The sequence below is a fragment of the Pan paniscus genome, chromosome 15, assembly GCF_029289425.2.
Source record: "Pan paniscus chromosome 15, NHGRI_mPanPan1-v2.0_pri, whole genome shotgun sequence".
NCBI classification, from domain to species: Eukaryota; Metazoa; Chordata; class Mammalia; order Primates; family Hominidae; genus Pan; species Pan paniscus.
This window is the reverse complement of record NC_073264.2, coordinates 100,459,442-100,531,301: the sequence shown is the minus strand read 5'-3', so window position 1 is coordinate 100,531,301 and position 71,860 is coordinate 100,459,442. Positions and strand designations below refer to the sequence as shown.

The 71,860-nt window shown below is 48.3% G+C and overlaps 1 long non-coding RNA gene across 1 annotated transcript; it reads left to right on the top strand.

Moving 5' to 3' along the window:
• Positions 1-42,341: 42,341 nt before the first annotated feature.
• On the top strand, positions 42,342-49,385 carry LOC134729023 (uncharacterized). Its single transcript, XR_010109854.1, has 3 exons — positions 42,342-42,448; positions 43,110-43,249; positions 49,251-49,385. It is a non-coding gene; the product is annotated as an uncharacterized LOC134729023 (long non-coding RNA).
• The last annotated feature ends 22,475 nt before the right edge of the window (positions 49,386-71,860 follow it).

Below are 71,860 nucleotides of genomic sequence, written 5' to 3'. Positions count from 1 at the left end.
CCCCCCACCCCCAGTAGCTGGGACTACTGCAACCTCTGCCTCCCAGGTTCAAGCAATTCTCCTCAGCCTCCCAAGAAGCTGGGATTACAGGCATGTGCCACCACACCCGGCTAATTTTTGTATTTTAGTAGAGATGGGGTTTCACCATGTTGGCCAGGCTGGTCTCGAACTCCTGACCTCAGGTGATCCACCCACCTTGGCATCCCAAAGTGCTGGGATTACAGGTGTGAGCCACCGTGCCTGGCCTATCTTTCCTACTTTTTATTGAAGGAATTCTTTATATGTTTTGGATAATAATCCTTAGTTTGTTAAATATGATGTAAATATTTTCTTTTCTGCCAGTGCTCTTTTAACTTTTAGCTTTCTTCATAAAGGCTTTTACATTCTGTAGTTAAATTTATGAATTTTGCTTTTTAGTAAATTTATTTAAAACTCTTCCCTGTCATAAACATATTTTCCTAGATTTTCTTCTATCACTCTTGCTATTTCAAAAAAAGAAAAAAACATGTTTACCTTTATTTCATTCATTTTTGTTAGTGGTGTGAAGGCAAATTTTAATTTTATTTTTTCCAGGTAGTAAATTGTTCCAACACTTACCAAATAATCTTCGTCCCCCTGACTGATTTGAAATGCCATCTTTATTCATATACTGAAGTCCAGTATTTACATGGATCTGCTTTTCTGAACTTCTGTTTTTTTTTCCAAGGATGTATTTATCCATTCATGTGCTAATATCACATTATATTTATTAAAATTACTTTATAATATTCTTTGACATCTTGTCGGGCAAAATTCCCCTGTGTTTTTTCTTTTTTCAGGCTGTCTTGGCTATTCTTGAGCATTTACTCTCCAATCTGAATATTACAATGAGCTTGTCAAGTCCCATTAAAATCTTGATCATGTTTTGATTGGGGTTGTATAGAATTTATAGATTTATTGGGGGATTAAAATGGAGCAAAATATTAGTTCTTAGGATTGGGATCTGGCACAGGGCAAGCATGCGTAACTTTTTGCAGAGTCACGAACCCACTGTCTGTGGAAGGTGGGCGTCCCGCGCTCTCTGGACAGCAGAGGCCCTCTCTGGCCCTGGGTCAGGATGCTCAGTGTGGGGCAGTGGAAGGTGCTGTCATTTTCTCCCGAGGCATGCAGACACCAGGGATTCCTCCAGAGGCTCTGTCGGGGCCTCCATGAGATACAAAGTGCTGGACGGGAAGGGTTGGTTCCAACACCATTCACTCGCTCACACTCATCAAATGCTCACTGAGCGCGTGCCCCATGCAGGTGCTGGGTGCTGGGTGCCCCAGGGGCAGGCAAGAAACTCCCGTGTCTCTGAAAGACCTTCCTCCAGATTCCCAAAGGCGGGTGTGGAGCAGGGTGGGGTGACCCTGAGGAAGAGCCCCTCACTGCAGCCTGGAGGGGACAGTCTCTGGGGTGGGCTTCACAGGATGGGTCAGTTTTCCAGGCACCACCAAGAATGGGGCTTTGTAGGGAGAGGATGTGGCATGTCTGGAGACACAGTGGTGTGGGGTGGGGGCTGGGAGGGGGTGGCCCGAGTCGGGGAAGGGCAGTTGGAGATGAAGCCTGCTTGAATCTTGCTTGAGGCTTGTCTAGGTGGGGTCTGTGTGCCATCTGGGCGGGGGGGGATAGGGTGCCAAGGGTAGGTGTCAGGTAGAGGCCCAGGACTGGATGCAGAAAACCCCAGGCAAGTCGTGTGTCCTCACGGTGGAGACAGGGAGGAGACCAGTGAATCAGCCCCATGTAGCTGCACCTGTGTGTTTCCACGTGGGCTTCAGTGTTTATTAAAGGATAAGTAATAAAATATACTGACTTGAAGTTTACATTGATTATTATTATTATTAAAACCCAACATTTACTGCAGAAATTGTTTAGAACTCAGACCAACAGGTTTTATGTCAGAGTGGGTTATGTATCACTGGCATTGTGTAGACTTGTTCGCACATGGTAATAATAAAAAGCAGACTGATTTGTAGCTGGTTTTATTATGTTTGAAATTTTCTTTTCTTTTTTTAAAAATTAATTTTAATTTTAAGTTCCGGGGTACATGTGCAGGATGTGCAGGTTTGTTACATAGGTAAACGTGTGTCATGGTGGTTTGCTGCACCTATCAACCCATCACCTAGGTATTAAGCCCAGCGTGCATTAGCTATTTTTCCCAATGCTCTCCCTCCCCTCACTGTTTGAAATTTTCTACAAGCAATGCACCTGGGTGGATGGCTGCTACCACCCACGCTTGGTGCACCGCCACCCTCACCCCATGTATTTTCCAACCATTGCCTTTTTTTGACCCACTTTCATAGCAAATCCTTGTCTTCACTTCCTCACTGCCCATTCTTTATAAAATGTTTGCTTAGTTAAATAGTGAGACTCTGCAAAATAGTATTCATGAAAACGCAGAAGATATACAGAGTAACAATGCACAAATCCTTATCTCCCCACCATTCCGTTTGTGACACAGGACAATACATCAACTTTGAAGCCCTCTGTGAACCCCTGCCCCAAGTCCCCTCCCCTTCTCGCCCTCCTTTGGAGGCAATCATTTTTGTTGATTGATCATTCTCTTGCTGTTCTTTATTGCTTGATCACAGGCTTGTGGCCTTTCCTGAACATTATTACATCATTTAGGTTTGCATGTTTTTAAATCTCATATGATTAATTTTGTGTATATTCTTCTGCCCCTTGCTTTTTTTTTGCTCAACATGATATTCCTGAGATTATCCATATTGTGTGAATGAATAGCAAGCAGCTCATTCTTTTTCGCCACTGTATAGGATTCTGTTCTATGAATGGACCACAATATATGGATTCATTCTTCTGCTGATGAACTTTGAATGATTTCTAGTTCTTCGAGTTCTTTGTTTGTTTGTTTGTTTGCTATCATAACAGTGTTGCTTATACAAGGCCAGTCTTCTGGTGCTCATGAGCCTGAATCCTCTATGGTAGACACCCTGGGTTGGAACGGCAAGTTCCTGGGGTGGGTCATTTCTTTAACTTTACTGCATAATAGAAAATGTGACTTTGATAATTTAGACTCCACCAGTATGAAGTTGCCATTGTTCTGCCTTGTCTTCAAGACTTGATATTGTTGCTGCCTAGAAATTTTTAAATGTTTAATCATTGGCACTCTTAGATGAAGGATATGACTGGGTACAGGATTCTGAGGTCACTGCCTTTTTCCCCTCAGTAGAATCTCAAACACTTTCAGATGAAAAGAACACAACCAGTCCTACCTCGGTGGTATATCTACTCCCTATACCTTTGTTAAAAAAAAAGAAAGAAAGAAAGAAAGAAAGCACACCAAGTTCTAGGCAGGATTAGCTTGAAGAAGTTTCTAAATTCCAGGGAAAACTTTTAAAAAGACTTCAAAAACCAGATAGAGGTAAAAAGTTCACTTACTAAGAGACTATTGACTAAAATCAGACTTCTCATTTGCCACTCTAAAAGTCAGAAGACAGAGAAACAATGCTGTAAGGTTTGTACTATTATTATCCCCACTTTACAGATGAGAAAACAGAAAGGTTAGAATAAGTTCCTTAAGATTACAAATCTAATAAGTAATTTGTGATTCAGACTTGTACTATCTGACTCCAGAATACACACTATTATCTACCAAATTCTCCTAAGTAAGATTGGAATATCAGAAAACTACTTAAACACATAAAGGCCTTTTATCCAAATTGAACAGCAAACAGTAATTCTAAAGCCACTGTCATTAAAATTAGGATGAGAAAAGGGATGCCTATTATCAACACTATTATTTAGTTCTAGCTAATGTAATTGGAAAAGAAAATAAAAACAATCCAAATATGTGAAAAAAGTGATAAAGTTGTCTTTATTTGCAGATGATATAATTATATATCTAGAAAATTTAAGCAATTAAACAACAAAAAGCTAAGGTGGCTGGATACTAGATAAATAAGCAACAACACAGTAGCTTTTCTTTATATTAGAAATAACTAGGAATGGAAATGGAAGTCATCACATTTGCAATGGGAACAAAATTATTATTTTTGAAAGACAGAATACAAAACCTGAATAGATGGAAAGAGACACAGTATTCCTGGATGGAAAGAAAAGTATCAGTCAGATGTGGTGGCTTACACCTGCAATCCCAGCACTTTGGAGGCCAAGGTGGGTGGATCACTTGAGGCCAGGAGTTCAAGAACAGCCTGGCCAACATGGCAAAATGTTGTCTCTATTAAAAGTACAAGAAAATTAGCTAGGCGTGGTGGCATGCACCTGTAATCCCAGCTACTCGGGAGTCTGAAGCACGAGAATCACTTGAACCTGGGAGGTGGAGATTGCAGCGAGCCGAGATTGCATCACTGTACTCCAGCCTGAGTGACAGAGTGAGACTCTGTCTCAAAAAAAAAGAAAGAAAAATATCATTAAAAGGTTAATAGTTCTGAAATTAATATATACATTTAATGCATTTCCAATGGGAATTCCTAAAGATTTTTTTGGAGAGCAAATTAGATAAAACAATTTCAAAGTTTAAATGGACAAGTAAGTGTAAAGATTTGGCAAGAAAAAATGTGAAGGATAGTGGAAAGAGAGATGCCCTACCAGATATTAAAACTTCTTGTAAATCTTTTCTAATCAAATAAATAGGGAACTGGCACAACAATCAGTGAATATTGATCTGAGGGGGGAAAAGAGGTTTCAGAAACAGATGCAAATATACCTCGGTGCCTAGTATTGATGAAAGTGTTGTTTCAATCAGGGGGAAAAGAAGAGATAATTTAAAAGGATTTTACAAAAAATCCTTTAATTTAAAAGGATTTTACAAAAAATCAATTTCATATGAAGTAATCACAAATGTTAAAGCTAAAGCAATTAGATATTAGAATAGAGGAGACTATTTGTAAAGTCTAAAAGGGATTGGCTTTATTAAGCCAATCAGAAAACAGAACTCCAAAGAAGATAACTGAGAGATCTCTCTACATAAAAGTGAAAAATAGCTCAATAGCAAAAGACCCCATGGTCACATGACAAATGACAGACTGAGAAAAAATATTTCTAAAACATTTGCCAAAGGGTTAAGAGCCCTAAAATAGAAAAATCTCCAAGTATTGATAAGAAAAAGACAAAAATAGGAAAGAAGGCAAAGTATATGAGTGGATAATTTACGGAAAAGACATATAACCATTAAATATATAAGGTTCTCAGCCACACTAGTAATCAGATTATCAAATATTAAAATCAGTAATATTCAGTGGTGCCAGGTGCGGTGGCTAACGCCTATAATCCCAGCACTTTGGGAGGCTGAGGCTGGAGGATAACTTGAGGTCAGGAGTTCAAGACCAGCCTGGCCAACATGATAAAACCCCATCTCTACTAAAATACAAAAATTAGCTGGGTGTGGTGGTGCACACTTGTAATCCCAGCTACTTGGGAGGCTGAAGCAGGAGAATGGCTGCTCACTGGTAGAATGAGTGAGGCAGAGGTTGCAGTGAGCTGACATCACATTACTGCATTCCAGCCTGGGTGACAGAGTGAGACTCTGTCTCAAAAAAAAAAAAAAATTCAGTGGTGACATCATGTACAGATAATGGTCACTGTCAATACACTGTGGGTGCCAGGAGTAATTTCTGTGCACTTTTGGGAAATTATTAGGGTACTACCTATTAAAAGTTAAAACATATATACACAGAAATTCTACTTCTGGACCTCTATCCTGTGGAAATCAAAGCACCAGTATGCAAGGATATTGTGTATACAAAGCTAATGTCCTTGGTGCTGTCAGCACCCCAACAATATCCCCAGGCATTTGCCAATCCAGTATATGCCCATAATGTCATCCTGCACATGCCTATAACTTTCTGCCTGATAGCTTTCTCTTAAGAAGTCCACGGTTGGACAGGGAAGAATTGCTGGAGAGTTAGTGCCCTGGGAACAGTCTTTGGGGAAAGACAGTTAAGAGTTTGAGGATAAATAACCCAACTTCTTCGCCCCTTGAGTGGAATAATTCTCAAGTGTGTTCTTTTTTTTGTTTTTATTTTTTTTTTTGAGATGTAGTCTTGCTCTTGTCCCACAGGCTGGAGTGCAAGGGCACAATCTCGGCTCACTGCAACCCCCACCTCTTGGGTTCAAGCTATTCTCCTGCTTCAGCCTCCTGAGTAGCTGGGATTACAGGTGCCTGCCATGGTGCCCGGCTAATTTTTATATTTTTAGTAGAGAAGGGGTTTCACCATGTTGGCCAGGCTGGTCTTGAACCCCTGACCTCAGGTGATCCACCTGACTCGGCCTCCCAAAGTGCTGGGATTACAGGCATGAGCCACTGCACCCAGCCATTTCTGAGGTGTGTTCTATACTGTCTTCCAGACTTTCCAAGAAGACTGAACCTTAGTTGCTCACAGTGTGATCTGCTTGATTACTCACCCTTTGTTGGCTTTTTCCCCTCCTTGAATCACTTATCCTTTTTCTTCCTACTATTTCCTGGGATCAGCTCCTTATACAGTCAGCCCTCCGTATTCATGGGTTCCACATCCATGGATTCAACCAACTGCAGATAAAAAATATTTGAAAAAAGAATTGCGTCTGCACTAACAATGTACAGATTTTTTTCTTGTCATTATTCCCTAAACAGTACAGTATAGCAACTATTTATATAGCATTTACATTGTCTTAGGTATAATAATAATATTAGTTATAATAAAATATAATACGATTATATGTTATAATTATATAATAATAATAGTTATTATTATTATTATTAGAGACCGGGTCTCGCTCTGTTGCCTAGGCAGCAGTTAGGTGGTGCGATCATGGCTCATGGCAGCCTTGACTTTTCAGGCTCAGTTGACCCTCCCACCTCAGCCTTCCGAATACCTGGGACTACAGGCTAATTTTTGTATTTTTTGTAGAGACGGGGTTTCACCATGTTTCTCAGGCTGGTCTTGAACTCCTAGGCTCAAGCAATTTGCTTGCCTCAGCCGCCAAATGTTCTGGGATTACAAGCATGAGCCACTGTGCCAGCCTTTATAATTATTCTAGAGATGATTTAAAGTATACAGGAGGATATGCATAGGTTATATGAAAATACTATGCCATGTTATATCAGGGACTGGAGCATCTGTGGATTTTGGTATATGTGGGAGGTCCTGGAATTGCAAGGGATCTAGAATTGCCAAAACAATCTTGAAAAAGACAAATAAAATTGGAGGACTCACACTTTCGGGATTTCAAAACTTACTACAAATCAGCAGTAATGAAGACTGTGTGGTACTGGCAAAACAATCGACCTATAAATCAATGGAATAGAATTGAGTCAAAAAATAAACCCATGTTTCTGTGGTGAACTGATGTTCAACAAAGGTGCCCACACCAGTCAATGGGGAAAGAACAGTCTTTTCAACAAATGGTGCTGGGACAACTGGATAGTCACATGCAAAAGAATGAAGCTGTACCCTTACCTCATACCATATACAAAAAGTAACTCAAAATGAATCAAAGGCTAGAATTAAACTACACTGAAACTCTAAAACTCTTATAAGAAAATGAGTGAATCTTCGTGACGTCAGTTTTGACAATGTGCTCTTGGATATGGCATAAAAAGCATGAGCAAAAAGAGCAGGAATAGATAAATATTAGACTTCAAAATTAAAAACTTTTGGCTGGGTGTGGTGGCTTACACCTGTAATCCCAGCACTTTGGGAGGCCGAGGCGGGAGAATTGCTTGAGGTCAGGAGTTCAAGACCAGCCTGGTCAACATGGTGAAACTCTGTCTCTATTAAAATTACAAAAATTAGCCAGGTGTGGTGGTGCATGCCTGTAATCCCAGCTACTTGGGAAGCTGAGGCACGAGAGTCGCTTGAACCTGGGAGGCAGAGGTTACAGTGAGCTAAGATTGTACCACTGCACTCCAGCCTGGGCAACAGAGCAAGACTCCATCTCAAACAATAAAAATAAAAATAAAAACTTTTGTTCTTCAAAGACACTATCAATAAAGCAAAAGACAAGCCATAGAACAGAGGGGATATATTTGCAAATCATATATCTGATAAGGGACTTGTATCTAGAATATATAGAAATAACTCATATAGTTCCATCAGACAAATAATTTAAAATGGGCAGAGGACTTGAAGAGACACTTCTCCAAAGAAGATATACAAATTGCCGATAAGCACATGAAAAGATGGTCCACATCATTAGTCATGAGGGAAAGGCAACTCAAAACCACAAGGAGGTACCACTTCACACCTACTAGGATGACTAGATTAAAAAGTCAGATAGTAACAAGTGATGAGGAGGATATAGAGAAGTTGGAACGCTTACACATTGCTGGTGGGAATGTAAACTGGCACAGCCACTTATAAAAACAGCCTGGTAGGGCCGGATGCCGTGGTTCACGCCTGTAATTCCAGCACTTTGGGAGACTGAGGCGGGTGAATCATGAGGTCAGGAGATCGAGACCATCCTGCCCAAAATGGTGAAACCCCGTCTCTACTAAAATACTACAACAACAACAACAACAGCAGCAACAACAACAACAACAGCAACAACAACAAAATTAGCCGGGTGTGGTGGTATACGCTTGTAGTCCCAGCTACTCGGGAGGCTGAGTCATGGGAATCGCTTGAACCCGGGAGGCAGAGGTTGCAGTGAGCTGAGATATCGCTATTGCACTACAGCCTGGCGACAGAGTGAGACTCCATCTCAAAAACAAAAAGAAAAAAAAAACAAAACAAACCGAAAAACCAGCCAGGTAGTTTCTCAAATGATTAAACATACAGTTACCTACTGTATGTCCCAGCAACTTCACTCCTAGGTATCTATCCAGGAGAAACAAAAACATATGGATACAAAAAAACCTTATGCACAGATGTTTATAGCAGCACTATTCATAATAGCTGAAGGGTGGGAACAACTCGAATGTCCATCAACCGGTGAATGGATAAGCCTAATGTGGTATATTCATACAATAGGGATCATTGTATTATATTATGCCATAAAAAGAAATGAAGTACTGGTGCATGCTACAATATGGATGAATCTTGAAAACATGATGCTAAGTGAAAGAAGCCAGTCACAAAAGACCACACAGCATATGATTCCATTGATGTAAAATACCCAGAATAGGCCAATCTATCCAGACCGTAGAAAAAAACTTTGTTTAGGGCTGTGGAGAATGGGGTAGTAGAGAGGTTAATGGTCAGTGGGTGAACCACACCCTCTGGTATGGTAAATGGTATGGGGCTTGTTTTAGAGATGATAAAAGTGTTCTAAAATCGACTGTGATGATGATTGCACAGATTGTGAATATATTAAAAAATCATTGAATTGTATACTTTAAATTGGTCAATGTATGCTATGTGAATTGTATCTCAGTAAAGCTGGTTTGTTCTTTTTTAAAAGAAGAGTTAGAACAATATGTTGACCTGGAGCGATTTGAATGATAAATGCTTCCTGAAAAAAGAAAGTTACAGTGTGTTAGGACTGAACTGCATCTCCCCTCCCCCTGATTTGCCCCAAATTCCTATGTTGAAGTCCTAAACCCTAGCACCTCAGAGTGTGGTGGTATTTGGTAACACGGTCATTGCAGATGTAATTAGTTAAGGTCATACTGGAGTAGGGTGTGCCCCAATCCAAGATGACTGGTGTCCTTATAAAAAGGGGACATGGCTGGATGCAGTGGCTCACACCTGTAATCCCAGCACTTTGGGAGGCTGAGGCGGGCAAATTACTTGAGGTCAGGAGTTTCAGCCCAGCCTGGCCAACATGGTGAAACCCCGTCTCCACTAAAAACACAAAAATCAGTTGGGCGAGGTGGCGGGCGCCTGTAATCCCAGGTACTCGGCAGTCTGAGGCAGGAGAATTGCTTGAAGCTGGGGGGTGGAAGTTGCAGTGAGCCGAAATGGCGCCACTGCACTCCAGCCTCGGCGACAGAGTGAAACTCTGTCTCAAAAAAAAGGGACATTTGGGCCAGGTATGGTGGCCACCTTTAATCCCAGCACGTTGGGAGGCCGAGGCGGGAGGATCATTTGTGGTCGGGGGTTTGAGACCAACCTGGCCAACATGATGAAATTCTGTCTCAACTAAAAATACAAAAAGATTAGCCTGGGGTGGGGGCACACACCTGTAGTCCCAGCTACTCAGGAGGCTGAGGCAGGAGAATGGCTTGAACCCAGGAGACAGAGGTTGCAGTGAGCCGAGATCACGCCACTGCACTCCAGCCTGAATGACAAAGCAAGACCCTGTCTCAAAAAAAAAAAAAAAAAAAAAAAAAGGCGGAGGGGGGACATTTGGACACAGTCACACACACAGGAAAATACCAGGTGAAGATCGGAGTTCTGCTGCCACAGCCAAGGAACTATTAAGGTTAAAGAATGACAAAAACCGCAACTACTTTTGCATCAACCTAATACCAGAAGCTTGGAGGAAGGCCTGGGACAGTTCCTCCCCAGCGCCCTCAGAGGGACCATGGCCCTGCTGACCCCTTGATCTTGGACTTCCAGTGCCACTCAGTGTGTGGTACTTTGCAGCCCTAGTAAACTAATACACAGAGTAATAATGGAAGCAGAACTTAACTTATATTTCTAAATTTTATTTTATTTTTGACTTATGTATTTATTTATTTATTGAGATGGAGTCTTGCTCTTGTTGCCCAGGCTGGAGTGCAATGGCATGATCTTGGTTCACTGCAACCTCCGTCTCCCAGGTTCAAGCAATTCTCCTGCCTCAGGCTCCCACGTAGCTGGGATTACAGGCGCACGCCACCACGCCCAGCTAATTTTGTATTTTTAGTAGAAACATGGTTTCACCATGTTGGTCAGGCTGGTCTTGAACTCCTGACCTCATGTCATGTGATCCACCCGCCTCGGCCTCCTAAAGTGCTGGGATTACAGGTGTGAGCCACTGCATCTGGCCAATTTATATATTTATGTATTTCTATACAGAACAAAGACCAAAGACTCCCTTTCACATTAACATTGGTTATCTTATGGGACAGGACTCGGTTGGGAGAGGCTGTTAGGTTTGTAAATTTGTTTTTATTGTTTGAATTGTTATAATGAACATACACTTACTTTTGCATTTAAAAAACAAAGGATTGGCAAAGTGTGGTGGTTCATGCCTGTAATTTCAGCACTTTGGGAGGTGAGGCAGGAGGATCACTTGAGCCCAGGAGTTGGAGACCTGCCTGGGCAACATGGCAAGACCCCATTTCTACAAAAAGTACAAAAATTAGCCAGGCACGGTGGCATGTCCCTGTAGTTCCAGCTGCTCAGGAGGTTAAGGCTGCAGTGAGTGTGATTGCACTCCAGCCTGGGTGACAGAGTGAAACCTTGTCTCAAACAAAACAAAACAAAACAAAACAAAACAAAAAAACAAACCTCAAAACAAAGGATTTTTAAAATAGAGCTGGGACACAGGGTTTAGGGGCTCTCTTCATTTTTTATTTTATCTTTTACAGTTAGATATTTCAACTGCCTTCTGGAAAAGTCTTGCTTCCCAGACTCCAAATTTCTTGGCCAAATATACTCTCTGAAGCAGTCTGGAAAATTTCTTAGAACACTGGGTATGCCGCAAGCAAGGCAGGAATATGGCTCTTGGCTCTTCTGGCCTAGGAAGTGAAGACGGAGGGTGAGGATGATGATGGTGGTGGTGGCCATAATGGCAACGATGGAGAACGAGGTGGAGGAGGAGGAGGAAGAGCATGAAAGCATGTTGAAATTTCCAGTTTCCAAGTTCCCCTTCCTTACCCAGCCTTATTTAGTGCTCCCAGGCAGTATCTTCAATTTACAGATTTGGAAACTGACGCTCAGCAAGGTTAAGTGACTTATGCAGGGGCCCACAGCTAGCAAATTGTGGGGGCAGGTATAAACCTGAATTAACTTAGCTCCAACCCCCCTTTTCCTTCAACTTGCAGAGGTTGGGAGAGGTACTGGGCCCTACTTCCCTTGCCCCAGGTATCAGCCCCACTTCCTGGCTTAGCAGGAACCTTCTCTCATTCAAAGCAGTCTTGAGATGGGGAAAAAATCAGCAGCCCACTACTTTTTCTCTCTGCAGTTTTCCAGCAGCCCCAATTGGTTTGCTGTGATGTGATGTGGGGGCCTGCATTATTCAAGCCCATGGAATATTCAGGCTGCGGGCAGAGGAACTGAGCCTGTCAGGGCTGACTGAGCTGCTTCCTCACAAAAGGCCCCTGCGGGCTGGGGAAGCTGCAGGGCTCTGGGAGGCAGCCTGTGCCTCGTGTTAGGACAGATGTGTCGTCCTGGCCTGACCCAGGAGGGGGCGAGGGCTGCCTCCGCCACCTGATCGATGTCCTCATTTGGGGGGAATGCATTATTGAGCACAAGGGCTCTTTCCAGTCAGACTCCTGGACAAAACCGCTCAGCTGTGTCCCCACTGGTGGGAGTCTGAGCCCCAAGCACGGAAGAACCCACTCCTAGGTGGAGCGGACCCAGCGCACCAGGCCCGGGAGGACCATTTGGGATGGTGAATGCTCTTCCCTGAATTCCTGTGGGGAGCGGACCTCCAGAAGAAAAACTGGAATTTGGGACATGTTGGTCCTGGCACTATTGTCAGTCATGTGACTGCAAACACACAAGACCCATCCGCTTGCAAACGCTGGTCCCCTGTGAAGGCTCAGCTCCCATGAGGTCAGTGTGAACCGGGTCCCCAGCAAGATGTGGACTTCCAGAGCCCATGCTTTCAGAATCAGGGAACTGGTTGTCCTTGAACTTTTGTCCTCTTGAACCCTTGAGTTGTAGAGTGTCAGCATGCCAGGGAGTAGACTTGTGGAATCCCAGAGTCATTGGCTCCAGAATCCTGGTGGGTAGCTCTGGAACCTCAGAGTCAGCGGTTCTAGAACCGTGGGCGGTTCAGTCTGGAAACCTGAAGGCCTCACATTTGGGTGGCGCTCATTTGTCCCTCCTGGGGCAGAGCTTCTCTAGGAACACACGGTCATGGAGCGGGCGCCCGGCAGCATTGAAGGCAGGTGCCTCTGCTTTGCTACAATTAAAGAAGAAATAGTGGGAAGTTCTTTCAACTGTGACTCAGCTGGTCAGAGAGCAATTAGGGTTGCCACTGCTGCTGCCTTCCTGAGCTGATTGCATGGGACAGAGGCACTCTGCCTTTTACCTACCTGCCGCCTCGGGACCTCAGGTGAGCGCACCTTCCTGGGGAGGCAGCCGCTGTGCCGTCTTCTCCAGCTGCTCTCTGGGCTCTGGGGGTTTGGGGACTTGGAAGGCTGTGTTTGGGGTGGAAGCCCACCCATGTGGGATCCTTGGTCTTCCTCCCATTTTACAGACTGGGAATCTGCGCCTTGGAATGCCCTCTTTGGTCTAGACCAGGGCTTCTCAGCCTCAGCCCTATGCACACTTGGGGCTGGGTAATCCTTGGTGGTGACTGTCCTGTGCTCTGCAGATATTTATCTGCTTCCCCGTCCTGTGCCCACTGGCCGCCAGTAGCATTCCTCCTGTGTGACAACCAAAAATGTCTCCAGACACTGCTAAAGATCCTGGGGGCATGGGGCAGAATCTCCTCCAGTTGTGACCCGCTGGTCTCTGGAATGAATTCCTGAGCCTCGGTGTTGACTCCCCAGGGCCCCCTGCGCACCCTGCCAGCTGCTTGACTGGCCCTTATTTCCAACCTGAAAGTCCCTTCCTAGGGTTCCTAGAGTAACCCAGTTACCCCTATGTTATAGAGAGGAAGGAAAGGTTCAGAGTTTCAAAACGGGTTTCCATTGTTCAAGGTCCCAGCAGGTCCGTGGAAGAATTGGGATTCAACCTCACAGCTCTTTCAACTTTCCCACATGTTCTCCCTCATTCCCGCTGAGATCTTGAGCCCTCTGTCATTCCATACATATTTTTTGGGCACATACCATGGACCAGGCCCTATTCTAGGTAGTGAGGAAATCGCAGTCAACAAAACAGAAAAGGATCCTTGCCCTCATGGAGCAGGTGTTCACCTGGGGAAGGGTGTGTGTGTGTGTGTGTGTGTGTGAGAGAGAGAGAGAGAGAAGGGGGGAGAGAGAGAGACAAACACACACACACACACACACACACACATACACACACAGAGACAGAGAGAGAGAGAAAGACAGAGGATCCCATGGCTGCTCAAATGCCCCTCCTGAGCATGGCTGCTGACTCAAGGCTGTAAAACCTCCCACCAGCAATCAAATCAGGTGATCTCCATTCACCCTGATGTCCCAGGTAACTGGAGCCCAGGGAGGTGTTAGCTCTAGGCCCATCCTTCACCCCGTGGATGCTCAACTTCCCAAAGAACAGGGCAGAGGAGTCAGGCCAGGGCAGCAGCTTCGGGCAAACCGCCCTTGGGATGCCTTTCCGCTCTCTCACATCCGTCCAAGTGTGAGCGAGCAGGCGTCTAGCCTGGCTGCGCAGACCCAGACCCCCATAAATTATGCACATCGCTCCCATTTCTAGATGGAGGCACTGGAGAAATTACAACTCCCATTAACTCAGGCGGCACAGGCGGCCCAGCTGTTTCTCCAGTTCTGGCCTCTCCCTGGCTGGAAGGGAAGGGTTTGGCCGTGGGAGGGCCGTGAAACTCCGCTTCTCTGGGCCTTAATGCACAGCGCGTGTAACTGCTTGGCAGAGAGAAGCCGTCTGTCCACAGCAGGTATGGTGCGGGTGCCTACTAGCTGGTCCGATGCCTGAAAAGCTAGAGGCAAACAGGCATGGAGAGGCCAAGGGACAGGTCAGCGGTGCTGCTGTTTGTTTCCCCGCTTTGTGGACATGGGCCTGGGGGCTTCGGGTTGCCTCCCCGGCCGTCCCCTTCTTCTCCACTCTGCTCTCGCCAGCACTCGTGTCCTTTCAGTCCCATGTATGCGGTGGCTGAGTTGCCCTTACCCTCATGTGCCAAGAACAAGTGCCTGAGCACATGTGTAAGGCGACCTGAAGTGGGGCTAGCAGCAACTGTCCCGTCCACTAACCCAGTTTTGCCGATGAGAGAGGAAGTGACTCGCCCAAGATCACTGAGAAGTTAGCAGGGGAGGCAGCCAAGGGACTGAGTTCTCCTGCTATGGGCTCTTGCTAATAACGCTGGGTGGAGCCAGGCCTCGGAGCAGGCACCACGTGCCCTGGCCGAGGACAAAGTGGCACCAAGCTCCTCGCCCACAGCCACACCCCTGTGGCCCACTTGCTGATTGGCCCAGGGCTTAGGGTGGAGCCAAAGAGCACCATAGGTGGGCTTGGCTCTGTCCAATAGGAATGCCCGTTACTGGAGCCAAACAATCTGAGCCAATCAGAGCCTCTCATGGTGGGGCAGGGCTATAAATACCCAGGGAAGTCTGCGCTAGAGCTTCCAAGGCGTCTCCTCTGGAACAGTGGCTGTTTCGGGTCCCCACCATGTAGGTGCAGCTCCCTGCCTTCCACAGCAGCTTCTGGTGCCTGGCTAGAGTTCTGGGACTGAATTCACAGATCGTGCCACTGGCCCAAGGTGAGAACTCGGAAGGTCCCTGACCAGGGCCAAGATCAGGCCTCTGGAGGTGACTAGAGGCAGCTGGGTGATAGCTGGCCGGGTACAGTCTCTCAGTGCCACCCCTGGTGAATTTCTCGCGTCTACAGACTGTTGAATTTATATATTGCAAGGCCTAGTGATATTGATCAGCATCAATGTTTATAAAAGAGGCAGCTGAGGCTGGGCGAGGTGGCTCATGCCTGTAATCCCAGTACTTTGGGAGGCCAAGGTGGGCGGATCATGAGGTCGGGAATTCGAGACCAGCCTGACCAACATGGTGAAACCCCGTCTGTACTGAAAATACAAAAATTAGCCGGGCACGTGCCTATAATCCCAGCTACTCAGGAGGCTGAGGCAGGAGAATCGCTTAAACCCGGGAGGCAGAGGTTGCAGTGAGATGAGATCGTGCCACTGCACTCCAGCCTGGGTGACAGAGCGAGACTCCGTCTCAAAAAAAAAAAAAAAAAAAAAAAAAAGGCAGCTGTTTCTGTATTGAGAGTGCCTGTCTTCCAGCTCCTATGGGTATTAATTCATAGATAGGCTCAGGGATATCAGAGCTGAAAGCCCTGGAAACCCAAACTTCACATGCCAGAAAGTGAGCCCAGGCAGGAGCAGAGCCCAGTACCACCTAGTCTTGTGCTCACGATTTTCATTTCACTGGAATGAACTCTAGAACCTGTGTCCTTTCACCTAACCACATTTCTGTGGGTGGAATAATTAGAGGGCTGGCCACCCGTTTGCTGAGTGTGTCCTGCGTGCCTGGCTTATGCTGGGCGCTTTATATGAACAATTTCTAAAGAATGGAACGCCCTCAGTGGCATGCTTCCTTGTCTTCTTTATGAAGGTAAGGGAACTGAGGCCCAGAGTGATTAGGTAATTTACCTAAGACCATATCTCTAGAAAATAGTGGAAATGGAACCTGCAACTTAGCTGCTGATTCCAAAGCCCTCATCCCAACTCTGGGCTGCCTGCCTGGCCTTTGAGTTGGGTGTTGAGGGATGAGGCTAGAAAACATTCATCTGCCCATTCAACAAACTTCTCTCACAATTCTAATCCTTTCCTTCTTAGTCTTCATGAGTTTCTTGTTTATCTACTTGCTTTTTTTTTTCCCCCCCAAGATGGAGTCTTGCTCTGTCACCCAGGCTGGAGTGCAGTGGCACAATCTCGGCTCACTGCAAGCTCCGCCTCCCAGGTTCACGCCATTCTCCTGCCTCAGCCTCCCGAGTAGCTGGGACCACAGGTGCCCACCACTACGCCCAGCTAATTTTTTTGTATTTTTTTTTTAGTAGAGACAGGGTTTCACTGTGTTAGCCAGGATGGTCTCAATCTCCTGACCTCATGATCTGACCGCCTCGGCCTCCCAAAGTGCTGGGATTACAGGTGTAAACCACTGCTCCCGGGCTCTACTTGCTTTCTTATTTGTCTGTGTCTTCGCCTGGAATGTGAACTCCATGAAGGTGGGGACTGTGTGTGTTTTATTCCCTGCAGTATCCCCAGTGCCCAGCAGAGTGTTAGCCCTCAAGAAACAGTGTATGATCAGTAAACCAACATAGCAACAGAACACCAAACACTGCATGTTCTCACTTATTAGTGGGAGCTGAACAATGAGAACACATGGATACGGGGAGGGGAACAACACACAGTGGGGCCTGTAGAGGGTGGGGAGGAGGAGAGCATCAGGATAAATAGCTAATGCATGCTAGGCTTAATTCCTAGGTGATGGGTTGATGGGTGCAGCAAACCTCCATGGGACATGTTTACCTATGTAACAAACCTGCATGTTCTGCACAAGTATCCTAGAACTTAAAATAGAAATGGTGGCTGAATGATGGAGAATCAGGAATTCAACTCATTTTTAGTTGTTGAATAATGTGTAAGTAGCCAAGGCTGAATGAATACACGAGTGAGTGGATGAACTTGTCTGAGACTCAGCCTTCTTCTCTGTAAAGTGAGGAAGGTAGTATTAAGAGCTACTATCTTCCTGCTCTGGGGAAGATTAGCTAATGTGTGTGGACGTCATTAGAGCTGGTCACAAATTTTCCACACCCCTTCTCAGTGCACATTAGGAATACTGTTCCCTGTCCCTTTGAAGTTAAGTATGGCCAAGTGACTTCTTTGGCTAATGAAATGTGAGTGTACGTGATGAATGGCCCTTCTGGGTGAAAGCTTTTTTTTTTTTTTTTTTTTTTTCCTGAGACAGAGTCTCACTCTGTCGCCTGCACTGGAGTGCAGTGGCTTGACCTCGGCTCACTGCAACCTCCACCATCCGGGTTTAAGCAATTCTCCTGCCTCAGCCTCTGGAGTAGCTGTGATTACTGGTGCTCGCCACCATGCCTGGCTAATTTTTGGATTTTTAGTAGAGACAGGGTTTCACCATGTTGGCCAGGCTGGTCTCAAACTCTTGACCTTGTGATCTGCCCGCCTTGGCCTCCCAAAGTGCTGGGATTACAGGTGTGAGCCACCACACCTGGCCGGTGAAAGCTTTAACAGCTAGTAAGAGAGATTCACCATGGTCCTCTTCTCCCGTGATGACAATCACGGAAGGAGGGATCCACGTGGACCCTCCAGTTATTCTAGGTCCCTGAAGGACCATGATGAGCTGAGCTTCCCTGCCAAGCTATGTGGAATGCATCGTGTGAATGAAAATCAGTGTCGTTGTGTTAAGCCACTGGGAGAGTGGAGTTGTTACTGCAGCATGACCCAGCCCATCCTGACTAAGGAAGTATGTGGGCACCGTGCTCTTGCGGGCCAAGAGCAGAGGAAGTGTTTCACAAATGGCAGTAAGTGGGCCTTCTTTTTCCTGGACGCCAGGAGCGCCGTCTAGGGACAATGGAGACATTTTTCTCCAGCTTTTTCCCAGTTGGCTCTGGTGCAGGAAAGCAAAGAAACCCAGACATGAAGTCACCGCTTGTTTGCAGCGAGAGAACAAGAAACAAGCCGCAGCAGTATTGTGTTTGCCTTATTAAGGCTCATTTTCTCATTACAATTTTCCCTCCTAATTGCTAATTTTTCCAGCTTCTCCAAGAGCCATTTTACTTCCGCCTTGTCCCCCACCCCCCCCACCCCCGACTCCACTCCAAGAGCTGGTGCTTCGAGAAACTGCCACAGATGGGCCAAAGAGAAACACACATGCTTGTTTTTAATTTACGTGCAATCCTCTTCTTTTGCTGCTACTGGGATGGGCAGCTGCCAGGTTCTTCTGGCCACGTGGCCAGGGACTCAGCCCTAAGGACTGGCCCTATAGAGGGAGGGGTGTGGTCCATGGTTCCATGCCCTTCCCGAGGCCTCTTTGGCAGTAGGGTGTGGCCTTCTCCTGGCCAGGACTTCTCAGCCTCATGAGCACTTGGGCACAGCAAGTATGAGGACCTGGGGTCCTGAGTCCTCAGATGGCTGACGTGCTCCCTGAGCAATGCTGTGCACCCAGGGCTGTGCCTGGGAACTCTTTGCCGCGCCAGCTGTGCCTCCACTGTCTCCTAAGTGGGAAGGAGCAGTTGTTGCCGTCATTTTCAGGTGGAGAATCAGACCCAGAGAACCGAGGTGCCGTGGCCCAGCTGCTTCCCTGGATGGCAGTGGCAGAGTGGGACTTTCCCCTCCAACAGTCTATCTTCCCCAGAAGCTTCTTCCACACCATGGGCCTGCCCAGATCAGGGAGGGGACTGCCACGAGGGACAGAAACCTTCCCCTGCTCTTCGCTGAGTGGGTTTCAGTCCGATCCACCACTACTCACTGGCCGCAGAACCTAAGAAGATTCTTTCCCTCCTTGAGGGGTTTGGTCCCACTTTTGACTGTGGGGATAGAATCAGATGATAGCTGCAGGTCCTATTTTTGGGATTCCAGGCACGATATTCTCTTAGGAGCCTTTGGTGCACTCTCAGGGGCCTCCAAACACGCACGAGGCGGGAAGACAGGGACTTCTGATACCATGTTACAGGTAGAATCAGATGGACAACCCCAGACTTGTGAGTTTGGATAGAAGAGTGGTTTACAGTTGTCCTGCTGGCTCTGCCACCAGGGGACCAGATCAACTTCATCACCTATAGAGGGAAGGCAGTCATCTTTCCCGCATTGGTGAAGACTAAAACCTATGTGTAAAGCTGTCAGCTTGGTGTCTGGCAATGAGTAAACATTCCTGAAATGGTAGTTGCTACTTCTGTTTATCATCATCATCCGCATCCCCATCATCCTCGTTGTTGTAGTTCTTATGCAGATTTTTTCCGGAGTTGGAGAAAGCCACAGTTGTTATAGGCCAAAAGGTCACGCGGTCTCACCTCTGATTTCTTGAAGATTGGGAAGCCAAGGTCAAGAGAGGGGAAATACTGCACTTGGGTCCTACAGAGCGTCGGCAGAGCTGAGACTGGCACCGGGATCCCAGCTCTTCCCTGCTTTATCTCGCCTCCTCCTCTCCCTGATGCTCTTTATGGAAAAAGACAATCACTTGCTTCCAAAAACAGCTGGACTGACGTCAGCTCTCTATGGGAAAGGCTTCATCCGGCGCAATTCCTGCTGAATACTAGGTTGTCCTCATAACCGGAGGAGCCGCATTCTCTATCAAGGTCACTAAAGGTTGAGGCAGCAGCAGAGGCCCCCAGAGGTAGGTCCCAGTGGCTCTACTGCTGTGAGTTCTGGGATGGGCCTAATATCATGGGGCGAGAAGGGGCCCTGTCCAAGAGGCCTTCCTGGGACCACCCGCCCTGCTCAGAAGCAGCTGTTCTTCGATGAACATAAACCCACACCATTGTCGTTTATTTTTGTTTCATTGCACTTACCACAATCCTGACATTTATTGGGGTGATTGTGTCTTCAGAATCTGTGTCACCGGCCACACCGCAAGCTCCACGAGGGAGGGGCTTGAATTCCCTGCTGCTGTACCTTGAGTCTATCCAGTGTCCAGGGACTTGGTAGGATGAAAGAAATGAACAAAAGTTTGCTGAATGGGGTCCTTAGCATTTTTCCACCAGTTTTTAGCTTTAGTTCCTTTATGTCCCATTATTATGATTGTTATTTCATTCCGTGAAGCCCCTGAGAGGGAGAGATTCATAGTCCCATTTTATAGATTAGAAAATAGAGGCTCAGAATTTGAGGCTGTGTTGCCAGTATCATAGCTATGAGTCACATGTTGCTATTTAAATTAAAACTAATTAATATTAAATTAAATTTAAAAATTTTCAGTTCCTCACCTGTATTAGCTACATTAGTGCTTCATAGGCACATGGGGCTGATGGCTACTGTACTGGACAGCACAGCATAGAAAATATTTTCAGGCTGGGCTTGGTGGCTCACGCCTGTAATCCCAGCACTTTGGGAGACCGAGGTGGGTGGATCACTTGAGGTCAGGAGTTCGAAACAAGCCTAGCCAACATGATGAAACCCCATCTCTACTAAAAATACAAAAATTAGCCAGGCATGGTTGGTCATGGGCACCTGTAGTCTCAGCTACTTGGGAGGCTAAGGCAGGAGAATCGCTTGAACCCAGGAGGCGGAGGTTGCAGTGAGCTGAGATCGTGCCACTGAACTCCAGCCTTGGTGACAGAGTGAGACTCCATCTCAAAAAAAAAAAAAGAAAAAGAAAATGTTTTCAGTGTTGCAGAAAGTTCCATCAGATCACACTGGGTGAAGTAACTGCTGAAGGCTGCCTAGTCATACGGTGGCAGAGTGGGGACAGGAGCTGTGGTTTTGTTTCTAGTCCAGGGTGCTTGCTGGTTCCCCTGAAAATGGAGCTTGAAGTGTGGGAGTGGAGGACATGGGGGAACTCTCAGAAGCCCTCTAGCCTCGGGGTTCCCACTGGGCACTTTGGATATGGGGGCCCACCTTGCTGGAGGCACATGGGCAGGGGTGGGTGCAGGAATAGCCTTCAATCTTTCTTCAACAAGAGTGGTTTACCATGTCCTGTTTTGTATCAAATCCGTAAGAACCTCTCTGAAAACTCTAATGCAAACATTCGAGTCCCATCGCTGTCCTGATGAAACATCACAAGCACCTCGATCAACAGATGTCCAGGGCCCCCTTCTTGGGCCGGATCCTTTCTCCCCAGAACTGACCAGGCCTGGAGCCCATGCACTCTGAAAGAGGTGCTGGGTCCTTGTCATCTCTTCCCCTGCCGAGCTGGACAGGATCTGTCTCTGAGCAGTGTGCTCCCTCCTGGGGTGGTCCCAGCCCTCCCTACCGTCCTGTCTGTCTGATGGAGGAGCTGGGGTCACTGGTGCTCATGCCCGGGATGGGCCCAGGAGCATCAAGGGAGGAGGCCTGTGCCACTTCCCCTGGTCAAACTTGACTGAGAGTGAACCTCCTCTGGCCCCTGGGCCACAGGATTTGGGTGTCAGCACTTCAATCCCATGGCTGGCATCATCCCAGTGACCCGGGGCCCTGGTGCTTGAATCTCACTGGGCTGTGCTCTTTGTGAGCCACTTCCCTCTCTCAGGACCCCTCTCTCGAGTGGCTTTCCCCCACTTTCCTACCCTTGAAACTCTGGAATCCTGATGACCCCTCTTTGCCCACCCTAGGGGTGCCCTAGGTGGAGTAGGAGGGTCAGGCACACCTGTGCCCTCAGGACAGGGAGCTCCCAGTGAAGACAGAAGTGACTCTCATTTCCTCCCCCTGGGGCAGAGATGGCGTGCACCTTTTAGGGGGACCCTTTGCATATACTTAGGGGATGTTGTGGAATTTGACTGACGGTTTAGCTGCTTAACAAATACCCTTGAAAGCCACTGGCCTTGCCCGTCCACCTTGTTTTATGGAGGTTGCTCCAGACTGCATGTGTGTGCCCCCCAAATTCAGATGTTGAAATCCTAACCCCCAAGGAGATGGCATCAGGAGGCGGGGCCTTTGGGAGGGGACTGAGTCATGAGGGTGGGGTTACCTCATGGAGGGGGTTACTGCTCTTGTAAAAGGGACCCCAGCAAGCCCCTCACCCTTTTGCTGTTTGAGGGCTCAGCAAGATGGATGTCTGTGAACCAGGAAGCCGCCTTCAGCAGATGCTGCATCCACCAGGGCTCTGACCTTGGACTTGCCAGCCTCCAGAACTGTGAGAAACAAATTTCTGTTTATAAGTCACCCAGTCTAAGGTATTTTATTATAGCACCAGAATAGACAAAGACAGACACCAGTTGGAGGCTTAATGAGGGCAGGGGCTTGTCCAAATTCAGGCGAGTGTCCCTGTCATATCTTTAGAGTCTTAGAAAGGTGTTTTCTGGGGGCAGGTGAACTCTTCTTTTTGGGAAATTCACCTTCTTTCCTAACCTTAAGCCCTCTGTGTATAAATCCACCCATCCATTGGGCTACCCTGGGGTCCTCTGGCTTCGAAGGGGCTCTAGAAATCTTCCCTGGGAAATGTGGGGCCTTGAGACCCAGCCCTGGGGTTTAGCTTGGAAATGCGGCACCTCGAGGGGTCACAGGTTAACTGCAAAGCTGTTATTGGCCCAAACTAAATCCTGCCTCCAGGCCCCAGTTCTTCCTCCTCCTCAGCCAGGAGCCAAGCCCTGAAGCCTCCTCCTGTCTCCCCTCTCCCCATCTTTGCCTCTCCACTTGGGCCGTGGCTTTCTGGTTTAGTGCAGTTGCCTCCTCCATGACACCTCCCTGGCTGCCTCCCAGAAGTCAGCAGTGCCCCTGCTATCACCCACACAAGACCACGTCGTGCCCTGGGCTGGGGAGGGGGAGTGAGTGTGTGTAGTGAGCTTTCCTATCCCGGGTGACAGGGCTGGCAAATAGATTGTGCCCCCTGTGCCGACTCCAACCAGTTGGCGGTAGCTACTTGCAGCGTGGCACCTGGAGCTGTAATCCTGAAGTGGGGCTCTGAAGCCGCGCCCCACCTGAGTGGGAAATAATACTTGGGCCAGTTGGAAGCGCCTGCCTGGGCCGGGTGGGAGGAGCAGTGTGTGCGGGTGCTCTTGCCATCCTGGGCAGAAGCTAAACATTTGTTCCTTCTGTGGTGTTGGGCCTCTCCTGGTCTGGCCTGTCCACCTCCCAGGCCTCTTCCCCACTGTTCCCGCGCACCCGCGAGCACCCCGAGCATGTGCACGGCTTCCTGAGCTCCCCACCTTCCTGGGCTGCTCACGCTGCTCCTTGTGCATGGACGCCCTTTCCTCCTCCTCTCCTCTGTCTCAGTGCTGGTGCCACCTTCTCCAGGCAGTGTGGACTCTCCCCGTTAGGACTGGCCTCTCCCGGCCGGGCGCGGTGGCTCACGCCTGTAATTCCAGCACTTTGGGAGGCGGAGGCGGGTGGATCACCTGAGGTCGGGAGTTCGAGATCAGCCTGACCAACATGGAGAAACCCCGTCTCTACTAAAAACACAAAATTAGCTGGGCTTGGTGGCGCATGCCTGTAATCCCAGCTACTTTGGAGGCTGAGGCAGGAGAATCACTTGAACCCGGGAGGCAGCAGTTGTGGTGAGCCGAGATCGCGCCATTGCACACCAGCCTGGGCAACAAGAGCGAAACTCTGTCTCAAAAAAAAAAAAAAAAAAAAGAACTGGCCTCTCCCTTTTTGGAGAGTCCTCCATTCTTAATCTGCAGCCCTGCCCTGCTGTCCCCCTCCACTGGCTAGCGAGGGACAAGTAGAGCAATTTGGTCGCAGTGACGACAGCCTGACTGGAGCCACGGAGGCAGAAAGAGAGGCCCATGGCTGAGCAGAGCCCCTGAGTTGCGGGAAGGGCGAGGACTCAGGAAGGATGCAGGAAGGAGTGAAACCGGGGCCCGTCCCTCCTCTCTCATCTCTGTCCTTCTCTTGGCCAGCCTCACTCTCTCTCCAGACCACCTTCTTCCACATGGCAGGAAATATGCCACGGGCAGCTCCGAAGGTTTGTAGCTTGCCACTCCATGCAAGGTGGCTCTCTCTCTTTCTCAGTTCTCATTAGCAACATCTCAGGGACAGGGTGATTGGCTACCTAGGTTAGATGCTCACCTATGGACCAGTAAGCTGTGGCCAGAAGGCAGGTTGTCCAAGAACAGGCTGCACCTGGCTTAACCATGGGGAAGGGGAAGGGAGTTTCTGGGCACATGGGAGGGAGGGCTGGGCAGAGAATAGATGTCTGCTCCAGACTCCCAGACCACCAAGCCTCCTATTTCTTCTCTGTGTGCAAATGGCTGTGCCTAGCGCCAGCCAGGGGCCCAGGGTGTGAAGAGGGAAGGGAGGTGGGTGGAGAGGGTGGGTGAGACCAGCTATGGGGGCACTGAGATTCCAGAGCCTGCTGTGAGACAGGTGGGCTGGAGACTTCTCTCGGAATCCTTCCACTGAGTAAAGATTCTCTATTTACTCAAGGTCATGCAGCCAATAATAATAAGCCAAGAATTGCTGAGTGCTTAGGTGCCAGGCACAATGACTGTCCTCAGGGAGGCGCTGTTATTATCCCCTTTTTACGGGCGAGGAAAATGAGATGCAGAGGAAGAAAATGACTTGCCCAAGGTCGCAGGGTGAGTGGGTGTCCAAACCTGGCTGCAAACCCAGGACTGTTTTGACATCCTGGCCCTTAGCTTGAAAGACAAAGAAGTCAAGATTGGAACCTGGCAGCTCCGTGGCCTTCCGGAGCTCTGAGGGCTGTGGGCTATGGGAGGGTTGGATGGGGTTGTCTCCAAATCCTGGGGTCGCACTGGAGCTTCTCCTTGCAATTCTTGTTTCTGCTGCCCTGGAGTTTTCTCTGCCTCCGTATGTTAAAAAGAAAGAAAACAATTTAACGACAACAACACAGAAAAACTTAGATCATTTTTTAAAAAAAATACAAAAAAAAGTCTGACTTCTGTGAAATTTAATTTAATTTATTTTTATACCAGCAGCTGTCAGTTCAAAGAACAACAACAAAGTAGCCATCTGTGCTTAATTTCATCAATCCACTGTCGATGGTCACGTGAGTGTGGCTTTTGGACTGAGGCAGAGCACGTGGCCAGATCTCAGCACCCCCACAGGCCCTCTGTCGAGGCAGGGGAGGGAGGCGCTGGTGGCCAGCTTGAAGGTAGAGGGGAACTCCGTGCTGGGAGTGGAGGGGCACCGCACCTGGGCGCTCAGGGGCCACATTTGTCAAGAGCAAGGAAAAGCCGGTCAGCCCTTTTGGAGACATGGTGAGCCCCTGATTTTTCACCATGGCTTAGCCCCTCATTATTTCATTAATTCCTCATGCCAGCGGTGAGTGGGCTTGCCAGCTGAACAGATGGGGAAACTGAGTCTCAAAGATGTCTCCATCCCAAGCCGAGAAACAGACTCAAACCCTGGTTTGTTGTGCTCCCAAACCCTTGTTTTTGCTACAGGCTGTGGCCTCCTGAGCTTGAAGCTATGGCCAGAAAACCCTGGGGCTAGACGATCCCTGGGAACAGACTGTTCTTGGACAATCTGCCTTCTGACCACAGCTGACTGGTCCAGGGGTGAGGATCTAGCCCAGGTAGTCAGTCAGCCCTTCCCTGAGATTTTTCTCCAAATCCTGGGGTCACAGGAGAGGCCAGGCCAAAGTCAGGCCAGTGCCTAGGGAGGTGAGGGGATGTTCCTGGTGACAGGGCTGTGCCCCCTCCTCTGGCTGAGTTGTGCACACGGCCACCACTTCTTGGCCAGACGTCCTCCTGCTGGGCTCTGCTCACCGAGAAGAGCGGGTGGTCATAGCCTGCAGCCGATGTCTCAGGGTGCCTCCTTTTCCCTGTCAGTGGGCCAAGCACCTGTGCGGATGGATGTGTTCATTCCCCAGGGCTTTGCCAGGTAGGTGGGCACCATCGCCCTTCCCAATTTACAGACTTGAACCCAGGGACTTGCCCAAGGCCATATAAGACACATGAGGTGGAGGCAGGGTCCACTCTTAAACATTGCCTCGTTCCCAAAGGAGGCAGGTGCCCATCCAAACACTAGAAAACCTGCCCAGAAGAACTCTCCTACACTCAGCATCAAACCTCAGAACCCTGGGATCAGCCAGGCCCGTTCCCTTCTCCAGCCGGAGAACTGGAGGCTGGAGAAGGGGAGAGGCCTTCCCCAGGTCGTGCAGGGTCAGGTGCAGCCTGGGACCCTGGTCTCCCCACCTTCCCTGACGGTGTGGCCTCGGCTTCACACTGCAAGGCCAGCTTGTTGCCTGTAGATTGTCCTCTCTGAAGTGAGCTGGGTTGTGGGACTTTCCTGGGTCCCATTTCGTTGTGATTCAAGGAACAAACCCTGGGATGGAACGGGCTCCTTCTGATGGCAGAGTGAGGAAGGTGTAACCCTGGCAAAGCCTTCCTGTCCCCTAAAAAAAGACCCAAACCCCCAACATAAAATCAAAAGGATCCCCTGTTGGGATTCCTGGGCAAATCACAGGCTTATTTGCTGCTGAATTAAAAGAAGTAAGAGTGAGCAAGTCAGAATCATTAAAAGATAGATCACTAAAGTCACATTTTTCGATGTGCCATATTAAAGAGAGCGGGGGAGCACGCCAATTGGCTTGCCATCTTCTCATTAAGTAACAGATGGCAGCTGAGTCACCGCTCCCAGCAGTCAGGACGCTGCTGGTCTGCCGCTCACTTGCTGGGGCCCAGCCACTCAGGATGAGGGGTCCGTGGGGGGCAGAGGAGGAGGGGGCCTCGCCTCCTTCCGCCTCTTCCTCTTTCATCGAGTCCCATTCCACCCACACGTCTTCCAAAGTTCTGCACAGCCGCTCCATTCCTTCTCTTGTTCACTCAACATGAACCCCCCATGTGACCAGCCCTATGTGGGGCTGGGGGACACAGCCCTTGTGTCCATGGAAGCCCCAGCCTTGTGAGGGAGTCAGAAAATGGGCCAGAACGTGGTATGGAGTCAGGTTGTGGGAGAGGGTGCCCAGGGGCTGTGGGGACCAGGAGAGGCACCCGTGTTAGCGTGAGATGAGCAGGATCAGGGCCCACCCAGAACTTGGGCTTGGGGCTGTCCTCTCAAAGGTCCACCAAGGCAGATCACACCCGGGACCTCTACTGCTCCAGAGGGCTGGGTATCCCTCCCTGGAATCTGCTCCTTCCTACCAAAGCCTTGCCACTGGGGGCCCTTCTTGCTTCCCCCTGTCCTGGTCACAGTCTTCAACCCACCCGCGTGCATCCCCTCCACGGAGGCTTGTGGGCACCTGCTGCCTGCCAGGCACGGGGTGGGCAGAGGCTCTTCCCTCTAGGGGGTTCCATTTAGCAGCAGAAAGGCCATGTCTGCCTTGTAGACGGTCACTCACTCGCCCTCTCCCTGACCCTGTAGACGGTCACTCACTCGCCCTCTCCCTGACCCTGTAGACGGTCACTCACTCGCCCTCTCCCTGACCGTGTAGATGGTCACTCACTCGCCCTCCCCCTGACCATGTAGACGGTCACTCACTTGCCCTCTCCCTGACCATGTAGATGGTCACTAACTCACCCTCTCCCTGACCATGTAGACGGTCACTCACTCGCCCTCTCCCTGATCCTATAGACGGTCACTCACTCGCCCTCCCCCTGACCATGTAGACGGTCACTCACTTGCCCTCTCCCTGACCATGTAGATGGTCACTAACTCGCCCTCCCCCTGACCATGTAGACGGTCACTCACTTGCCCTCTCCCTGACCATGTAGATGGTCACGAACTCGCCCTCTCCCTGACCATGTAGACGGTCACTCACTCGCCCTCTCCCTGATCCTGTAGATGGTCACTCACTCGCCCTCCCCCTGACCATGTAGACGGTCACTCACTTGCCCTCTCCCTGACCTGCTGGCTTTGTGTTATTGCTTTCGGGGACTTGTGTGCTGACCCCACCTCTGTCGCTGTCTCCTATAGGGAGTGTGTCTCAGACCCCATCTCCATGGAACACCTGGGCAGCCGACACCCTCTCCAGAGTAGTGGCCGTGGCTGCCTGGGGATGGGGAGGGGCCGTGTTATGCGGATGACTTTTAATGAAGTCCCTTTTGAGGAGCAGTTTGACCAGCTGGGATTCCCAGTGCACAGCCCTTGGTCTCTCCTTATGGGTGTCACAGGCAAATTTAAACCCAGGCCCAACAAGCTGGACAAAGTCTCCACAGGACAGGAGACTGTGTGACTCTGATGGCAAATGTCATAACTCTGGTGTTAATTGAATTTGGAAGGAAATAACATGCCATGCTCTTGTGTGAACAGCCAGGCCCCTCTTACATTCCCATCGTGGGGACCAGTCCAGCTTCATCGGGAAAACTTGGGCTTTGGGATCCCGCCTAGATTTTCACTGATCAGACCTTCATTCCTTAAGCAAGTTAAAATGATCACTTGTTTAGTTCCCAGTTGTAACTTTAAAGCTTATGCTGAGATGAGTTCTACTGTATCCCAGTATGGGAGCTGGGCACATTCCTACTTCTCTGCACCTCGAAACTTGGCCTCCTCCCCAGGCCCATGATGGGAGCAGGCCCTACGCCTGGGTGTGGGGAGGAAGGCGGGAGATGGGAAGGGGCCCCCAGGAGACCTGGCCCTGGCAGGGGTGGGACAGCAGCACTTGTACTTGCCTGTCTTGAACTGTGGGTTTCAGGTCCTAAGCACAGCAGAGAGGGGTTATTCAGAATGTCTGGGTCACCAGGATCCCTCCAGAAGCTCATCTTTGGGACATTCGCATCCAGATGTTGCCGCTTTTCCATGGCAGTTTTCTGCCCTCAGAGCAGGCGTTGTGGAGGTGTGTGTCTGACACTGCCTGTCATCAATCGGTAATGGGCGGCCCCATTCGACTCCCCCCAACTGCCTGAGAGTTCCTGTCTGACCTGAGACTCCAGGCTGCCTGCCCCGGCCTTCACAGGCTCTTCTTGTCTGCAGGATAAATTATGAAATTCCTTGCATATTTTGGTGCAGCAACATCTGGTCTCCTTGATCTGCAGCCCCTGATGAATGGGTGTCAAGGTCTCTTTCCTGTCTACCTCGCTGGCTCGTATTTTCCACATGTTTGAAATCAATATTCTCCCATGTAAATTGTGACATGCCCTCTGCACCATGCTGCGGCCCGGTTTTCCTCCAGACAGCTCCACAGAGCAAAGGTTGGCCAGTGGGTGCATGACCTGCTGGCCTGGTCTGCAGAATGGCTCCTGGGGTCTCAGCTGGGGCAGTATTGTGCCAGTGGGCACGTGGTTTCTCAGCTTTCTCCCATCACCTGGATGTCCGATTGACACCTTCCATTTGGCATGTCCAAAAAACTCATCCTCCTCAGACACCTACAATTCAGCATGTCCAAAAAACACATTCCCACTCCCCACATCTGCTCCTCTCAGCTTTCTGATCTCTGTGAAAGTCCCCACCACCCAACCAAGAAAACTATGTGCCTGCAACCCCTGTTAGCTTTATGGACTTGCTTCCTGAAACCATTTAGAACCCTCTCTCTTGTTTCCACCCCCCCCCACCGCCCCGTTAGCGCTTGGGAAGACTGTTGGAAGAACTCTCATTCCCCTGCCGCCAATCTTGTTCCTCCCTAAGCTCTCCCCGAGATGGCCACAGGAAGCATTTTTCTATGATATGGATCTTGTAATTTTTCTCCCTGTGGCTTTCCTTTGTCTTAAAGATGGAGCCCGGGCTTCTGCCTATTTCCTTGCCCCTCAGCACGGCAGCTCTCCCTCCTCCTGGCTCTAGGTTGGGCATGCCGTCTCTGCTCTCTGCTGCCTGAGACTTCAGTGCCTCCCGCTTTCCAAACCACAGCCCTTTCCCAACTTCATCAGGATTTCTCCTGTGCCTTGTAGATGCTTCCAGTAAATGATCTACCCATTGTCTGCGTCAGAGAGAGCTGAGTGTGCACCAGAGCTCATGCCCTCCTCCTTCTGCATGGGGTTGTGGCTGAGAAGAGATTTTCCCAGCTCTCTCTGCGACCCAGAGGAGCCTGGTGACCACCTGTCCACCTTGGTTCTGCAGGGAGCAGTGGCATCGCTTCTGGGCAAGGGCTGACGGGCTGGGCTTTCCAGCCTGTCCCTTGCCCTTTCACGGGCTTGACACTGCCACACACAGTGGCCGCAGCAACCTCCCTGGAGAAGATGCTGGAGCCACGGGCCAGCAGGACTCTGGGGTCTCAATCAAAACTTTGAGGAGTGCTGCCTGCTGCCCAGAAATGCCCATCTGGGGCTTTTCACAAGCGAGAGGTAAACTTCCAGCTGTACATTTTCAGCTGCATTTTTGGCAGCAGCAAACGTTACCCTAAACCAAGGAAGGGTCAGCGAACCACAACCCATAAGCCAAATCTGGCCTCCCACCTATTTTCACAAATCAAGTTTTATTGAGTCTGAGTGCAGTGGCTCATGCCTGCAATCCCAGCGCTTTGGGAGGCCAAGGTGAGAGGATTGCTTGAGCCCAGGAGTTGGAGGCTGCAGTGAGCCATGATTATGCCACTGCACTCCAGCCTGGGTGACAGAGAGAGATCCTATATCTGAAAAAATAAGGCTCGGCGTGGTGACTCATGCCTGTAATCCCAGCATTTTGGGAGGCTGAGGCGGGCGGATCATTTGAAGTCAGACCAGCCTGACCAGCATGGTGAAACCTCGTCTCTACTAAAGATACAAAAAATTAGCCAGGTGTGGTGGCACGTGCCTGTAATCCCAGCAACTCGGGAGGCTGAGGCAGGAGAATCGCTTGATCCTGGGAGGTGGAGGTTACAGTGAGTTGAGATCACACCATCACATTCTAGCTTGGGTGACAGAGACTTCGTCTCAAAAAAATAAAATACATAAATAAAAATAAAAAATAAAAATTAAAAAAATACCAAATCAAGTTTTATTGGAACACACATCTATTGATTTGCCTGTTGTCAATAGCCACTGTCACATTCCCATGGCAGAGCTGAGTAGCTGTGATAGACTGTGTGGCCCACAAAGCCAAAAGTATTAACTGTCTGTCTGCGGAAAAAGCTTACCAACTGCTGCTTTACATGAACACCCTTTTCTGAATTACTGATGGCTGCATTTTATTCCTCTGCTGACTGAACCCTAGTAATTATGGTTCTCATTCACTAACTCATCTGCACAAAGCACTGAGCATGGTGTCGGTCACAAAAGAATGGTTTGCGGGCACTGCTCAGGGGATTGTGTTTGACCGGCACGTTGTTGATGAGTGACTGAGTAGAAATGTAAACCTCATTCATTCAGACTTAGCTAGCGCAGAAAGTCCGACCATCCGGATGAGGGCTGGCTCTTCAAGCACCCTGTTGCTTGGTGGAAGAGGTAACGGTAAAGTGGATCAGTCCCTTCTCCCTTCTCCTCGCCATCATCCAGAGCTTTCTGAGAAGCCCTGAGGACGTTGCAGCTCCCGGCCCTCAGAGCCAGCAGACATGCTGCCCAGGGAATGCAGCCGTGACCTGCGGAAGTGGTGGCAGCAGCCGGGCACACTGAGGTGCCTCTCGGGGAGAGGGGGGTGATGCCAGGCACATGGGCTGTGTATGGTGGAAGGGCCCAAAGCGGGAAGGGGAAAGGGGGCACATCCATGGCTGCCCACAGCTGTTGTTTCTGTGCATAAGTCTATGTAAGACCCTTCTAGGGAAGTCCAAAAGGTCTGTGGGCTGGAGGGCGTGTGTGGTGTGTGTATGCCTGTGTGCAGCAAGGTGACTTTGTTGGGGGCTGTGTGTCCACATTAGGAGTTAGGAGCAAGAAGCTGCAACCTGGGGCCCACATTCACTCATTAAATGAATGTATCTGTGGTGCTTGCAACAGCCTTCGAGGTCTTGTGTGGGTCATCTTGGCGCCCAGTGAGGAAGCAGGGGCTGCCCCTGTTCTCCAGGTCTCAGAGTCTGGTAGGGGTTTAGGATAAGGGCCATTGGTTCCCTTTTGGCTTAATCCATCTCCACCACCACCACCACCAGGAAACTCATGTTTTTGGGGGGGGAAAAGAAAGTCTACTAAACACAATAAAATTTAAGGAGAATATTTGATTTGCTGTCTGGGCTTTTAAGCAAAGATACATATAATTAGTGGGTGCTGCTGTAGATGATGTGGCCAGGCCGATGAAAGTTGGAAGCATGTATTTGCAAGGCTGGAACATGGTTGAAATGGAATCCATTCAGTCCTTTGGAATATGGAGTGACGTCCTGGCCCCACTCTCACCTTCTTGAGGATCTTGGTGCTGCCACCTGACCATGAGGCCTCTGTGCAGAACTGGCCTTCTAGGGCGGGAAGAGGTGGGAGGAGGGGTGACTGACTGGCTTGTGACTTGTGGTGGGGGTTGCAGGTTGAAACAATAAGAATGAAGAGCGGCATGAGGACATGGATGTGGCAGGAATGTAATCATCATCTTTTTCCTTTATGTAGTGAGCTGTCCAGATCCAAGTGCTCATTCTGTTAGTCTCCAGGGAGGTCTTCGATTGTCTTTGGGGACAAGTGCTTCCTGGCTCTTCTGCCTTTGCCTCTGCCCCGGCCTGGCAGAGCCCCTTCCTTCACTGTCTTCTAGAATGCTCTGGTCCCTCCGTCTCCACTTTGACCCGACTCTACTGTCTGTACCTACAGCTCAACTGAGCTTCTCCTGTGTGTCGGGTCTGGGCCTGGCCAACTCTGAGCCCCACCCTGGCTGCCCCCTGCATCCACCTTATTCACAAGCCTGGCTCTTCTTGGCTTCTGCATCCCAGATCTCCTGGGAGCGCTCCCCCAACTTGTGAAATGCTCGGTGATCCCTCACCAGCCTTCCTGGAACCCCATCAGTGTCACCCAGGACATTGCGTAGAGCCCCATCACATTCTGTAGGACAATAGCCAAGGTTAAGAAACCCTGACAAAATTCCACAGTATTCTATGACGTCTTGTTTTGTATCATCCCCCTAGAGGATAGTCTTCATGGGTTAAAAGAATACAATGGTTAGGGGAAAGGGAGGGATGGGGGGAGATTTGTTAAAGGATACAAAATCACAGCTAGTTAGGAGGAATAAGTTCTAGCATCCTAGAGCACTGTGGGATGACTATAGTTAACCATAATACTTTGGCCAGGTGTGGTAGCTCATGCCTGTAATCCCAGCACTTTGGGAGGCTGAGGTGGGCAGATCTCTTCAGCTCAGGAGTTTGAGACCAGCCCGGGCAACATGTTGAAGCCCCATCTCTACAAAAATACAAAAATTAGACAGGCATGGTGGCACGTGCCTGTAGCCCTGAGGTGGGAGGATCTCTCGAGCCCAGGAGGTTGAGGCTGCTGTGAGCCATGATCATGCCACTGTGCTCCAGCCTGGGTGATAGAGTGAGACCTTGTCTCAAACAAAACAAAACAAAACCACAAAAACCCAGTAATACATTGTGTAGTTTCAAGTAGCTAGAAGGAGGATACTGAACGTTACCAACACAAGGAAATGATAAACGTTTGAGGTGATGGCTGTGTTAAGTATCCTGATCTGATCACTCCACATCATATGTATTGAAACATCCCTATGTACCCCATGAGTGTGTACAATTGTTATTTGTCAATTAAATAAATTAAATTTAATTTAAACATAAAAATTAAAAATACAATGATTAAAGAGAGTGCTGGAGTTAAAATGGACAGATGGCTTAGGATCCACTTCTTTCCACCTACCTAAAATGATTTACAATTCAAGCGGGCCAAGATGGACACATACGTGAGCTACAGCCAGAATGAGTAAGACAGATGCCTCCTTTGGGAATATTTATTCATCACATGGCACTTAGAGTCAAATAAAACACAAATGCAATAGCTTAGTGGGCAATCCTAAATACTACGACACAGCAAACACTCTCCTATCTTCCCCCACTACCACTGTGGAGTCTGAGAAAGGGAGCTAGAAGCATCAGTGCCTCAACATGGCCAGTCCAGGCTCTGCGATCAGAGCACTCAGGACTCCAGCACCAGCCCTACCAGCCTTCCAGAGCATTTTAGGCTCAGGTGAGAGACTATCCGGTTGATGGAAATGACAACACACGAGCTTCAAGGAGTCTTCAGGATCATCGGTGGTCCAGCCTCCTGTGGAACAAGGAGACACTGAGGCCAGAGAAAAGTGGCTCCTCCATGATCACAAGACTGGAGTCTGTATCTCTTGATTCTCTATCCAATTAACTAAAAGCGCAATTTTAAGAAAAGCCCACCTGTGCATGTGCCTAGCGTCTGACAGTTGGTAAAGCATTATGCTTGGATCCTAATGAAATTCTGCGAGGTAATCAGGGTGGAGACTTTCCTTTTCATTTTGCTGATGAGGAAGCAGAGGCATGGAGAGAAGACCCGGCTCCTTGGAGATGGAGCCTGAGGTGCAGAGGCACAGCCGTCCCCGGATGCCTTCTTCCTCGTCCTTCCCCAGCCGGTGCTTCTTTCCCCATTTGGCTCATGCCCATCCCTGCTGACCTCTCTGCAGAGAAGATGACACTCAGAGCTGGATGGCACTTTGAGATCAGATAGTCCAGAGGCTTCGTGTCACAGATGGGGGCACAGACTCGAAGGGACAGTCATTGACCTGGCCAAGATTCCTCAGGTTTCTAGGGTCCAGTCCTTGGGTGCCAGTCACTGTTCCTTCCATCAGTCCACATGTCCAGCTCCATCTCTGTTCCCTCAGAACAGACATGGAGGACTTTGGGACACTTGGTTTGGCACTTTTTTCCCAGGACAAATTGATTTCCCCATCAATCCTGGGACCACCTGGTCCCACCTCCTCATGCCTTCTGCTCTGGTGGCTGCATTTGCTTTTCTGCCATTTTCCTCATTTGTTGAATTAGGAGGTGGGCTCCAGGGGTTGGAGCAAGCCTCTTGGAGTGACAGTCATCAGGATATCCTTGATGGGCCCTGCTTCCTTGGGGACTGGCTTATCTGTCTTTGGGAAGAATGATTTCCCACCATCTTCCTGGTCGAATGGCTGCAGGAGTTCATTTCCCACTTTTGTAGCTCTGAGACGCTCTCATTATTATCTCCCTCTCGGAATCCTAATGATGAGTTCCATTGCTGTGCCACCTTGGCCAAGTCCTTCCCTCTCTGGCCTCATTCTTCATCTATGTGTGTGTGTGTGCATGTGCACACGTGTGACCTTTAAGTGCCCATCCAGGTTTTGTAGTTTAGGGTATGGGACGTTTTCACATCTAGGATGAGTGTCGTGCTAGAGTGAAGGATTCACATATGCAAATGGATCCCAGTTTGCCCCATCACGCCCTTTGGTGAGGATTCCCCAGAAAATAAGGAACTCAGATCCTAGGAACATTTATACCAAGTTCAGTACTTCCTTAGACAGCTGATGCTTTCTCTTCCAGCAGCTCAGGATACAAAATGAACACACATTTCTTTTAGTAGTTAAACTAATCAGATTCAGGGCCCCTCATCTCTGGGCACAATCCAAGAACTCTGGGTGCGGATGGAGCCTAGGCACTGGCCCCCATGTTCCCACTAAATGTCACTCAGACACTCCTCCTTGAAGCTGAAGGTCTTCAAAACTGCTACTAGAGAAGGACGGTCCCACAGCAGGATGGACTGGGAATCCTCGTCACAGCTTTTTAGATTATCCTTTTTTTTTGTGCCAGGGTGGCTGAATCAGACTATTCCAGAAACAAGCCCAGCCTCAAGAAACCTATCAAGATTAAACTGGCAAGATCTCTTGCTCTACGATACTTTTCCCTCTAGGAAGTCCCTGGAATCTTCTCCTGCCAGCTGATCTTAGATGGCCATCTCAGCACCTTGATTTTTAGCTCTCATTTTAACTATCAAAAGAAGAAATATATCTCCTAGTTTTCCTTGCAGCTAAGTAAATAACTTCTGTCCAAGGAAGTATAAGCAGAAGTGTCCTGTGTGACTTCCAGGAAGTCATCTCTGAAAAGGAGGAGTTGCCCTTCTTCAATCCTTCCTCTCTCCTGCTACCTGGAATGTGGATGTGATGGCTGGAACTCTAGCAGCCATCTTAGATCATGAGGGTCACTCCTCGGTGATGGTTCAGCAGCAAGCTAGAAAGAGCCCACGTTCCTGAAGGCCATGTGTCTCTTGCATCAGTCCTGTATTTCGTACTTCTGGATCTCTTCAAAGTGAAAAAGAAATAAGTTTCTCTTGTATTTGAGTCACTGTTATTTTGGGTTTTCAGTCACATGTGGTTGAACATGATCCCAACTGATACACCAGGCAAGCTTGATTTCTAAACAGAGATGAAGTCTGAGGGTATTTGCAGACCTCATATGTTCCCGTCCCTGTGGCAGCCATGAAGCCTGTCTTCTGTAAGGGGACACACAGATCCTTGTGTACCTTGCTTAAGAACAAGAGACAATAGTTACAATCTGTTAATCCCATCTGTTTTCCATAAGAAGGAAAAACAGTTATATGGTGGTGACAGAAATGCTAGGCTAGATAGAGGGGTTTTCCAAGTCCCCCATGACAGGGACACTGGGGACGGAGGGTACACAAAGAGGAGACACTCGTGGAACCTACTTAAAAGGGATTTATTATCTGGTGCTGATAGAGTTTATAATTTTCAAAGTCCATCCTCATTCATTATAACCACATTAACTCCTGCCTCTCTTTCTCTTACCAAGTACTTCCGATGACAGCATTGTTATTCTAATTTTACAGATGGTAAATTTGAGGCTCGGAGGTGGTACGGCTTGCCCAGATAGTAAATGGTTTGGCAGGTCTGCCGGCTGTATTTTATTTTGCTTTATCTTAGTGGAGGAAGAATCGTCTAGCAACCAAATATCTAAGACTTTTCAGAAAAATTCCAAGCTCATCAAGTTGGTTTTTCCCCTCCCAAACCACACTTGCTATGGACAGACCCCACGCACTAAGTTTTAATTTGGAAAATATATTGGTCATAGAAAAAAAAATACCTTTAAAACTCATTATCCTACAAAGTAGCTGGTGTTTCAGAGAAGGATGGAGAAAGTTCTGGGTTCAGAGGAAGGAGCAAGTCAGAGGGCTTCTTGGAGGAGGTGATCTTTGATCAAGTATCGAAATAACACTGAACTGAGATGGAGTAATGCTCTCTGGAGATAGAGAGTAGGTGATGAGAGGAGGTGATGCTGAGATCATCATGGAAGGTAGGAACATTCTGGGAAGAGGAAACAGCATATGAAGTACGAAGACAAGGGGCTCAGGTATATATGTCTAAAAACCACATGCACACATATGCATGCACACGCATGCACGCACACACATGCACACACACATGCATGCATGCACACACATACATGCATGCATGCACGCACCCTGCCCTCACACAAGGCAAATATATGTCAGACTAATTCCAATTTAAATGAAAAACCCCAAGATTTTCAGTGTTACTAACAGATTAAGTAGATCCCAACCACGAGGCTAAAAAGGTCTGGGGAGTGAAATAAAAGTCTAATCTACCATGTGGGTATAATACTTAAACTTTGTAAGGCAAAACTATTTGAAATATTTGGAGTAAGTGATAGAAATTCATTGTAGGGAGAGCTTGAACACATAATTTTTTTTTTTTTTTTTTTTGAGATGGAGTTTCACTCTTGTTGCCCAGACTGGAGTGCAATGGCGCGATCTCGGCTCACTGCAACCTCTGCCTCCCGGGTTCAAGAGATTTTCCTGCCTCAGCCTCCCAAGTAGTGGGGAGTACAGGCATGCACCACCATGCTCAGCTAATTTTGTAATTTTTTTAGTAGAGACAGGGTTTCTCCATGTTGGTCAGGCTGGTCTTAAACTCCTGAATTCAGGTGATCCACCTGCCTCGGCCTCCCAAAGTGCTGGGATTACAAGCATGAGCCACCAAGCTCAGCCAACACATCATTTTTAAGGAATGAGAAATCAACAGATAAAAAAATAAGGTAATGGAGATTTTAACGGTATAATCAATAACGTGTCTTCTTTTGCACACACAGGTAAAGAATGCACCTCATTTTCGCCTTATTTTCAAGCATCCATGGGACACTGACCAGAACCAAGGATACACTGGTCATGAACATCCTATTGTGTCCCAAAAAACGCACGTTGCACAGATCACATTTTCTGATCAAAACAAAATTAAACCATAAGTAACTGTAATTTAAAAAAAAAAATCTTCTTAACTGCTGAAACACAGAGGAACAAAATACAATCTACAGAATATTTGGAAAGTAATGAAAATAAAAACACTCTTCCTTATAAGAATAAAGCCATTCCTCAAGACAGAGTCATAGTATTAAATGCATTGTTTACCAAAAAGAAAGCTAAAACGTGTATGATTTAAACATTCAACTCAATAGATTAGAAAAGGAGGGAAAAGCAATCCTAATAAAATTAAAGAAGATGAAGCCAAACTCAATATAGAAGAAAACAGAGTTGATAGATAAATGTGAGCTAATTTGAAAAATGAAGGAATTTCAATAAACTGGTAACTCTAGTTAAATAAAAAGTTGCAAAATATACATAACACAACAGAGGGAATATACTTGCAGAGTTGATTTACAAAAAGAATAACATATATGTAATAATTATGCTAATGCTTTGAAAATATCAATGAAAATAGGCAATTATCTGGAACACTATAAATTATCAAAAATCTTGAGAATGGCAGGGCGTGGTGGCTCACACCTGTCATCCCAGCACTTTGGGAGGCTGAGGCGGGTGGGTCACCAGAAGTCAGGAGTTCGAGACCAGCCTGCCAACACGGCAAAACTCCGTCTCTACTAAAAATACAAAAATTAGCCGGGTGTGGTGGTGGGTGCCTGTAGTCCTAGCTACTTAGGAGGTTGAGGCAGGAGAATTGCTGGAACCCAAGAGGCGAAGGTTGCAGTGAGCCAAGATCGTGCCACTGCACTCCAGCCTGGGCGACAGAGCGAGATGCTGTCTCAACGACAACAACAACAACAACAAAAACTTGAGAAGATACACAAAACTTTAATAATTATATAACTCACTAAAATTTTCATGAAAATATTTTCAAAAGAAGGTTTCAGGCCAGGTAGTTTGTTTTTTTTCGTCTCCTCTTACTCAGGTAGTTTTAAATATAGGTTATTTAGAATATTCAAGGAACAGAGTGTGTATATATATATACATATATATGTATGTGTGTGTATATATGTATATATAAATATATAAATATAAATATAAATAACTCTTCCACAGTGTAGAAAAGATCAACGACCCAGGGCTGGGTGCGGTGGCTCACGCCTGTAATCCTAGCACTTTGGGAAGTCAAGGGGGGCAGATCATGAGGTCAGGAGATCGAGATCATCCTGGCTAACACAGTGAAACCCCGTCTCTACTGAAAATATGAAAAAACTAGCTAGGTGTGGTGGCGGGTGCCTGTAGTCCCAGCTACTTGGGAGGCTGAGGCAGGATAATTGCTTGAACCTGGGAGGTGGAGCTTGCAGTGAGCCGAGATCGCGCCACTGCACTCTAGCCTGGGCAACAGAGAAAGACTCTGTCTCAAAAAAAAAAAAAAAAAAAAAGGAAAGATCAACGACCCAAATAATCTTGCAAAGTTAAAATAAGCTCATCACCAAAAATCTACCAAAGTTGACCCTTGAATATAATGATGGACCCATCTCACCTATGAACATAGATGTAAAATTTCTAAATAAAATACTTACCAGTCAAATTCAATAGCATGTTAATTATTCATCAAGTCCAGTAGACTTTGTCTCAGGAATGTAAGAATGGTTTAATGTTAAAGAAAACCTATTAGTATAAGAAATCACATCCACAGATTACATAAGAAAAAACATACATGATTATCTGAAAGATGCCTAAAGGCATTTAATCAAAATGAACATATATTCCCAGTCTCAAATGATATCATTTAACATCAGATACTTTTTCCTAAGTGCTGGCTGCTGTGCTAAGTACTTGACACGGTTTATATTATTAAATATTGACAGCAATTACTTGAGTGGGGTCCACTCTCCTACAAGGGATCAATTCCTCTATCTGTGTACTAAGTCCTGTCTCCCGCTCTTCCTAGGGACCTTATATTCAATCAAGGCCTCCCCTCCTACATGTTTGTCTTCTTCTTCCCCCAACATCTGGCTCCTTCCCACTCATATTTTTATTTATTTATTTACTTAGACAAGGTCTCACTCTGTTGCCCAGGCTGGAGTGCAGTGGCACAATCACAGCTCACTGCAGCCTCGACCTCCTGGGTTCAGGAGATCCTCCCACCTCAGCCTCCCGTGGAACACAGGGATGCACCACCAGGCCCGGCTAATTTTTAAATTTTAATTCTTTGTAGAGACAGGGTTTCACTATGTTGCCCAGGCTGGTCTCAAGCTCCAGGCCTCAAGCAATCCTCCCGTCTCTGCCACTCAAAGTGCTGGGATTACAGGTGTGAGCTACCGTGCCCAGCTTCTCATTAATATTGTAATAAACATAAGAACTTTCTGAAAAGTCTCCCTTGAACCCATATGATCTTCCCATGAACCCCCCTCCTTTTCCTCCCCATGCAGCTAAACTTGAAAGTCTTTACACTCCTCCCAAATCTTCTTCCAGAAGTCACTGGCGACTTGCCATTATCGTTGGCATCATGCACATAATGGCACTCTCAGGGGCTGCAGCCCTGCCCTGGGAAGGTGAATAACAAAGGAACATGTGTGAGTACTGGGGAGGCTGAGTTTTGTTTACAAAGATGCTCCCTAAATGTAGTGGCTTAATGAAGACGCAGAGTGGCATTTTCTGCGTTGGTCCTGAGTGAGCCGTCAAGCTTAGTGGGCAGTTCTGCTCCTGCTGGTGACTCAGGGATTCAGGATCTTCCTTTCATCATGTCTGTTACTAATGACAGCAATAATCCCTCTTGTACAGATGGTGTTTTTTTATTTTAAAAAGCTTGGACATTTTACAAAGGCCAGGGACCCCCATGAGCTATTTATTATTATCCCACTTATGTAGAGAACAAGATTGGAGCCCAGACATGGTCAGCAAGCAGACCAGCCTCACATAGCCAGAAAGAGGGAGAGCTGGGAGCTGAGACTGGAACACAGGTCCTCTGGCTCCGGGTCCTGCTGCTTTCCCCTAAATCACACAGCTTCTGACAGCAGGTTGCCTTTCATAGGTTTACAAGCCTGCCTTCCTGTAACCCCTGGTTGGTGGAACCCGCCAGCAGGTGCTTTCCTTAGATTGGAGGTTCAGAAAGTCTCTTTGGTTTCTGGAACTCTCTTCCCTCTCCCTGGAGCTTTTCCAGTGGGCTCGGCAGCCCCCTCTGATAGGTATTCAGGATCCTGCCAAGAACCTTTCAAATGTTCCATGGGAAAAGGCCAGACCCGTTCACTGGGCTCCACGCTGGCCAGATACCGCCCTCTTACATGCTGCATAGAAATAAAACACGGAGGTGACAAGCAGCTTGGAGAAGTTGAAATGTCAGCGCGACACTCTGAAGTCTCCTCCGAGCATGTAACTCGGAGATGGGAAAGGTTGCCCAGAAAGCAAACTGTTAGATAGGAACTGAGGGAGGTTCCTCGTCTGGGTTCTCAGAGCCAGGAGCGCCAGGAGCTCCAGGAGAGGCGGCTTTGATGCCAGGAGCCCACCCCGACTCTCAGGCAAGCGTCAGTGAGTGCCGAGTGGCTGGCTCCCCCGCCCCCCGTGGTCTGGCCTTGCCAAGCCACTTGTGGCTCCTGGAAGCTCTCACCCCTCACCTCCAGCATCCCCCTTCCTGAATGGCCTCCTGTCCTGCTGTCCGCTCAGCACTGCCAGGGCAGTCTCCTCCAGACCTGGGGCTCCCCAGGGACAGAGACTGCACCTTGCAACCCGAAGGACCTAGCTGGGGCTTTGGCACAGAGGAGCTCAATCAATATTTGTCCAATGAACAAATGCCACTCCCTGGAGCTCGTTGTTCTGGGTGAACCAGAGGCCAAGCCTTCATGTCCTTCCCATCGCCAGCTGGTAGCCCGAAGAAAAGGCCACCTGTGTCCAGGTCGCAGGGGTAAGGACAGCAGGCTGCTGCTTCACTGGGCCTGGATTTCCTCATCTGCAGAATGGTGGGGATGGGTGACCCCAAGGGTATCTCTCAGGACCAACTCTGTGTGCCCAAATGTGGAGCCACCTGAACTGTCCTTTCTCCTCACAGGTGTTGTCATGGAAAGCCTCACCCTGGCCCTCTGGTCTCCTCTTAGATTTGACTTTTCCTAATTTTCCAGCCTTGACTTTGGCTGTTCCTCTATGTCCATGACCCTCTGCTCCTTCCAGACGTCAGAAGGGGCCTTGCAAGTGAGGAGCCCCCGAGCTCAAGTTCTGCTGGCCTCGCAGAAAACTCACTGGTGAGTAGCGTCCATGCATGTGTCTCTGTGTGCTGGCATGTGCAGGCATGTGTGTATGCTTGTGTATGTCTGTGTGCTGGCATGTGTGGGCATGTGTGTGTGCTTGTGTGTGTCTGTGGGCTGGCATGTGCGGGCATGTGTGTATGCTTGTGTGTGTGTGTGCTGGCATGTGCGGGCATGTATGTGTGCTTGTGTGTGTCTGTGTGCTGGCATGTGTGGGCATGTGTGTCTGTGTGCTGGCACGTGTGGGCATGTGTGTGTGCTTGTGTGTGTGTGCTGGCATGTGCAGGCATGTGTGTATGCTTGTGTATGTCTGTGTGCTGGCATGTGCGGGCATGTGTGTGTGCTTGTGTGTGTCTGTGTGCTGGCATGTGCAGGCATGTGTGTATGCTTGTGTGTGTCTGTGTGCTTGTGTGTGTGTGCTGGCATGTGTGGGCATGTCTGTGTGTCTGTGTGCTGGCACGTGTGGGCATGTGTGTGTGCTTGTGTGTGTGTGCTGGCATGTGCAGGCATGTGTGTGTGCTTGTGTGTGCATGTGCAGGTCCCACTCTGGGCTTGTTCAGAAGCAAGAGGAGATATCCCGGCAGGCAGGTGAAGGCCTTGGTAACCAGACATCCTGCTGTCATCGCTATTCACCTTTCCTTTTAATCCATTTTTAAAGTATTGATCGTCATGTCTGAAAATGCTGGAACGGCAGCCCCGGATCTCTGAGCCAAAGAGCTGTGTGAACTGTGAAAACTGTCTACCCCGTGTGGGAGGCGGAGATGGTTTCCTATTTTAATCCTCTCTAAGACTCCAAAGGTTAGTGGTTTATGTAGATCAAACTGCAGGGTCGCACATGAGCCCTTTGCAGATGTTCTTGGGGGGCTGACTCTGGGAGACTCCTTTTCCAAGTGGCCTAGCGACCCCTTGAACAGATGTTCCCAACTTGGCGTCTCCTCCCTCGTGAGAACCTCAGAGCTGCAAGGAAACTTAAAAAGTTCCAATTCACAACATGGTGAAACCCCGTCTCTACAAAAAATCCAAAAACTTAGCTGGGCATGGTGGTGTGTGCCTATAGCCCCAGCACTCAGGAGGCTGAGGTGGGAGGATTGCTTGAACCCAGGAGGTCGAGGCTGCAGTGAGCTGTGATTGTGCCACTGCACTCCAGCCTGGATGACAGAGTGAGACCCTTTCTCAAAACAAAAAACAAAAAAACAAAAACCTCACTCAGTTCAGTGAGAGTGGGTGACATGTCCAAGGTCACATGGGAACAGAAATGTAAACCCAGGTGTGTCTAGCCCCAAAGAGGGAGGAGAACAAGTGGAGGGTGTGAGAGGGGACGGCTGGCAGGCACAGAGGCCCAGGAGGGGGAGGCCAGGTGAGGAGATGGGGTTTCCTGCACACATAGGAGCCACGGCTGGTTTTCACGCAGCACAGATGCAAGCTCTTTGGCGTATTTTAGGGAATTCATCTGACTTCCACGTCCAGAGTAGAGAGCTCTGGAGCAGGAAGGCAAGACAGAGGCCAGGCCCTGGGGCCCTGGGGGAGCCACAGCAGCAGGGTGTGTTGAAGAATGCTTGAACCAAGAGCTGGGCTTCTGTGGGTGGGGAAGGGTGGGAAGAGCATTTCTGGGAGAAGAAACCGTACACAAAGGCCTGGGGGGAGACTAGCCGCACGTGGGGGTTGTGCATGGCGTGATGGGAAGGTCCCCGTCAGCAATGGAGGAGGTGGAAGCTGGGAGGCCAGGCAGGCCCAGAGCGGAGAGCCTCGAATGCTGTGGGGCTCCTGGCCTCGGTCCTGAGGGCCTCTGACCTTTCCAGGCCGGGGTATGTGCCCTAACTGATGTGCACGGGAAGGACACCCCACGGCAGTGGAGGGGGTGGATTGCCCAGGGCAGGGAGAAGCACAGCCAGGGCAATAGTGGGGAACAGGGTAGCCCGCTCTCTCCAGGTGGCCCCTGTTCAGTGGGGACCAAGGCCATGACGACATGGTGGGAGAGGAGCCGGTGAAACGCCTAGTGTGTGTGGGAGCTGGGTAACTGTGCAGATAGGCAGCCTAAGGGTGGGCCTTTATGCAAGCTTGTTCTCCATCACCGCTCCCACCCTCCCGCACTGTCTTTGGCCACGTGAGTGGGACCAGGGATGACCAGCTGGAGAGGCTCTCACTCTTCCCTGCAAAGTCCATGGCGGGGTGGGGACCTGCAGCACCCAGCATGCCAAGGTCCAGGGCACAAGCCCAAGCATTGGCTTCTCCTGAGCATGGCAATGGGTGAAAGACCCTTTCCCTTGGGCTCGCTTGGACACCCGCTGGATTTCAGACTCAGGATGTGGTGACAGTGTCCTCATCCCAGCTCTCTCCCCTGCCAGGGGTGACAGTGTGATGGCCCCTGTGCAGGTGGCATGCATACCCCTCTACCCCCTCTCTGTCTGACTCAGATGGCCCTCAGCATGGTCGACCTTGTCTGAGAACCATCAGTACACATGTTCTTGTCCTATTTGTCCCCCAAGGAAGTCACCTCTGCAGGCTCAGTCCTGGGCATGCCCCCAACCTGGCTCCTTTCCTCACCTCTTCTTCGAGGAAGACTCCATTTTGTAGATGGGAAAACCGAGTATCACAGAGGTGTGTTTAAACAGCACAGCCAGTGAAAGGCAGAGCTGGGGCCAACACACACCTGCTGGCAGAATAGGAGAACTTGTCATTTAGGAATTTGGGCTCTGGAGTCAGGCCACCTGGGCTCACGTCCCACAGCCAACCCCAGCAAGCCACCCACCCACATCCCTTCTTCTTGTGTCTAAGTAGAGGGTGGTGCTAGTGACTGCCTAGCAGGGCCAGGTGAGCGGACACGGAAGCGTGAGAGGTTGTCTGTCTGCTACGTAAAAAATGCTCAGCATGCGTGGTCATCAGCCGCACCTGACTCTGAAGCCTCCTACCTCAAAGGCAAGATGTTGGCTTATCTCATTGTACACGTTCAACTAGCACTGGTTCTCACCAAATTTCCACCCAAATCTCTATTCACTTGCTAAGGCTGCTGTATTAGTCCATTGTCACGCTGCTATGAAGAAATACCTGAGACTGTGTAATTTATAAAGGAAAGAGGTTTTTTGTCTTTCTTTCCTTTTTTTTTTTTTTTTTTGAGATGGAGTCTCGCTCTGTTGCTCTGTTGCCCAGGCTGGAGTGCAGTGGCTCGACTGATCTCAGCTCACTGCAACCTCTACCTCCTGGGTTCAAGTGATTCTCTTGCCTCAGCTTCCCGAGTAGCTGGGATTAGAGGCATGCGCCACCATGCCCAGCTAATTTTTGTATTTTTAGTGGAGATGGGGTTTCACCATGTTGGCCAGGCTGGTCTTGAACTCCTGACCTCAGGTGATCTGCCCACCTTGGCCTCGCAAAGTGCTAGGATTAGAGGCATGAGCCACCGCGCCCGGCCAAGGAAAGAGGTTTAATTGACTCACAGTTCTGTCTGGCTGGGAAGCCCCAGGAAACTTACAATCATGGCGGAAGGGGAAGGGAAAGCAAGGCACATTCTTCACACGGCAATGGGAAAAGTGCCAAAGAAAGGGAGAGAAGCCCCTTATAAAACCATCAGATCTTGTGAGAATTCACTCACTATCTCGAGAATAGCATGGGAAAACCCCTGCTTGATTCAGTTACCTCCCACTGGGTCCCTCCTATGACACGTGGGGATTATGGGAACTACAATTCAAAGTGAGATTTGGGTGGGGACACAGCCAAACCATATCAGCTGCCGTCACAAAGCAATGCACACTGGGCAGTGTAACAATAGATGGTTATTGTCCTGTAGTTCTGGAGGCTGGGGCTCTGAGATTGAGGGTTCAGCAGGGCTGGCTGTCTCCTGCTCTGTCCCAGGCCAGTCTCCTGGCTTCTGGTGATCTGTGACATTCCTCGGCTTGTAGAGGCATCACTCTGGTTTCTGCCTTTATCATCGTGTGGTGCTCTCCTAGGAGGCTGTCTGTGTCCAGACTCCCCCTTTTGTAAGGACACAGCAGTGTCCGATCAGGACCCACCTCATAACCTCATTTTTTTTTTTTCCGAGACAGAGTCTTGCTCTGTTGCCCAGGCTGGAGTGGGCACTAACCACTAACCTTTGGAGTTAATGGTGTGATCTTGGCTCACTGCAACCTCCGCCTCCTGGGTTCAAGCAATTCTCCTGCCTCAGCCTCCCGAGTAGCTGGGATTACAGGCACCCTCCACCACGCCCGGCTAATTTTTGTATTTTTAGTAGAGACAGGGTTCCACCATGTTGGCCAGGCTGGTCTTGAACTCCTGACCTCTTGATCCACCCGCCTCGGCCTCCCAAAGTGCTGGGATTACAGGGGTGAACCACCGTGCCTGGCGACCTCATCTTAACCTGATCATCTCCAAGGACCCTGTGATGTCTCTGCCCATGAACACTCATGGTCTGGGGAGAGAATGAGACATGACAGAGGCAGGTGCAAGATGGGGCAGCGTGTGCCCTGAGAGGGGGGGTGCTGGGGCCCCAGCACAGGAGGGTTCTGGGCTGCAGTGGCCTGGCACACAGTAGGTGCTCCCTGCCTTTTAGTTGGTAGATGAGTGAGTGAGAAGAGATCGGAAGATCTAGGGCTGTCCTGCTTGGTGCTGAGAAGCATGAAAGCTGCTTAAAGACACAGGAAAGAATTTCTGGCCCCCAGGCTCCAGTGCCTTGGGTGTTGAAAGATCAAATTCCTGGAATTCATCTCCTCTGTCTACTCGGGCTGTCCCTTCATCAAGCACAAGGACCTGGGGAGAGGCTGGCAACATGTTAGAGCTTGGCGGAGGGGGTGAGCTGGCCCCAAGTGCAGCCTGGATTCCAGACGCTGCCAAAACCGGCTTGATATATGTTTGGTCTCAGCGTAGAATCTTTCCATCATCCAACTGTCCTTGTCTCGAAACTGGAGGGGGAGTCCCTTTGAAACTGATGTCTGGTTTTCCACAGCCATACAATTAATAGTTACTGGTGTGCGGAGTCACCATCCTGCAGAGGTAAAGCCTTCCCTGTGGCCCAAAGCGGGGAATATGCAGCCTTGCCGGCTGTGCAGACTCTGCTGCTGCTTCTTCCCTCCTCCCTGCACTGGCCACTCCATTTCGCAGTCTGTTGAAGCTGAAGCTGGCGTCTTGGTGGTTTTATGGGGCCGGGGTCCCGTGATGGGGCCACATGGAGTTCCTCAGTGGGTTCAGTGGCTAGAGCAGGGCTCTGTCTCCCCATCAATCCTGGCAAGTCATGTTCCCTTCCTCTCTGAGCCTCAGTTTCCCCATGTACTGAGTTTCAGGCTTAGGTGATGTATTAGATTTGAAGCCTGGGGCTTGAATGAATTTTATTGCTATTGTGAAGGGTGTGAAGACCTTATAAACTGCTCTTATGGATCACTTGGTCACAACCTGTCATTTGGGGGAAAGCTTGGCACTGAGATGACGTTGAACCTCACAGCAGGGGGAGCAGTGGAGCATGTGCCCATTCTCTCACGTCCAGCAAGGTCCACCCTGTCCTGTACAGTACAGTCAGGAGACAGCGACTGGTTAGGCAGTCCCATCTCCACTTCTCTCTTGCTCTGGCCCTCATTCTCTGATGGCCCCTCGAAGCACAGCACAAATAAAATGGCAACACTTGAACTCCAGCTAATGTCAAGTTCCACTGGCTCCTTTTGGCATTAGCCAGAGAGGGCTGCTCAATGTCTAATCTTGGAAGACCAAATCACTCTTCCAACATTATCCCCGCTCAAGTGGCATCCCTGAAAGTCAGCCTTCGTGAGCATCTCAAGTGTGTGGATGATTTTGTTCTAGGCTCCATCAATGAGCAAATCTTTGCTTTTTGTTGAGCAAATGGATGAATATTTATTCCGGGGAAGACTGGCTATTAGCTGAGCCTCTCCATTCTGCTAATCTTGACACCGGCCAGATCATCTACTTTATCCATAAGCAGAATCACTGGGTTTTGGGTGGAGGACCAAACTTTAGATCGACAAGCAGGGCCCTGGCGATGAGGAAACCAGCCTGAAAATGATTATTTGCAGCCTGATTATTTATGGGATATACTATGGCATAGTGAAGCAGATCGCTCAGGTCACACAATAACCTGATGTAGTCCTGCCTCTCAGTCCAGGACACCTGCCCCTTATGACCGTCTATCACAGGCCATCAAGCAGGTCTGCTGGGGTTCAAGGTTTGTAGGCCCCCTAAACAGAAGCCTCTTGCCCACTTGGTGGCCACAAAACCAGCGCATCCCCTGAAGGCTCTTCAGGCCCATGGCCCAAGATGTCTGCTCTTCAGGAACCTTGGAGGCCACACAGATGCCATGGAAGGGGTAACCCATAGTGGCTCAGGTCACTTGTTGGAAAACCAGGGCCACAAGCATCATGCGATGGGCATGGATAGATCATGCTCCAGCAACGTGGGCTCATTCAAAAGCTGAGCACCAAGGGAACAAGGCACTTCGGTCTAGGCAGAGGAGAGAGGAGAGGGGACAGAGAGGAGAAAGAGGGCTCTGCCAAAGGTGGGAGGCTGCCCAGGGGCCCGGCATACACAGTAGGACCACTGGAGGGAGACTCATGCAGACAGTAGGGCAGGGCAGACAGGCTGGCCCCATTCCTAGTCTCTGTCCATCCCTCTGAATCTGAAGGAAGCAAGGGAATTGGAAGGAAACAGAATGGTAGGAAAACAGGATGAAGTGGTGAGTGGGGTAGACGCACGGAATGCGTGCAACGATGGCATGGGATATCCACTCGAGCCTTGCTCATCATTTACCTGAATTCAAATGTAACTGGGAGTTCTTTTATTTTTATTTGCTAAATCTGGCAACTCACAGAGGAGGTGGGGTGATGGCATTGCCAGCATCCTCAGTCCACCAATGACACCAGGAACCTTCCCAGCAGCGTCTCATGCTGCCCTTGACGTGGGCTGGGCCATGACGCCAAAGTGCAGGCCGGCAAAAGCCAGTCTCCTGGGCCAGGTAAGCGGGCGTGTGGATGCTGGGCTCTCACTTGGGCCCCTGGTGGCTGTGCTGGTTGATTTTACTGTGTTAACTTCACTGGGCCATGGGGCACCCAGATATGTGGTCAGACATTACCCTGGCTGTGTGGGCAAGGGTATTTCCGGATGAGATTAATGCTTGAGTTGGTGGATTGAGTAAAGCAGTTGGTCCTGCCTAATGCAGGTGGGCCTCCCTCAATCTGTTGAGGGTCTGAATAGAACAAAATGCTATTGGAGACCCTCCCCCAGGTAAGAGAGAATTCTCCCTGCCTGGTGGCCACTGAGCTGGGACATTGGCTTTCTGCTGCCTTCAGACTTGAATGGAAGCATCAGCTCTTCCTGGGTTTCCAGCCTGCGGACTCATCCATCTCCAAAACTGTGACAGCCAATTCCTTTATATATTAATATATGTGCTATATATCTCCATATCCTACTGGTCCTGTTTCTCTGAAGAACCCTAACACGGTAGCTATGGTGAGAGGTGCTCTGACACCTCCTGCAGCTGCAGCTGTTCCCTGTGGCCGGCACCACAAGCCCAGTGTGTTGGGCACAGGTGGCCTCACTCCAGGCAGTGGTGTCACAGGGTGGACCTGACATGGGCCCATCCACGAAGTTTGTTGCATGCCTGCGTGGTGACGGATGGGCTCCTGGAACCCTGATTTCTCAGGAGGGAAACACGCCTTTTGTTTCTTTTAAAACTTGTTGGGATGGCCCAAATCTGCTTTTCCAAAGTGAGGAAATGCCATATTCCAGGACGGGAGACAGGGATATGAGCCACGCTCCCTGTCCACACCATTCCATTTTGGTTTTTAATTCTTAGGAGGACCTCAGGAACCCAGGATCTGATCACTCCAGCTCCTGGTTTATGCCGCTCGCTCACAACTGGTCCAGTGTGTTAATTTTGTGTGCGTATGTGTATAATAAATCATGTGAGCCCGCCACCAACATGAGAATCAGAGCATCGTCCATAACTTGCTTCTACTGAGGGCCTGTGCTCTCCCTCCCCCAGGTGACCACACTCCTGAATCCTGCATTTAAACTAAAAAGACAACTATATAGTTTTTCATATGTACGTATTTGAAAAGGTATGATGTTTAGTTTTACTGTTTTTTAAATTTCATTTTTCAAAAGGTTTCTCTTTCCATCGTTCCTGGAACCATGCTGAGTCAGGCTTGCTGTGACTCCAGCAAGATGGGTGAGCAGAGGCCCTGCACAGTGAGTGGCGAGCTGGGGTCTGAACCGGAGCCTGCGCAGCTCTGAGGCTGCGCTCCCTTGGCCCTGGGTGGCTGCTCCCCGACCAGCTCCAGTGGGCAGGCTGGGTCTGCCTCGTCCAACACAGAATCACCAGGGGCTGGTGCATGGAAGGTGCCTATTTGTTGAGTGAAATAGTTTCACGATGTCTACACATATCAGAATATCACATTGTACTCCATAAATAGATGGGATTATTGTCGATTAAAAATCAAAATAAAAAATATATTTGTTGAGTAAACAAGCATCCTTCCTTGCAAGCCTATACTGGAAAAAAAGGCATTATAGTGCCACAGACAGCTGAAAGGTGGCTAGAGTGTCTTCACAAAAGACACCATCGAATTTCCCAATTAACCTTTTTTTCGATAAGGGAAACCCAAACATGTTTCTCATTTCACAAAATCAGGGGGTACAAACAGCATGATGACTCTGGCCACAAGGCAGTATTTCTGTGTTTCAGTGTCGCCTCCTGTGGCAGAAAGCAAAGACTCCCCCAAGTGGGGTCCAAGAGATTTCGGATGCCGCCAGTCTCCGCTTTGGCCCTGGCCCCCACCAGAGGCCCCTTGGACCCTGCCTGCCTCCCATGGTTGCCAGAGCCGGGGTTCCCAACGTCTCTGGACCCCAGAGGTCCACTGTTACCCCCAGTCTCCCACAGAGGTGTGGGGAAGGCTTGGCCGGGCTTGATCCCTTGGCCCGGCTTGGTCCCTCTTGGGTGTAGCCATGAGTCCCTGGAGTAAGGGTGAGAGTCACCCATCATCCTGTGCCCAGACTCACGTGTCCAGGGCCTGCCTCCCTGGGCAAAGGACTCTGTGCCTTGGTGTTTTGTTAGAGTAAGTTCCTTCCCAGGAGGCTTCCCTGTCCCTCAGACAAATAGAGCCTGGGCAGCCTGGCCCCCCAGTCTTCCAGACAGATAACTTATAATCATAATACCAACAATAGTAATCAGCTAACATTTAGTCTCTGTGCCAAGCATTTTATGCACATTATTTCATTTAATCCCCATTATTATCCCCATTTTACAGATGATAGCACTGAGGCCCAGAGAGGTTAAGTAACTTGTCTTGGGTCACACAGCGAATTCATAGGGAGCTGTACTCAAATTAAGGTCTGGCCAAGCCTGTGTCCTTAGTCACAATATCTGGAAATGTGTTAGTCCTGGGATGGGTGTGGGGTACAGTGGAGGTGAACAAATTGGGACCCCCATTCATAGCCAGTGTCTCCCCAGGCAGGGCTGCTGGGTCATTGGGAGGGAGGGGCTGGGCACATGTGTCCTTTGGGCTTCTGCACCTGCCCTGGGTTGGGTAATGTCCCCATTCCGCAGATGAGGACACAGAATCCCATGTTCCGCGGTGACGTCACAGGGAGGCCAAGCTCAAATCTCACTGTCCCGATCTGTGGTCTTTGCTCTTCACTCCTACAGGGCTGGAGACCAGCCTTTGCCAAGACGATTTTCCAGATGACGCATCGTCAGCTTGGTAGGGAGGATCGTGTCCAGACGTTCTTTTTTGGGCTAGGGCAGCCAGGCAGAGCACTGGGTATGTCCAGCCTGGGGTCAGGAGGGGCTGGATCAGGCTAGGACACGACTCACAGAGGCCGGCATCCAGCACCGTCCACAGGGACAGGGCCTGGGTCGGAGATGCAGCAGGCAGGAGCTTGGAGGGGCACCAGCACTGCATAAGACCCCGGAAGAGGAGGTCAGGAGCTAAGGGCCAGGTGCACGTCAGGGGGCGGGGAGGGCTGGGGACACCGGCTGGACAGAGCCAGGGGCTGGCCTTGTCTCAGGCCACCCAGCCTCTTCCCAGACCTTCTTCCAAACCCTCTCTTCTCCCCCAGGGAACTGGAGGCAGGGAACAGGGCTGACTGGGAGAGAGAACTGCGGTGGGGAGGGGGAGTCCCCTTCACAGAGTCCCCAGGAAGCTCCCCTGCAGGATCCAAACTTCTTGGAGTAAGAAGATGCTTCCTGGAGCCTTGGAAGGAAGAGAGAACCACGGAGTCCTGGGGTCACTGCCGAGCCCAAAGTTTGATCTTCAGGCAAATGCCGGGGTGGGAGGAGAGAGCGAAACACGTGGAAGATCAGCGTCCTCCATGTTGCCGGGAGATGCAGCTTGGGAGACAGAGGCTCCCCCATGCAGCCTGGCCATCCCTCCTCTCCTTCTGGTTTCCTCCGGTGCCTTCCATGGTCAGTGATGGGGGCTTTGCGGCCTGGCTCTGGGTGGCTTTGGTGAGGGGCACTGGGGTCACGTCAGCCTCTGCCTTCAGGGGGTCACAGCAAGCAGGCAGAGACAGAAACAGGAGGTGATAGGGGATGATGTGGCCAGAGAGGGAGGCATTGACTCTGCCTGGGAGATCAAGGAGAGCTTCCAGGAGGAGGTGGCAGTTGAAATAAAGTGCAATTAGGTCAGAGTAGAAGAGGCGACAAAGGTGTGTTTTCCTCTATGTATTTGGGATGAAATTGAAGCTCAGAAATGTTAGATGGGTTTTGCCCAAGATCTTACAGTTAGTAACAGACGGGTGAGGACAGGATGTGAGCCCAGGCCATCAGCCCGCAGTCAGGTTCTCTGTCCAGGAGCACAGAGCCACTTTGATTCCTGAAGAGGCTTCAGTAACCAGGCCAGGGTGACCAAAGTGTTTGCTGGGGAAGGAGTGTGATTTGCTCATCCTGGGGCCTGAACTGGGGAGGGTGTCTTGGCACAGAGAGGAAGGGAATGTCCTTGCTCTCAGGGGCTGGACCAGAGAGTGGGGAAGACAGAGAATGGGGCTGCAGACACATCCTGCAACAGGGCCTGAAACCTCTCAGACTCTTCTCCCCCAGGACTCTTGGTGTGCCTGCGGGTGAGGGGTGTGTGTGTGCATGAGTGTGAGTACGTGTGTGTATGACAGTACATGTGTGAGCGTGCGTGTTAGTGTGAGTACATGTGCATGGGTGTGTGGGAGTGTTAGTACATGTATAAGTATGCTTGAATTGTGAGTATGGGTGTGTGTGAGCGCATGTGTATAGGTGTGTGTGTGGGTGTGTGTGTGCATGGGTGCGTGGGTGTCTGGGTGTGAGTACATGTGCGTGGGTGTGAATGCATGTGCGTGAGTGTGAATGCATGTGCGTGGGTGCATGGCTGTGAGTGTGCGTGCATGTGTGCATGTGTGTCCACCCTTAATAAACCTCGGGTGAGCGAACAATGCGTGAAGGCCGGTCCTGCCGAGCACGGTCGGTAGTGCCTGGGTTGTGTTTGGGCGAGGACCCGAGCCTGCGGGTGCTGCACAGGAGCCAGCCGTGTGCCCAGGAACCTGCTGATCACTGAGGGTGGGTGAGGATGGCATGGGCACATGTGTGATTTGGTGGCAGTGCCACGTGGTTGTGACATCCACACCCACGCTGGCTGAGAAGAGCAATGGAGCGCCTGAAGAGGTGGCCCGGGACCTTGGCATCACCGCAGAGCGTCCTGGGAAACAGGGGAGGCCTCCTCTGGGCTGGCTGGGGGCTCGGAGCCCTGCACTTTGAACATGAGCGGGACCATGACCTCCTGTTGAACCCCGGCTGGGCGGAGCAGGTGCAGCAGCCCTGTGGGGAAGGTGTGCCTGGGTGGGGTGCCCGGGTCCTTGGAAGGAGCTGCCCATTGGCCATCTGGCGTGTCTGGTCAGCGCAAGCTCACCCTCCCCACTGAACCCCCTCCTGGGGCTCTGATAGCGTGAGGGGTCAGGGCCCTGACTGTTGAAGGCTGTCAGGGGAGGAAGTGGATGCAGAGGCCACACGGGTGGGTGGAGGTGCGAACTCGGCCTATGCTTAGCGCCGGGGCGTCTTCTCACCTGTGGTCGGTCAGTCAGGCAGCTGCCCAAGCGCTGACTCCCACGGGCCATCTCTCCTCGGCCTCCCAGCCCCAAGGCCTGCGGAGGGGGTGCGCCTTCTCCCCACCCCCGCCCCGCCCCGCCCCCAATCACTCCCTGTGTGCAGGGCTCCGCAGGCAACGCCGCGCAGCTGCCCCTGGCTCTCCGACACTGGCATCCCTGTGTCCCAAGAAGCCTCCTGACTTCCTTGGGAGTGATCCTTCCTAACCCATCTGCCACCTCAGTCCATTCAACTCAGCCGATGGGGCGAGTCCACCCTGTGCCCCTCCCAGAAGTCTCCACTCCCACCCTGGTGCCCGGGCGCTGCCCGCCACTCGGCGCACAGCGACCCTGGTGCAACGTGGAGCGGGGCAGGAGGACCAGGGTTCAGCAGCTAGCGTGGCGCCCCCTGGTGGCGAGAGCAGGAAGAGTTTGCAGTGCCCTCGGCCACACCCACATTGAATTAGGTGCTTTCTGCATGGGTTTTAAAATGGGCAGGGAGGGGAATTTCCCTGAATACCAGTGCTGTGGGTTCACTGAGACTCCACGTTGTCACGCCATGCTGCAGGGAACCCTTAAAATTTGGGTTTCCACAAGATGCAATTCATCTGTATGTTTTGACCTTTTATTTAAAAATCACAAGTCAAACATTATTAAGTAAAGTAGAATAACTGTGTTCATTTGCTAAGAAAACACTTCCCAGGACTTCCCTCCTATGCCAGGCTTTGTCTAGACGCTAGCAGGGAAAATACGGCAGCGTCTGTGCCCTCGGAGGCCCACAGCCCGCGTGGGGAGACGGATATTCCCAGCCATTCGATCCTCAGTGTAAGACAGGGGTAAGGGGGTATTATGATTCCCATAGGACATTTTTTTTTAGGTGGGGTCTCACTCTGTCCCCCAGGCTGGAGTGCAGTGGTGAGATCTCAGCTCACTGCAACCTCTGCCTCCTGGGTTCAAGCGATTCTCCTGCCTCAGCCTCCTGAGTAGCTGGGATTACAGGCACCCGCCACCATGCCAGGCTAATTTTTGTATTTTTAGTAGAGACGGGGTTTCACCATGTTGGTCAGGCTGGTCTCAAACTCCTGAACTAATGATCCGCCCACTTCAGCCTCCCAAAGTGCTGGGATTACAAGCGTGACCCACCATGCCCGGTCTATGATTTTATAGATGAGGAAACTGAGGTTTGGAGACATGCAGAGCCACCTCATCATGGTGGTTCTACCAGTTCGGATCCTGCCTTGAACAAAATCCCACACAAGAAGGGAGTATAACACAGGGACTTTTTGCAGAGGTGGGAGTGGGTTTAAAGCTGGCCTCACCCAGGGGCCAGCTGCAGTGGGAAGCTGTGAGACCCTCAGCCTGAAGGCACGGAGAGTCCAGGGAGACCCGGAGGGGGCCCGACACAGGCTGGAGTCACAGGACAAGGCCATTGGAGGATCTTGGTGCTGAGCCAAGGAGGCAGCAGGGGAGAAATACCCAGACCTCTCTCTCTGCCCATCTCCAGTCTGGGCTTCCCATCTCTGGGCCCGACAGGAACCAGAGTGCTGAGTCCCCCAAGTGGTATAGGCCGTGAGTGAGGTCCGCCCCTGGGCCTTAGGCAGGACAGAGAAGGGCAGAGAATGAACCATGGGGCGAGGAGGTCGTGGCACACAGAGAATCCCCTCAGGTGGCTTTGGGCCCTGGCTGCCAGTTCCAGGGTGCCAAGAGAAGCCTCACTCCATATCTGCGACATTCTCACATATTTCAGGAAGACCCTGGGGAGAGGCAGCCAGGCCTGCGGGGCTCCAGGGTGAGCACAAAGACGGGGTGTGCTTGGCCCTTGGCTGGGAGTGGACTGTGGGAAGCCAGGCCTTGGCCTTGTCAAGAATGCAGTGATGGATTTCAGAGCACAGCAGGGGCAGGAAGCCATAGGTCGAATGAGCCCCTTGAGGTCAGGGGCCCACCAGATGCATTCTCACCGTGCCCCCGATAGACACATCCTACAGGCCCATTGCAAGGAGCGCAATGAATGATCACAGTAGCCACCATTTAGCGCACACCTACTGTGTGCCATGGCTGTTTGGGCTGCAGTTGAGTTATTCACAGAGGTGCACAGAGCACTGTCCCATGGCATGTGAAACCTCGTGGTGCAGTGACATTTTAAGCTACAAGGAATAACCCCTGACAGCCTGCATTGCCTTGGACTGTCACCTGCCCGGGAGGTGACAGCTTCTCTCCCGCACCTGGACAGAGGCTGCCTTGGCCTAGAAGAGAGCACACTTTGCAGGAAACATCCAGGGTCCTGTCACTCAGCAGCTGCCAGCTCAGGGCCTCCTGGCCAGGAACCCAGCTTCCCTGCCTCTCCATCCCTGGCTCAGTTCCCATTGTGTGGCCAGCACAGCTGTCGTTTCAGGGGCCACTGGTGGACTCTGGATGATCATTTACAGATTGGGAGGGCGTGATAAGGCTCTCATGCCCCGTATGGGTCATTAAGAAATGGCACCACAGGGGCCAGGTTTCCATGCCAGCTCCCCCTCACTGTCTCTTTCTGCCTATCTTTTATTGTCCACTCTTATCTTTCTCCCTCCCCATGCCCCACCCTTGTGCAGGTCCCTAAGACCATAACCTTCTTCAAACTGCTGCTGGCTTTTCCTGACCTTCTGCCCCAGGCCCGGAAGGTAACTTTATCAGCAGGGCTAGTGAGGGCTTGGCTGGGGCCCCAACCCTGTATGGCCAGAGAGGGGGGAAATTCTGCCAGCAGAGACCCATGGCTGCCCAGTGATGTGGAGGAAAGGGATTGGAAGGCTAATCGGATCCAGACTCATCCCATCCTTGTCCACCTCAAATGCATTTCCCCCTGTCCACAAGCCAGTGCCTCGGGAGGTGGGCATGGGGTTGGATCGGCTCCATTCCTCCTGATCTGTTCTTCTTCTGTACGGTGACAACTGCTGTGATCAGAGAGTGAGGCAGTTGATGGGCACAGGCACCTCTGAGTCACCTGGGACCATTTAGGGACTCCTGGGTCTCTGTCTTTGCACCTTAAAATGGGTTCAGGTCCTGGTTCTGTTTAAACCTTCTCATGCTGGTGACAAGAATAGTTGCCTGTGAATGTGGACAGCCCTCCTCAGTTTAAGAGCAAGCAGGATGCACTGGAAACTTCACAGGTCTTGTGATCAAATGAATCAGGTTTCAACCAGAACCCACTCTTCCCTCGCATGGGGGTGGAGCCTCAGTGTCCTCAACTGCCAAATGGAGCCACGATCCTCACGGCCACCATGAGTGGGATCAGCACCTGTTTGCTGAAAGGGCTCTCCACATGCAGCCAGGTGGAGAGAGGAAAGCTTTGGAATCATGGAGATTTGGGTTCAGATCTCTGTGTCTCCATTGGGCCAGTCCACTCCTCTCTGGTTTGCTGTTTAAATGAGGACAGTGACAACCACTTCTCAGGTGTTGGGGGAATTGAAGAAAGGTATGTTCTTGCTAGTGGCAAGTGATCAGCAAGTGGCAGCGGCTGGCAATGATACTGAAAGGAGTCATCAGCATCCCCATTTCACAGGTGAGGAAACTGAGGCCCCAGGAGGGCAATCAGATGAATGGTGCAGTGGGATCAGTCTTGGCCCTGGGCCTGTCTGATGCCCCAGACCATGCACTCCACTACCGCTCTAGGCCCCTTTTCCTTCTTGGCTGACCCACGCAGAAGTAGTTTCTCCTGGAGCAGGCCTGGCCTTGGCCACAGACCAGGGGTGAGTATGGCTGGAGTGTATCTGCCCTCTTTCCCCGAACCCAGGGGTCCTACCCCCTCCACCACCAAGGGAGGGGTGCTAATGGCATCGTGGTGGGTGGGCCTTGGGCATGTGTTGCCGCCCTTCTGACCAGCATTGTGGGCTTAGAGGTGTCAGAAGGCTTGGCAGGGGTGAAGGGGTGAACTAGCTCCCTCCAGCCTTGGTTCACTTGAGTCACTCTTCTCTGGTGCCCAACCCATGTTTGTTTTGTCTTTCTGGGTTTCAGCCCTTTGGCCAGCAGAGGTTAAAGATTACTGAGGCGGCTGACAATAAAAGTGCCCGGCGCGCTGGCCTTTGACCACCCATTAGAAGGCAGTGGGATCACACTCCCCACAACCGCCACAACGGCAAGAGTGGTGAGGGTGTGGACGAGGGCACGCCCTCCCTGCATTAATATTAAGGGGACAGTCGCTCTTGCCTGGGCAATTGGGCCAAGTTTCTCTTTTATCTGAAGCCAGGGCCACAATGTGGCATTGTTCTCCGTCTCAAAGGCCACCATGCGGCCTCAGAGTGGACCCTGGGAGGGACCCCACCTGGCAGAGTAAACAGCCACCCAGAGGTGGCTGGCAGCAATGGGGAGGAGCTTTCTCTTTCTTCTGGAAGACATATATTTCTTCCGAGGGAGTCTGGGAATCAGAGTCCTCCAGGGGCCATTAACCTCCTTCCTGAACCTCAGTTTCCTCATCTGGATCAGGGTGCTTCGCTTACATCTGCACTCCAGGACAGGGTTCTGAATCCTTCCTGTCCTGTGGACCTGAGGACGTTGAAGGACCCTCTTTTCAGAATGTTTTTTTAATGCATTAAATAAAACCAGAAGATCACAAAGGAAACTAATTATATTGAAATACAGTGATCAAAATATTTAAAAACAAATTTGAGATAATACATGTGTTCCTTTGCAAGTGAATTAAATAACAAGTTCTAGCCACAAGTCTACCGACTACTGCAATTTCAAAGGAGTGATATGTGAAAATTGCAAGTTATCTGCAGCAACAAAGCCACAGACACTCCTTGTATTTCTGGGTTTTTTTTATGGCCTGTATTTTATTTTAAAAAAATGTATTTAAGATAGGCCAGGCATGGTGGCTCACGCCTGTAATCCCAGCACTTTGGGAGGCCTAGGCGGGTGGATCACTTGAGGTCAGGAGTTCAAGACCAGCCTGGCAACATAGTGAAACCCCGTCTCTACCAAAAATATAAAAAAGTAACTAGGTGTGGTGACACGTGCCTGTAGTCCCAGCTACTCGGGAAGCTGAGGCAGGAGAATCACTTGAACCCAGGAGGCAGAGGTTGCAGTGAGCTGAGATCACACCATTGCACTCCAGCCTAGGCAACAGAGCGAGGCTCTGTCTTAAAATAAAAATAAAAAAATATATTTAAGATGATTATTGATTCACAGGAAGTTGCAAAAATAGGAGAGAGGTCCCATTTACTCATCCCCAGCTTCCCCCTGTGGTGACATCTTGCATAATTGTGTACATTACCAAAACCAGGATACTGACTGGCACAATATAATGAACTAGACTTGTAGTCTAGTCAGACCTTAACTCGGATTTCACACTTTTTGCGTGCACTTCTTTTCTGGTATGACTTTGTGTATAATTTGATGACATTTTATCACACATATAGATTTATGTAATCCCCACCACAATCAAGATGCCGAACTCTTTCCTATGGCACAGGGGCTGCCCCTTCATACCATGCCCTTCTGCTTTCCTCCACCTCCCCCAGCCCACTAATCTGTTCTCCATTCTGTACAAATAATAATAGTTAATGTCACCAGGCACTGACCAGTGCTGTGGTCTAAAGAGGTAAAAACAGAGGCTCAGAGAGGTTGAATAATTCCCTGAGACCACCCAGCAGGAAACAGCAGAGCTCACACTGCCTGCAACCAGGTCATCTCTGTTCATCCTCACTCACAAACCTTACAGTCGATAGATGACCCCAAATGTGTTTGGGAAACCTGGGCAGTTCCTAGCTCCACCGCCTGGGAGCTGTGTGAATACGGGCACATCCTAAGCCTCTCTGAGCCTTGGCGTCTTCAGGTTTCAGTGAGGGGGGAGTGATAAGCCCACCGTCATGAAGATGCATGCTAGGTGGGCTTGGAGAGGTTGGCCTCACACCTTTAGTGGAGCTCCAGACATCTCCAGGGGGCAAGATGCCACCGCCTAGTGGAGAGAGAGAGAGAGGGAGACACAGAGAGAGTGTGTGTTTGTGTGTGTGTGTGTGGGGGTGCATTCAGAGCCTGGAAAAGCTCAGCACTGCTTGGTGGCACAATTATCCTATCTCATCATCTCACAGTCACTTGGAGGCCAGAGTGCCTGGCCAGAGGTCCCAACAGTTGGAAGGAAGGCAGGTGGAAGGAGGGTGGTACAAATGATGTCTGGAAAAATTCTGTGCTGCTAGTTGCCTGGGGAAATGTGTGCAAAACTGTCCACATTTAGTCTGCAACTGGTTGAATAAATACATGAATAAGTGAATAAATACCCTCAAAGTAACACATCATGCAGAATTTCCTGAATTAGCTAAAATCCTTTTGATCACAAATGACAGACTCTCAACTTAAGTTGGCTTAAGGAGAAAAAGAGTATCATTTATTGGCTCAAGTGATAAAACACCCTCTGAGTCAGGGGTAAAGTTGACTTCGGGTACACCTGGGCATGGGACACTGGGCAACATTGAATCTTCTCTCTTTCTCTCTCTCTCTCTCCCCATGTTCTTAATCTCTGTTCCTCTCTGCATGCTGCCTTTTTGTGCGGAATGGGTTGGGGGGTTGGTGGCGGGGGAGGGTTGGAGTTTACAGCCCCAGGCAGCTCCAGAATCATCCCCTTCCAGCTTCATGACTTGAGTAGAAAGTTGACTCTTCTCCACCAGCTCCACCTAGAAAACATTCTGGAGAAGGATCCACCTGGCTCCTAGCATCCTGTGGCCACATCTGGACCAATCACCACGATCAGAAGCCTCAGTCTGGGTCTTCAGCTCATCTCTATGGTTAAGGGTGGGCTGTGCTCCTCAAAGACAATTGACTTGGGGAAGCTGTGTTGGGCTGAAAAAGGCAGCATGAAAGTGAGACTTGTTAGGAAAGTAACAAGATATCTAGGGAATCGCACAGAATGTCTGGAGAAGCTCTTCAAGGACAAGAAGGAAACTGCGGGATTGCCAGGGACTAGTCAACAACAGCATGAGTGGTGCAGGGAACCGCTGGATGTGTGCTTGGTAATTTTTATTAAAATTATTTAATGTCCTGTCCAAATATGTCCAGACTAAACTAACAGAGATGTATTATCTGGATTCCTCAATTTAAAGAGGCCAGGCCCATAGGCTTCCTTCATTTATTTATTCACCAGGTGTTCATTGAGTGCCTGCAATGTGCTGGGCATTGGACATAAATGAATGAGTGAAGCAGACAGTGCCTGCCTCAGTTTGCCTGATTGTGTTACTCCTCTGCTCACAAACCTGCAGGGGCTCCCCAGTGCCAGAGGACACAGTGGGAACTGCAGAGTGTGGCTAACAAGTCATCAGTCGTCCAACGACAACCTAACTCTCTTTTTTTTGAGATAGAGTCTTGCTCTGTCACCCAGGCTGGAGTGCAGTGGTGCCATCTTAGCTCACTGCAACCTCCACCTCCCAGGTTCAAGCAATTCTCCTGCCTCAGCCTCCTGAGTAGCTGGGATTACAGGCATATGCCACCATGCATGCCTGGCTAATTTTGTATTTTTAGTAGAGATGGGGTTTCACCATGTTGGCCAGGTTGGTCTTGAACTCCTGACCTCAAGTGGTCCGCCTGTCTCAGCCTCCCAAAGTGCTGGGATTACAGGTGTGAGCCACCGCGCCTGGCCCAACCTAACTTTCTAGGTGTGCCTGTCACTGCTGCACCACACCAGGGAGCACACCACACCAGGGCGGCACATCTTGCAGGCCTCTTTCATTCCTGCCTTCCCCTCTGCCTGGGACACTGTCCCCTACTCTCTCCCTAACCCCATCTGAATCCCCCTTCAAGGCGCGGCTCACATCTGCCTTGCTCTGAAGCCTGTGCTCCAAAGCTCATTGCTTGCAGGGGATGGGGTGTCCTGCACTAAGATGCCAGAGGTGAGTGGACAATGAAAAGGCTCCGTGTGGTGCCAACAAGTGACTGCCTTTTCTTGGAGTTGGAGCCATGGAAGCCCTGGATTGTGGACCTCTGTGTGTATTTCCACTGCTTCCTGAAGGCATTTGACCCGTTTCTCACAACAAAACCATCACAAAACTCTCCTCTTTGTCTCCTGGGGAGGCAAGGGCTAGAGGGTGTCTGGCTATGCACTTTCCCTCTTACAGCACCAAGTCCAAGTGTGATTTTCAAAACTGTTAGCTCATTTGGTCCCCTTAATACCCCTGGGGAGGCAGAAGCCCATTTTGAGGTTGGGAAAACTGAGGCCCCGGCACTTCCGTTGCTGGCAACACTGTGGACCAGGTAGATAACCATCCTACTGGAAACAACTAAAAATCTTAGACTGAAAAACTCTTAAAAGTATCTATAGCTGACAAGACAGTAAGGCATACTCAGTACAGGGAGCAGGCGAAGACAGACACTCAGAAAGGTCGGCAGCGGACTGAAGCCAGCTTTTGATTTGGAGGTACTTGGTGAACCAGGGCAACCTGAGCATTGATTTCACATGTCCTGAGGATAGGGAGTAAGACGGCACAACAGGACCTGCCCAAGTGGAAAATCCAACATGGAGCCAGGGGTAGACCTCCGTGAGCCAGGGGTAGACCTCCATACAAGAGTGAACTAGAAGCTGATGCCCTCTTCTTGGGACTGCAAAGAAAACTGCCTGTCTTGAAGCTTGATGCTGGGGGAAAGGGAAAATAAAACCTCCAAGAATTTGTGCCTAAGGCCAATTTGTAGCCTGAATTCACACAACCTGGGAGCCCTAAGAACTTCAAGCCAAGACTTTAGCTTAAAGTTACCACATGTGGGTAAAGATCCCAAGTGCTCAACAGAAAAGAACACAAATTCTCTCTGGAGGAAGCCACCTTTATCCCAGGCTTTAAAAACTTTCTACAGTTAAAGTTCCATAGAAAATAAGCAATTCCTATGTAAAATCACTAGTCAAAGAAGGAAATGGGGGAGAAAGAGAGAGAAAGAGAGAAAGTAGAATGAGACACTATGTAGTCAGACTTACAAGAACTTCAGATATTAGGATTATTATACAAAGAATAAAAAAATTATAATATGTTTAATATAATTAAAACAGGAGGCTTAAGATGAGTAAGAAGTAAGTAGATTAGCAAATGAACTAGAAATGAAAAGAATAACTGGAGCTAAAAATTCAATGGACAGATTTAATAGTAGTTTGGACAAAGCTTAAGAGAGAATTAGTGAATTTGAAGACAGAAATAAGAAAATTATTTAAAATCAGCCCGAAGAGACAAAGATATGGCAAATATGGACAAGAGGTTAAGATATCTAAAAGACTGAGTGAGAAGTTTAACTGTAGTCTAATCACAGCTGCAAAAGGAGAGGTTAGAAGAAAAGAAAAGAGTGGGAGGAAAGAAGGGAGATGGAGGTATGTGGTAGGGCAAAGCCAATAACGTGAGCAGATAACAGCTGAGAACTTTTCAGAATTGAAGAAAGAACAATCCTCAGAGGCCCGATACGTTCCAAGTTAAGTTAAAAGAAAAAACATAGTCTAGGCGCAGTGGCTCACACCTGTAATCCCAGCACTTAGGGAGGCCAAGGCGGGCAGGTCACAAGGTCAGGACTTCCAGACCAGCCTGGCCAATATGGTGAAACTCGGTCGCTACTAAAAATACAAAAAAAATTAGCCAGGCATGGTGGTGCATGCCTGTAAGCCTGTAATCCCAGCTACTCAGGAGGGTGAGGCAGGAGAATTGCTTGAACCTGGGAGGCAGAGGTTGCAATGAGCCGAGATTGCACCACTGCACTCCAGCCTGGGCGACAGAGCGAGACTCCATCTCAAAAAAAGAAAAAACTTAAGTGAAACTGCAGGGAACCAAAAATAAAGGAAAGATGTCCTAAGTACGAGAGAAAAGATAGATTATACATTGAAGAGGGACAGGCTGACAGTTGACTTTTCTGCAAAAACAAAAGGAGTCAGCCAGAAGACCATGGAATGATATTTTCAATGCGCTGAGAAAAAAATCACTGGCAACCTGCAATTCTGTACTCAGCAAAAATATATTGCAAAATGAAGATTAAATTCAGTCATTTTCACATAGACAAAAACAGAAAATTTACCACCAATGGACTCTCAGTAAAGGAATTTTAAAGAATATGCTTTAAACAGATGGAAAATCATCCCAGATGGAAGGCATGAAGTGCAGGAAGGAATGAAGGACTAAGAAAAGTGGTAACTATATGTGCAAAAATTGCTTTATATCAACTCTGTAGAACAAAGCCATATATAGTCATATGCATAATACCTGGTGCATGTATATAGAATGGGTGCTCGTAAGTGATAGCGATGGATGAGGATGATGATGATGATGATGGTGCATACAACTTGCAGAATGATGATATAGAAAGACTGAGGATTCATATCAGAAAAACTTAGGTTTAGATTATAAAACTTCCATTTATCAGCTGAATGAGTTTGAGAAAGTTACTTCGACTCTCTGAGGGTAGTTTTATAATATGTCAGGTAGGGATAAAAATAGTGCTTATCAGGTTTTTGTGAGAAATAAATTAGATAATGCATATCAAACACAAAGTATAGGGCTTAGCATGTAGTTGATACTTTGTATTAGGTTGTTCTTGCATTGCTATAAAGAAATGCCTGAGACTGAGTAATTTATAAAGAAAAGAGTTTTAATTGGCTCATGGTTCTGCAATGCTTTACAGCAGGGGTCCCCAAACCCCTGTGCTGGTCCATGGCCTGTTAGGAACTGGGCCACACAGCAGGAGGTGAGCTGAACTCCCAGTCCTGTCAGATCAGCAGCAGCATTAGACTCTCATAGGAATGAGAACCCTATTGTGAACTGTGCATGCAAGAGATCTAGGTTGTGCACTCCTTATGAGAATCTAATGCCTGATGATCTGTTGCTATCTCCCATCACTCCCAGATGGGACCATCTAGTTGCAGGAAAACAAGCTCAGGACTCCCTCTGATTCTACATTATGGTGATTATGTAATGATACTAGAAATAAAATGCACAATTAACGTCATGCGCTTGAAACCATCTGCCCCCCACCTTATCCATGGAAAAATTGTCTTCTACAAAACTGGTCCCTGGTGCTAAAAAGGTTGGGGACCACTGCTTTACAGGAAGCATGGTGGCATCTGCTTCTGGGGAGGCCTCAGAAAGCTTCCACTCATGACAAGAGGCAAAGGGGGTGCAGGCATTTCACATGGCAGAGCAGGAGCGAGAGAGAGAGAGAGAGTTGGAGGGGCAGGGTGCCACACACTTTTAAATGACCAGATCTTGTGAGAACTCACTATCATGAAGACAGCATCTCAAGCCATGAGGGATCCACCCCCATGATCTAAACATCTCCCACCAGGCCCCACCTCCAGCAGTGGGAATTACAATTCAGCAGGAGATTTGGGCTGGGACAAATATCCAAACTATATCAGACTTTGACTCTCAACTTGCCCAACAAAATCTGGAAATAGAGGGACAAGTGGTTGAGGAAGGTGGGTAGGGGACCAACTGCTTATGAATGTTAATAACAAAGGCTACCATGCATTGAGCATCGACTATACACTAGATGCTATGCAATGAAATTTATATGCATTTTCTCGTTTAATCTTTACAGCATCTTTGTGAAGTAGGCAGTAGAGACCTGAAGCAGATCATTTTAAACACTTCCCCTCCTCAATATGACAAAATTATTTTCAGTATCAGTAATTATTATTTTCTTCATTTTTTAGCTCTAAAACAATTTAAAAAATAAATTTAATTTAAATATATTTAAATTTAGTAAATTTTTAAATTTATGAATGAAAATTTGCACTTATCAAACAAAATACTACACCTCTCACCTTGCAAACTTGAATGATTTCCAGCCACTATAAAATTACCATCTAAATAAACACTGTAATTGAGCTAATGTATTTTGGGTGCAAATCACTTAACTGGAAGTTCTTTATATTAACTTCCATGTAAGATACAATATTTAATAAAGGATAAGTAATAAAAATGTGCTAATTTGAAACTTGCATACATATTAGTAAAATTCAACTGTAATAACAGTAATTATGTAGTACTTAAATCAACAAAAATTTTTTTTCCAAGAGAAATATCTTATCACTGGCATTATTTAGAATTGCCAATGCATGATATTAATAAAAAGCAGATCCACTTTTAGTTAGTTTTATTATTGTTTTAAAATTATCTGTAGACAACTTCCTGTACACAGGGTACACTACTCTCACAAGCCCACTCTCAATATGCCACTGATTAAAATACTTCCTTTGAAAATTTTCATCTTGGTCAGCACTCTCACTTTAGAATTTCGTTTATTATGTGTTGGCAATTCATTCAAAACTATCAACTTAGTATCTATCTATCCATCTAAAATGTATGTATACACTTTTGCTCTCTCTCTCCGCTGTGGTTTGAATATTTGTCCCCTCCGAAACTAATATTGAAACTTAATCCCCAATGTGACAATATTGAGAGGTGGGGCCTTTAAAAGATGATTGGGTTGTGAGGGGCTCTGCTCTCATGAACTGATTTGTCCATCCATGAATTAATGAATGGGTTAGCATGGGAATGGGACTGGTGGCTTCATAAAAGAGGAGGAGAGGCTGGGTACGGTGGCTCATATCTATAATCTCAGCAGTTTTGGAGGCTGAGGCGGGCATATCACTTGGGGCCAGGAGTTCAAAACCAGCCTGGCCAACATAGTGAAACCACATCTCTACTAAAAATACAAAAACTAGCTAGGCGTGGTGGTATGCACCTGTAGTCCCAGCTATGTGGGAGGCTGAAGCATGAGAATCGCTTGAACCCAAGAGGTGGAGGTTGTGGTAAGCTGAAATGGCACTGCTGCACTCCAGCCTGGGTTACAGAGCAAGACCCTGTCTCAAAAAAAAAAAAAGAAAAAAAAAAAAAAGGAGGGGAAGAGAGATCTGAGCTTGCATGCTCAGCCCCTCTCCATGCGATGTTTGTGCCACCTTGGAACTCTGCAGAAAGTCTGCACCAGCAAGAAGGCCCTCACCAGATACAGCCCGTTGTTCTTGGACTTCCCAGCCTCCATAATTATTAAGAAATAAATTCATTTTCTTTATAAATTATCCAGTTTTAGATGTTCTGTTATAAGCAACAGAAAATGGACTAAGACACACTCTCTTAAATGTATAATAAATAGACTATTTAATATCATGTTATAAAAAATTATATATTTTTATAATTTATATCTTATATATAAAAAATTTCCCTTAAAGTGATTTGAAGAGATTTTAATAATTAGTATATACAGAGAGAGTTATCTTATTAAAGAACACTATGTGGCATTTTATATTGTGGATGCACCATAATTTTTAAAGTAATTTAAAAAACTGAAGTGTAACGAACATAGAAGAACATACACAATCCATACCATACAACTTAATGAGTTTCTTGAAAGCCAGTCCACTTGTGTAACCACCACATATATTAATAAATAGAAAATTATTGGCATCCCAGAAGCTCCCTCATAGCCCCATCTAGTCATTGCTGTCCCTCAGATGTTACCTCTTTCCTGATTTCTATCACCATGACCTATTTTGCTTGTTTTTTTTTTTTTTTGAGACAGAGTCTTGCTCTGTCACCCAGGATGAAATGCAGTACAATCATGGCTCACTGCAGCCTTGACTTCCCAGGCTCAAGTGATCCTCCCACCTCAGTTGGGACTACAGGCATGCACCACCATGCCGGCTAATTTTTTTATATTTCGTCTCGCCATGTTGCCCAGGCTGGTCTCAAACTCCTGGGCTCAAGTGATCCTCTTGCTTTGGCCTCCCAAAGTGCTGGGATTACAGGTGTGAGCCCCTGCACCCAGCCTAGTTTTCTTGTTTTTGAGCTTTGTATAAATGAACAGATAGTATGTAGGTATTTGTATCTGGCTTCATGAACTTTATCCGTGTTGTTGCATGTAGCAGTGGTCACGTTTTCTCACTGATCTATAGCATTCCATTGTATGACCATGCCATAATTTATGTACCCATTCTATTATTCATAGACATTTGAGTTGTTTCCAGTTTGGGGCTATAATAAATAACACAGTTATGAACAATCTTAAACATATCTTCTGGTACCAGTATGTTCACATTTCTGCTGAGGAGCAAATTATAGGGGATGCATATATTCAGTTGTAGTCAACATTCTTGCCTTGATCTGAACCTTAGAAGAAAAGCACACAGTCTTTTGACATTAAGTATGACGCTAGCTATGGTTTTCTCTAGATACCCTCTATCAGGATGGGGAAGTTCCCTTCTATTCATAGTTTGCTGAGTTTTTAATCATGAATAAGTGTTGAATATTTCAATACTTTTTCTGCATTTACTGAGAAGATCATATAGTTTGACTCCTTTATTCTGTGAAGATAGTGAACTATATTGATTGATTTTTAAATCTGAAACCAACTTTTCATTTCTGGGACAAACCCTATTTGGTTATGATGTATTATCATTTGTATGTATTGCTAGATTCAGTTTGCTAATGTGTATTTACTTATTTATTTTTGAGATGGGATCTTGCTCAGTTGCCTAACCTGAAGTGCAGTGGTGCTATCTCAGCTGACCGCAACCTCTGCCTCCTGGGCTCAAGTGATTCTCCCACTTCAGCCTCCTGAGTAGCTGGGACAACAGGCGTGTGTCACCACGCTCAGCTAATTTGTGTGTGTGTGTGTGTGTTTGTGTGTATATATATATTTTTTTTTTTTTTTTTGGTAGAGATGGGATTTCACCATTTTGCTCAGGCTGACCTCAAACTCCTAGGCTCAAGTGATCGGCCCACTTTGGCCTCCCAAAGTGGCTAATATTTATCTAGGATTTTGTGTAGTTTTCTAAGGCATTTGGTTTATAGTTTCTTTTTCCTGTAATGTCTTTGATTTTGGTATTAAGGCCTCACAAAATGAGTTAGAAAGTATTTCTTCCTTCTGTACTTCCTGAAAAAATTTGTGTAGGACTGGTACTATCTACTTCTTAAATGTTTAATAGAAATCACCAGTGAAGTTGTGTTTACCTGGGCATCGTTTTTTTGGGGAAGAGTTTTTAAATCACAAATTCAATTCCTTTAATAGTTATTAGGGCCAGGCATGGTGGCTGATGCCTACAATCCCAGCACTTTGAGCAGCTGAGGCAGGAGGATCGCCTGAGCTCAGGAGTTTGAGACCAGGCTGGGCAACATGGTTAGACCCCGTCTCTACAAAGAACAAACAAACAAACAAAAATTAGCCAGGTGTGGCGGCATGCTCCTGTAGTCTCAGCTACTTGGGAGGCTGAGGTGGGAGGATTGATTGAGTCCAGAAGGTCAAGGCTGAGGTGAGCTGTGATCATGTCACTTTGAGTTAGTTTGGTAATTATGTTATTATAGAATGAATGTTTATGTCTCCCTGTATTAGTCTGTTTCCACACTGCTATAAAGAATACCTGAGACTGGGTAATTTATAAAGAAAGGAGGTTTAATTGGCTCACAGTTCTGCATGGGGAGGCTTCAGGAAACTTACTTTCATGGCAGAAAGTGGGGGAGAAGCAAGCACATTCTTATATGGCTGCAGGAGAGAGAGAGGGAAAATAAAAGGGGCGGGGAGGAACTGCCAAGCATTTTTAAACCATAAGATCTGGTGAAAACTCATTGTCACGAGAACAGCATGGGGGAAACTGCCCCCATGATCCAATCAACTCCCAGCAGGTCCCTCCCTTGACATGTGGGTATTACAAATCAAGATGAGATTTGGGTGGGGACACAGAGCCAAACCATATCACCCCCTAAATTCATATGTTGAAGCCTTAACCCCAGTGGAGCTTTGGGAGGCAATTAGGTTTAAATAAGGTATGAAGGTGGGGTCCTCAGGATGGGATTAGTGTCCTGATATGAAGAGGAAGAGAGACCAGAGTGTGCATGCTCTCTCTCTCTCTCTCTCCAACATATCAGGACACATGGAGAAGTTAGCTGTCTGCAAGCAAGGAAGAGATCTCTTACCAGGAATTGCATCTACTGGCATCTTGATCTTGGAATTCCCATCTTCCAGAGCTGTGAGAAATAATGTCTGTTGTTTAAGCCACCCTGTCTATGGTATTTGGATATAGGAGCCTGAGCTAACATGTCTTTCAAAAAGTTTGTGTATTTCACCTAACTTGTTGAATTTATTGGCATAAAGTTATTTATAGTATTTTGGTAGGCATTTTATTTCTATTTTTGTGAGGGATATTGATGCATGGAGTCAGATTATAAAGGCTCATGGGAGTTGATGTGAATATCCCTTTCTAACTCTGCACTCAGTGACGTCACATTGATAGTTTGAAAGCAGCCATGATGGGAGCATTTACAACAGGGAAATTGGCAAACACTACAAATCAAATCTTTTTCTCCTGCCACAAAGAGCTGGCTTACCAGCACAACACTGCTTGTTTTTTTGTTTTGTTTTTTAACATCTGTAGGATCTGTATTTGTGTCCCCACTTTCCTTCTTGAAATAGGTAATTTTTTCTTTACTACTTTAGCTAGAGGTTTAGTAATTTTATTGATTCTTTTCAAAGAAAAAGCTTTTAGTTTTACTTATTTTCTCTATTGTTCATCTGATTTTTAAATTCCATTGATTTCTGTTCTTTATTACTTAAATTTTCTTCTGCTGACTTTTAATTTCTTCTTTTAAAAAAAGTTTCTTAATGTAGAAGCTTACAGCATAGATTGTAGGCCTTTCTTCTTTTATACTATATGCTTTTAAAACTATAACTTTTCTCTCAGCACCATTGTATCTGTGTCTCACACCTGTATCTCACACCTTTTCTTATGTTGTGTTTGGGCTATTAATCAGTTAAAAATATTTTCTATTTTGATTGTAATTTCTTTTTTTACCCATAGGTTGTTTGATTTCCAAATTCTTGGGGCTTTTCTAGGCATCTCATTGTGTTACTGAAAACTAATTTAATTTCATAATTTCAACTTAGTCAGAAAATATACTCTGTGAGATATCAGTCTTTTGAAAATTATCGAGATTTATTTTAAGGTCCAGTGTAGGATCTATCTTGGAGAGCATTTCATATACACTTAAACAGAACATGTGCTCTGTAGATATTGGGTATACTATGTTATAAATATCAATTAGTTAATGCACTTGTTAGTATTATTACAGCTTCTTAATCCTTATCAATTTTTTTCCTGGTCATTCTATCAATGATTTTAGAAACATGTCTTAAAATTTCTAACTGTGATTTTTGATTTGACTCTTCTTCCCTTTAGTTCTATCAGTTTTTTCTTCCTGTATTTTGAAGTTTTTAAAAAAATTTTTAACTTCTATATTTCAACTTTTATTTTAGGCTTAGGAGTACATGTGCAGGTTTGTTATGTAGATATTTTGATGCTGAGGTTTGGGGTATGAATGATCCCATCACCCAGGTAGTGAGCATAGTACTGATAGGTAGTTTTGAAGCTCTTTTCTTAAGTACACATATATTTATAATTTTTAC